The sequence below is a fragment of the Coturnix japonica genome, chromosome 3, assembly GCF_001577835.2.
Source record: "Coturnix japonica isolate 7356 chromosome 3, Coturnix japonica 2.1, whole genome shotgun sequence".
Lineage (NCBI taxonomy): Eukaryota > Metazoa > Chordata > Aves > Galliformes > Phasianidae > Coturnix > Coturnix japonica.
In genome coordinates, this window is record NC_029518.1 from 20605599 (window position 1) to 20677687 (window position 72089).

Consider the following 72089-nt stretch of genomic DNA (forward strand, 5'->3'; position numbering starts at 1 on the left):
ATCTCCCGGAAGAGATCATTCCCCAGTGGCTGTTAGCCCTTAAATGGGTTCTAAGAGAGGTACAGCCAGTCTCCACCCCTTCTAGGGTGCTTTTACCTGTGCTCTCAGGGCTGACCGGGCCCTTTCCCTGGGTGATCAATGTTCAGGCCATGACTCAACAGTTCCCATACCCTACTTGGTGCTCAAACTTCCAAGAAATCTGCAAAAAGAGAATTTTCTGGCAAGCTGAGAAACAACTGTTTACATGATGGAAATACATTTATTGATGTTTCATTTCTTGCTGCTCAAACATACTTTGGGGCTTCATTTAGCCTGTTGGTTGTTTATATTGGCTACTGACTGTTTACATTAGGTCAATGCACAGGATGAGCTGTTTATACGAGACCAGCAACAAATTCCGCAGCATGGAGCTGGAAAGAAAGAAAAATTCAGCTCTGGAAGTAAACAAGTAACAAACCCTGCTATGTGTGGAGTATTCCCTCTTGCCTAAGAAATGACCAGCACCATAACTTTTTAATGATATGTTCAAAAATACACAGCATGAGGAATTAGTCAAGCACAACATGAATGGTAAGTATTGGGAACAGTGGATTAGGAAGTGTGAGGTCCAAGCTAATGTTTGTCTCCATCTACAGGAGACACAGCGAACCTGTTGTTAAGTGCTTACCCATCTACTTCATCTGCAAATACAGGTTTGCAGTCCACTTAACTGCAGGTGTGGATGGTTCCATCTGCTCAGCTAAATGAGAAGACCCCTATGTTTGAGTTCTTTTCTTCTAAATTGTACTAGGAAATCAGAAATTTCTTTTTGTTTCTGAAAAAAAAAATGCATTTTGTTTGTGTTTGACTTCTAAACTTCTAACCTGAAATGAATTTTGTCTTCCTTTCAATTCTGGGCTGCAACTGTCTGTGCTTCCCCAGCTGCGGCCCTAAGGAGGAGTGCAATGAGGGAGTGCATAAGGTTGAGCAATATCCATCTGAAATAGGATTATTCCACCTACTGCTGATCAGCCATGACCCCTTATGAGCTGGTGAAGAGGCATCTCCTGAGGGTGATTTTTTTTTAATTTTTTTTTTTTTTTTTCCCAGATAGACACAGAAATGGATAAAATGCATCTGAGGAAGGAAGGTGCCAACTCCGGTAGTGAAAGCTCCTCATCTATAGACTATTAATTACAGAGGAAGCCTGAATGAGCAACTTGCATTAGATACCTGACTCCTGAATGACTGAAGCAGGGGTAGAGGAATCCCATTGCATGTCTCAGTGTTCAGTTAGTGCCTGGGTGCAGCAACCTGGCTGGAGCTGCAGAGTGAGCTATTGGCAAATGAGTTTGATGAGGCTGCACAACGAATTTGCAAGTCTTTACTACTAATGAAACCCTGCTTTTGGTGCCCAAAGCTGTCATCACAGATGGTTTGTTTGGAAACTATGGCAATGCTCCCATGCCTGACTGATTTAATTCCCCTGTCCCCCCTGTGTCTTGTTTGCCACTGCCAGATGTGCATTTCTGTGCTTGTGTCATGCAGGATCAACCCAGTTATATTGTTAATGACAGATTTTATTAATGGAGCAACTGATTCAGCAAAGTTTGCTATATTCATCAGGAACTTGAAGACTACTGGGGCTCTTCTTGCCCTTAAGCTGAGAAGTGGTTCAACAAACTTCTTCCTCTAGAGGTTGGCTTACAATTAATTCTGAACAAGAAATTACTGCCACACTAGTTACTCTGCTTTCCCCTGGAGTAATATCATTGGGGTGAATTTAATATGCTATCAACGTTTTGGCTGGGTTTCAGGTTTCACATGAACCATTCTTGAACACCCCATAGTTACATCATTGGGTCACCAGGCACTTCATTTGCCAGGTCTACCCAAGGTTAGCATTTCTGTCTTGCTCTTCTAGCGGACACTGCTAATGACCTGAAAACTCACCATCTTTTGCATTTGAAATCTTCTAGTGAAATGATAAAAGAAAATTATTCATGAAATAGGCAGTGTTGGACAGATTCCTGACAGTTACACAAGAAGGAACTGAAGCTCTCAGAGAAACAGAAGCTCTTAAATTTTGGCAGAATTCAGTAAACTGTCTCACATTAATAAATAACTGACATAATATTCAACTTTTTTCTCCTTTACAGATGCCTCTCATTTGGCAGCTGGCCTCTTTGCAGCCAAGACAGGAGTAAAAGCTGGATGATTTCAGCTGGCCTTAGGGGTCAGGAGGCTGCAGCAGGATGGCAGGATGCTGCGGTGCAGCAGTGGGGCGGATGAAGAGAGCAACAGTCATTTGGAGAAGCCCCCCCATGAGTGAAAAGGTTCAGTCTGGTCTTCCTTAAAAGCTTTTCTCAGCTTTTTAATCTCAGGCATGGATGCACTCTGTGGGGATCTACTTCCAGAACTGCTTTGCTGACTCTCTTTGCTCATATTTCATTCTAAGAAAAACAAGCTGTGTGGTAAGTGGCAGCTGTGTGGGTCAGATTTGGGGAGGTGAGGTGTGCATCCAGGCAAATCAATACTTGCCAGAGGGGATAAGTGGCTGTACCTTTCTTTTCCCTTTCCCCTATTTCAACTCCCTTCATCCCATGTGATGCAGGCTTACACATTGTGAGATGTTGTACAGCTGTTAGTGCTGCATCTATTTCTTGGCTCCCACTGAATTCAGGGGAAGGAAGTATGTCCCTTGTGGCTTATAGGCCTATAGCCAGTGTGTAGGGGCACAGATGCACCTCAAATAGGAAGAATAAAAATTCCATTCCTGCATTTAAACCTCAAGTTGCAGCCTGTAGTACTGTCATGTTGAATTTTGGTGAAGTGCACAACGCAGGTTCCATAATGGTTTTGTATGAAAATTCAGAGCACATCCCAGCAATGTGGCATCTACTGGTGACACCCTAGGGAATTTCATCTGATTCCTGTAGGTTTTAGCCTGCAGCTCATGTCCTCGCTTTTTCATTCAATGTATGTAGATTACTCTGAAAGTAATGCCTTGTATTTATTTCCCTGCAAACTACAACAGATAAAGAGTACAGTATCACTGCTTGATAAATCTTCAGCTACAAAACACTGTTTTTCAACATAGTCATTGCTGTTAATGGATTTGTGCAGATGAGCTGATTGAGATGCTCTTCATTTTGTGGTGTGACAGCTATGCATGGTCATCCAGAACATGGCTTGTCTTTCACGTCACTGTTGTCACTGCTGAAACATGCCACCTACCACGTTGCTGTGCTCACATCTGCTGTTTGGTCTCCATAAATGTCTGAAAAATGTCCATGAATGCCAATAAGTTCCATTCAACCTCTAATGCCAGACACCAACATCTGCCTCTAATGTTGTGGGTCAGTGTAATCAAATAGGAGGCATCACTTTTGGGGAAGCTCTCCTAAATTTGGAGTAGCTCAGTACTTGAACCATAGTGACTGAAACAGAAATTTGCACCTAGCAAAAGTGCTACTGTTTCATTGGGCTCTTTTCTTGTTTAATGTAACAAATGCACCAGTTTTCTAACAACAACTTTAAACACCATTCATCAATAAATCCATTGCTCTGCTCAGCTTGTATTACGTGCCACTGATTAACTACCATTAAATTAGCAGTTAGTGTAATCAGATATAAACATTCCTTTGTGGCTAAGCTGTTAAACTTTTTTCCTTTTTACAATTGCATGTAGCACATGTCGGCACGAGACGGGCTCTGTAATTTCGCATTACTGCAGCTAAATTATGTTTGTGGGCTCCAGAAACGCTTCTGGTGCTACCAGGCTCATAAACACCTACCTGGCAGGGAAAAGCTACAACTTCTGCCCCAGAGCATTGGGGATTTAACAGAATTCAGCATAGTACAGTGACTGAATTTATTGCACAAGTGTACTTGTGGGCTATGGACAAGCGATTGATATGAGGAGCTCAGAACTGGTCTGCTGCCCTTTGCTAATTTTCACGCTGGGTCATGTTATTAATAGATGTAAGTAAGCCTTGCTGTGAGGGGACATGACAGAAAAGCAGACCTCTGGAGTTTAAAAGGACAGCAATGTAACTCTGTGATTTTCAGCTCTAGGGACCAAGAACTATTTCAAGCTGTAGTACTCAGAAATGAATTCTGATTTTACAAATGGAAAAATTTATAGGTGCTTATTTGTACTGTAGAATAACTATATTTTATGTGTAAGTCTCAAATTCCAGGCATTTTGGAAAATCTTTTATAGACAAACAAAACACACAGCTGCAGTCATACTCAGAAGCCATTTTCCTTTGAGCCTGCACAGTACAGAATGTGCAGAAACAACGATACAAATTGTGAGCTGAGGTTTGAGGTACTAAGGTGAGTGTTTTAAAATTCAATCTTGCCTATTCAAGAAAATATAACAAACAATGCATGTAATTCAAGGCTTGGCTTTTGTTTGCATTCTTTTTTTCTTCTTTCCTTTTATTTTAGTTATACTGCTTGGAAATAGGGCATGGATTGCTACATGTTTGATAATGTGCTGTCACTTGCTTTCGTAGAAACCTGTAGTTTCTCTACTTTTGTTCAAACAGCTTTCCTGGGCTGTCAGCCTTGAAGTAGGAAAGAGAGAATTCAGCTTAGCTGCATATGTTGTCTGATATTATGCTCGGTTTGATGATTCGAGAAACACATGATACAAATGACTTGGGTTTCCCAAACCTAATAGTGGGCCACTCTGCAAACTTATTCTCTCTCTCTCTGTGAAAAAAAGTAATTTATTTGGCTGCTCTTAATGCTTTCTTCAGTGGGTGTAAACCCGTGGAAACTGGATTAGTATGTTGACTCCCTCAATTAACTTTAATCTAATATCCTGCCTATTTAAATTAGTGTAAACATTGGTGTATAGAACTAAGGGAAAGAGTTGAACTGAAAAAGATTTATTTAAGGATTAGTGTAGTAGCTAAATTAGAATTAAATCCAGGAAGTAAACATCCCAGCAATGCAAGTTGTGGGAAACAAGAGACCACAGCAAAGATCAGCAGTTTGGAACAATGCTGTGCCACCATGGTAAGAGAAAGGCAGAAGGGGAGTAACAAGTAAATCAAGCATTGCTGTACAAATAAGACTAAGCTTATTACTTGCCACACAGGTTGTGGGGTAAACTCCTGATTAAGCGCTATGGAAATAAACTTGTATCCTCCATGTCTTTCTTGTTGATTTGCTTGGCTGAGTTACGCTATGAACCAAAGCACACAGAGCAATTAAAATACAAAAAAAGGATACACTTGTAGAAGTGTCTCTGAAAGTACAGCAATCCTTGCTTGCTGGCATCAGATTTGTTACAACATCCAGCAGTAATTTGCAAGAGCCTTTGGATGGTAAGAAAAACCATGCAATTTCACCCTATGTATCATTAGGAAGCGTATTTTTTTTTGGTAGTCATATTAGTGTGAGAGTCTTCTCTGACTTAGCAGAGATTTTTGTCTTTGTTCTGTCCAGAAATGACACAATGCTTTGCACAGAACATTGCTGGACCCCTGATTTCAGTTTACCCTGCAAGGCGGCTTGCAGCAGACCAAGACTTGTTCAGCTGTGCTGCTGGTACAGAGAGTTCTTTCAGAGGCTCAGCTCAGTGTGAGGCTCCCCTATCTTAACATTTACCAAAGGCTTTAGGGCAGCTGTGGTCTCTATCCACTGCTCTGAGAGCTGGCCAGGTGTTCCATCACCTACATCTTTGTCTTTTGTGAAATGGAATGGTTAAGGTTTGAATACAGTCCTAAATGATGCATCTCAGGCCCCAGGGGTGCTCTGTGGGCCTAATGCCGAAAGGATGACTGTATCCTCTGAGTCTGGAAAGCTGCCTCCAGAATTCAAATAAAAATAGTAAGCCTGGCTCTAGGCATTTGCTTAGTGATAACTCAGACAGAAACATGCCATCTGCTGAATTATTACTCTGAGACCTAAATTTTTGCTGGCAACTTGTCTTCCAGATTTACAAATTTAATCAAAATCTACTGAATAAGTGATAAAAATCTCACAAAAATCCAGCCTAGGGTTGTATGGCCAAAGGCTGCTTTGCTTGACTAATTTATAGCTTCGTGAGGGACCTGCTCAGTCAATAAATGCAGCTTTAACTGTTTTTCTTATAACCTAAGATAGTTAGCAAATATTGGATGTCTTATTTGCTATCAGTGCTTATTGACTGACAGAGAAGTGGTCCCTGGCTGCAGTGCTCCCTGAGGCGAGTCACAGGTTGCTGCCAGGAGCCAAGTAGCCATGAGGGCTTGGTGTGAGGGGAGGTCGAGGCCTGGCATCTGTCCGGGCACTGTTGGGAGCACATGTGGGTTGATCCACTCCAGCAGAACACACAGATTGCTTCTCAGCCACATATATAACCCAAGTTTTAATTGTGTTGGCAGTTTCTTTGCACTTCAGACCCCCAGAAGACTGAAAAGATCCAGCCAGTTTATTCTGAAGGAAAATGTCTGTGTTTCAGTAATGCAAGCCTCTCACGTGAGCTATCATCTTGCAAAGGCAGGCAGCTTAGCATTTCATCTTTCTGGCTAAAGCAGCTTTTAACAAGCTCTTTCTTGGCAAAAGGTTTTGGAATTAACGATGGCTGAAACACACCATGTGTCTCAGCAGCATACTTTGCATGAACTGGCACCCTTTTTGGCAGGAGATGCGAAGAAATGTTGGCCCAGGGGTGATGTGGATGAACACTCACAGTGCCTCTGCGAAGGGGCTGGTGAAGGGGGGGAGGACTGTGTCATCCCTGCTTATGCTGCCTTTGCTCCATGGGCAGGCCGTGATTTGTTCAAAGAAATAAAGCTCAGTATCTACCCTCAGGGCTGAGACCCTCCCACACCACAGAGCTGGCAAAAGCCATCCGGCATGTCCTCTGTTCCCTCAGCACATGACCTGAATCAGGATCAGGCTTGTGTCCACCTCCAGTCATATTGGGCCATATGTTTTAAGGTTTTGTTGCTTTTTTTCGTAGTGTCTTGTTTTTGGAGTAGTGCCCCAGGGCCAGTCACTGATGCCTTCCTCAGACCTAGGAGATTTGAATTTTTCTGGTAACAATTGAGGACTTAGATCTTTTATTACAGTCCTTTCATCAAATGCTAGAGAAAAGAGGTCTTATTATAAGCATGAACAGGGACTGATATGTGTAGGAACAGCAAAAACTGCCCAAAGATCAACTCAGTGAAGTACCACATTGTATAAATACTATCTTTGCTTAATTCTACTGAATTTGGGTCCTACAGAGTTACAAGACGCTTCTTAGTTCTAAGTGGAAAAGAAAGAAGACATACAGAGTACTGTTGCAAGGCTAAATCCCATATACTTGTCTCTGAAAATCATATCTGGACGGCCCTCAGCTGAGAAATGCTGGACCCATTTGGAGATCAAACTGCACTCTACAACTACGTGAAAGGTTATGGTGAGGTGGAGATTGGCCTCTTCTCCCAGGTAACAGCAATGGGATGAGTGGTAATGGCCTCAAGTTGTGCCAGGTTCAGGCTGGAAACATTTCTCAGAAGGAGTGGTGAGGCACTGGAACAAGCTGCCCAGGGTGGTGGTGAAGTCACTATCCCTAGAGGTTTTCAAGAAAAGGGTAGATATACCACTGGGTGACATTGTTTACAACAGTCCCAGGTATAGGTTGATGGTTGGACGAGATGATCCTAGTGGTCTTTCCAACCTTAATAATTCTATGAGTCTATGCTGCCTATATGGATGTTTGCCATATCAATTGCTTACCACTAGCTTGGCAAGAGGAAGCTTTTGCTTTACTGCAACTGAATACTTAAGCTAAACTGGCATCTCTGATATTGGTTCCTTAGTCTGTTTCCCTGTGTGGCCACAGCATCACTTGTGTTGGCTGGAGGGAAATGGTTTAGGAGTGATGAGATGAGGTGGCTAGAGGAGGAGAAAGCAGTGCTGCCACTGTGATTTAGCTCACTTATGGTGAGACTGTGGTGCAGAACCCATGCAACTCAGTGAGACCTTTTGTGCTGACATCAACAGATGTTTGAAGATTAGAGGAAGGATCAATATGGAAAAAGCTAATTTACTTGTGGTGTCTTTGCATTAATCCTGTATATATATATATACATATACACATTTAAAAAATGCATCTGAGTAGTGGTTTCCTTCCCTCACTTAAATAAATTCAACTGCCCAGCTTCTGAATTCCCCCTCAAAGGAATCCACAATAGCTGGGCCTATTTGTTGAAAAGTCAGCCGGAATGTTTCAGCTGGCGTGGGATATTAGTGTAGGAAGTTGCTGCTGGGTTGGTTCTCCTTGTTCTTGTTACTGGCTATAGAGTTTCACAGCCTGGGATATTAGTAAATATTTATGTTTAATTACTTTCACTTAAGAAAAACAACCACAGCCAAGAAAACTACAGAGCAATTAAATGGGTTTTAACTTACCACACTAAACCGCCTTCTTAAACATAATGAATTATATGAAGTCATCCTGTTTCAGGCTCTCTTAAGGAGGTAATTTAATTCAAATAAGGTTGCATATTACTAGCATCAGAGTCTGAAAACATTTATAGTGCCAGTAACTGTTCCATTGCCCTGGGTTATTCTACAGCCTGAAAGACAATAACAAGCTAAGCTTAGAAAAGTGTGCTGTGGTTTGGTGTAAGTGATAGATGAAATTGCTAGGTTCATCGCCTCAGGCAAGAAGCTCTGGATGAATGTGTTGGAGTCTCCTTTTGCATAACATAGACTGGGTTAAAACAAAAACAGGAAAGTAAATAAGGCATTAGCTGCTCAGCAGCATTGCTTTTGAACCTTTTCTGGACAAAAACAGCTTACAAAATAACTTTGCGGGTTTCCTCCCTCTGGTTTCTAGCTGCAGTACTGCCCGCCTTTTGTACACATGGTGATTAGGATCCAGAATATGTCCTTTGATCCATTTCTGCTATGTAAAATAAAGATACTTCTGCTCTTTAGCAGGACCATGGAGTTCATATAAAGGGACAAAAATATATATATATGGGGAAAATGGGCTACTCTTCTCTCTGACAGGTAATCTAATAGGAAGAACTAAAGTAAAATACCTCTACTCTTCCCTCTGGAGATCTCCAAGTGCTGTGCTATGTGTAGGATTAGAAATATCCAGTACAATACTTTTTTCTTTCCCAAGAGACAAACTTACTCATTTGAGTTTGGCAGATATTAGCCAGAAAGTTTTGCCACATAAGTTGTAAAACTTTGTGAGGCTTCCAGTGTCTTTTAATTCATCCTCTAAAGTAATTGCATACTCTAAAGCTCCTTACTGGGCTTAAGGGCTTTATTTGCCCAGGACAATTGCACACCTTGTGAAAAAAAGATGTAATCCAAATCCCAAGCTTGGTTCTGCCAGCCTGCCAGATGCTGACTGCCAAACTTGCAAAGGCTGCTGGATATTGATTGCTAAGGATGTAGTCTGTGTGTATGTCTATTGACATGTTGGGCAGAAGATGTATTCTTTGTGTTTCTAGGGAGTTTGATAAACAACTCGCTTTTTGCAACTTCACTCATCTATTACGAGCACACATATTGAATGCAAACTGAGGAAACATTGCTACTTTAAAAACTGCTGCAAATGGCATAAGCAGTCCACACATAAACACAATGCTATCACACTTTAACTGTACCCTATGACTAGTTATAGTAATAATACATTAACTTTTTAATACAACTGTAAGTATAGGCATCATTCAATTGAACTGTTTGACTTCAGAGCTTATGAGGTCTCAGTGAAACGACAGTACAAGAGCATTTGACACTGTTTTTCAGTCATTTTGTACTTTGGATGCACTTTTCTACTGATTAAAGTCTTACCTGAGAATCTATTCATGCCACTTTAGCCTTAAAAGAATTCCATGCATTTCAAGTATACTGATTAAGGAGGCACATCCATCACGTGGGCTGCATGTGGCCTGGTCCAGCTCACACTGCAACAGCTCTCTGTCCCACACCATCCTGGCAGTGGCTCGGCCTCACCAAGCAACAGTCACTCAGCCATTGGTGGTACAGCAGTAGAGACTGAACCTTCCCACCAGTATTCCATAACATGCTACTCCTATGTGACAGATGGCAGCAAAGGAGCAGTCTGACACAACGGCATCTGATACAGAAGTGTGTATGAAGCAAAGGTGTGTCACTGAACTCCTCCGTGTAGAAAAAATGGCGCCCACTGACATTCACTGATGCTTGCTGAACATTTATGGAGACCAAACAGTGGATATGAGCACGGTGAGGGAAAGGGTGGTACATTTCAGCAGTGGTGACAGTGACAGTGGGTCACCTCTGCTGGTACAGATTGTTATGAGTGTGGCATGAAGGCTGTTGTTCATTACTGGTGAAAATGCACAGCTAGTAGCAGTGGCAGTGTTGAGAAATAGCATTTTGTAGCTGAGAATTATTCGTGTTATTGTGCATTTTGCATCAGTTGAAGTTTCCATGGAAACTCAGACACCCATGGATTAAAGAGTCATTCGTGCTTCTAAGGGTAACAATATCAGCTTTTGGATCATTTAGAATACTTGGAGGTAGATTTGCAGGACAACAAGAGGTTTCTCTCAATTACAAGGAGACCCAGCATCTGGAGGACCTGAAGCATGAGCCTGCGTACTCAGCAAACTCTGAGTACATTATTGAGGTCTAATTGCAAGCTTCCATTCATATCCGAGTCGCACTTAGCACTAATTAATTACATAGTTTAAAACTTTACTTTCATAATGCAAAAATTATCTTAGCAGAAAAAACGTGCTCAGTAAAGGTGTGATTTCTTCATTAAAAGAAACTATGTACAAGGTTGCTTGGATGATATTGTGGAAAACTTCTGATAGAATTAAAGGGGAAATGTAGAGTAATAGAAAGAAATAGTCTTCATTAGAAAGGATTATATTAAACCTTTTAAGATGAGTGATGAGTTTATTTTGTTTCACATCAAATTTGTTGAATGGAGCTTAGAGATTATTTCTTGTAAGTATCTATAAAAAACAAACCCTGAGATCACTTGGGCATTTAAGCGAGTTGAGTGGGAAATTGTCATTGTTTGCTATGTAGCATTTTTTTTCCAAGTCTAAAAGCAGTACTCACTTCTATGGATGCTTAGACATCTCCTAGGAGAACTAATTTCATTTAAGCTCATGGTTAGTAATCAGTCTGGAAATGAAACCATTAATTTTAATGCAGTAAGTGCACGTGTACATTAAATTTTATTGCTTAGTCTGAATTTGAAAGGGCAAAAGTAGAGCAATTTCAGGGCAACGCCAAGTTGCAGGTGCCTGTACTTTACTGCTCACCGAGAACTCAGTGTCACTGAAGTAAATTTCAGCGCTGTCTGTCACTGAAACAAAATGGAAGGGTTTCAGGAAAACGTGGATCAAGATTTTGGACTGCACAGATATTGAGCAGGAGACTCTCATCTAAACATACAGCACCTGTGAAGTGCACAACAGGTTTCTGACTGTGTTCTACTGTTGTAATTGATAATTACACCGATTTAATCATTCCTGAAACTTGGTGCTCACGCTTGACAATGTAAAAATCCGTTGAGCCATATACAAGTGCATTAAAGAAAGTATAATGATGAATGAATCAAAGCCAAAAATATTTCCGCTCTTTAAAGGCTTCCAAACATTTTACATGCTGTATGATCATACGCAGTCAAGGCATCATATTTCAAGTTCAAATCAGACATTTAGCTATAACTTTGTATATATGGGTTGGAATCAAAGACAATATTTTCACATTACTTGAGTTTAGGCTTTCTTTGTGTTTTGATGTTTGTGTTCAAAAGAGAGGAAATCCTTGATACCAAGACAAGTCATCTGTGTTCGGAGCCAATAAATCCCCAGGGAATTTGAAGCAGGTAGATTGCAAGAGGCCCGTTTAGGAGTCTGAAAAGGAATGGGCGACACTGGGAAGATCTTAATGAGAGTTGCAGGTGCTCAGCTTTTTGGACGAGGTCATTTCCCATGTGTTGGCACAATGACAAATATGGAAGGTGGAATGGTTCTTATAAGTCACAACTCAGTAATGTATGCGCCTTAACTGGAAACAGCTGAAAAGATACCTGTGGGGTGCATGTGGTGCCCTGACGTATCCTAAACACTGCAAGAAAGCCTCAGCATCATTAGAATAATAGATGCACATAAGAACCTGCTAGCCAGTAAACAACAGCAGCTCCTTTCCAAGCCTCATCTTTCAGTTACATGTTTAATAAAGAAGTCCTGTGTCTTTGTTACCATCTGCACTGGAGAAAAACAAACAAATAAAACCACCGTGCCAAATCAAGGCATTTGTGTTTCATTTTAACAAGAAAAAAATAGATGCGCAGGTGGAAACTGTGGAGAATGGAAAGACTGAAGATGTTTCTCAGCCTTCTAGGAAACCACAACTTTGGCAACATCTCCAACTGTGGGCCAAGCCTAAGACACTATCTAAAATCACCTAAGTTGCCTTGTGTTTCACTTGATCAGTGTTGGCAGTCACAGCTAAACCATTCAATACAATTCCTTTGAACAGCAGCCGTTCAAATGAGACCAAGTATTTACATTTCAAATGGGTCATTATTAAGGTTTCAAGCTATCAATAGGACCAACACAGAAAAACGTCACAATTAGAGCTGAAAGTCTTCAAGAGAATGTGTGAGAAGAATGGCTAATATCAGGGGAGCAGTAATACATTCCTGGCTGGCTTTTAATTCTGCTTAGCAAACCTGAATGATTTTGAGTGTTGAATGAAGAAGCAAGTTACAGAACCATGCACTTAAGCTACAGCTGGCTGGAATATTATATGCCTGAAGGCAACATTTCTAAGTTCAAAGGTATCCATTTGGGTTTTTACAAAGAAAATTAGTCGTACAATGTATTTGATTTAGTATACTGCTACACAACCCAGCTTCTAATTGAAATGTATTTAAAAATAACGTTAGTTCCACCGACGGCATGCAGTTTCCTAGCGAGCTGAATGCTTACTAGTAAACATCAGTCCTCTGGGCCAGGTCTAGAAGACAGAGGTCAGAACTTCTGTAAGTTAATATTTTTCAAGGCACTCTAAAGACTTCCTATTACCTACCCAATGTAAATTGTTTACAGCCTGCTCTGAAGAGGAACTCCCCTGCAGTACTTTGGCCATGCCTGTAAACTGATAAAAAACCTTTCCCTGGAAACCTCCCCTGCGGAACCTCTCCATAATATTTTATTGTCTTCGATCCTATGTGTATGCACAGGGATCCTTTCTGGTAAAAATGCAGGCAATAAATAACGCTGTGCAAGGAGAGGTCTACGTGCTGAACCATATTAGGAGAGATTGTAGCATTTTGTAGTTCTTTCTGTTGGATTACAAGGGTAAAGGGAGCCTTCTAATGCTGCTCCAAATGGCAGCACACACTGGCCTGCAAAGCCGTCACACAAAATTTGCATGTGATTTCATACACTTTAGTATGACCTGGTTATATTTTAATTCTTCAAATCATGGGGCCTTAAATATATATATTCATATATATATATTTAAGTGAGCTTTTAAAAGCGAGGAAAACCTAGGCTGTACAATGAGGTATTGAGAACCATGTGTTCCATGGTACAGAAAGATATGTTACGATTCTTATCTTTGTGAGACTGTGAAAAAATAGTTCTTTGTCCTCAGACTCATTAAAAAGTTATTTAATAAAGAACTTGAAACCATTATCAATATTTACAAAAGAAATGCTTGAGAGCTGAGTTATGTGTTTTGAAATTCACAGAAGGCTCAGTGCATTGAAGCAACAATATACGTGATAGGAAGTATAGCTGACATTTTCCAAATATAAAAACCAGATGATGGGAGGTTTAATTTCTATGAATTGGAGCAGTAGCTGTGAGCCTGCTAATCTCTCAGGAATATTTTCAGCCTATCAGGGTGCTCAAAGAATATCAAACGTTCAGCATTTCTGGAAAAGATCGTGCTAGATTCACATGGGGCTCCAAACTTTGACCTAGATTTCAGGACTAGAACATTTTTAGAAGTTCTTTTTCCTGTATAATAGAGTGCTCTTGAAAATTATCAGGATGAATCGAGAGTATAAATGAATATTTTATGAATGATGGAGTGTTTTATTAAACAATTATCTTTTCTACTTTGTAGACAATGCTGCTGACTTTATTGGCTGGCAGCTATTAAGATTTAGAGAAAGATTGCAATAAAAAGCATCCTACAAATTATGACCACATCTGGCTGCAGATGCACCCATAAAGCATCCACAAAATGCTGGGAGAGGAACACCTCCACAGAGGACCATAGCTATTCACCACCTCTCTAGGCACCCGTGCCCTAAATTCAGCTGCTAAGCAATGTCTGGAACCTGAAAAGTCCTCAAAACCCTTTCAACCCTTAACTGAGGGATGCCTGAATCCCAATGGCATGTCAGCCTCCGCCAGCAAAGTGTCTCTACTTCTTTTATTGATATCAGCGTTCTGCTTGGGCCAGTGTCTGACTACAGATTGTCTTATACAGTGGCTGATATACAAACAAACAAACAGAAAACACTGCAGTAGAAATAATTTCCATATATTAAGGACAGAGAGCAATCTTAGTAGGTGTGATGGAGGGGATCCCACATGTGAATACAGTTGTTTTCCTGACTGTACTGCATCAAGAGGAGAAGGACAAGGGATAAACTCTGGTTTAGAGATTTAGGTATGGGAATCCCCTGCATCACAGGTTTCAATCCCAGCCATCAGGCTGCACAATGAGATAGCAGTACAGAACCTTGGCCTCTGCTGTTTCAAAGGAGATAATTGCCCAGTGGTATCTTCAAGTCTGAATCCCAAATGCAGAAATATTCCTTTGTCAACCATAAAAAATGCCTTCCTATTGCTCTTTATTCATATTGATGGTATTAAGCAGCTCTTCTCTCAGCCTCATGGCTGTCTTGAACCTCTTCTGTAGGCAGCTCCTGCTCCTGGGATGCCCAGGTTCTTCTGGTGCATAACATGAAGATGCAAACTGTAGAGTGACACAACACCAAATTTGGCTGTCGAAGTGCCAAGGTGTCTTGTACATATGTAGCCCCAAGTCTCACTCATACCAATACCACTTGAAAATAAGGAATCAGCACTGAAGAATGGAATCAGGACTAGATATACTAAGCACTGTGTTAGGGCAGTGGTAACCAGTACAGCATAGGGCAGGAGCCCTGCACAGGCACGCTGATTCTGTAGCACATATGTACTCAATATTACTGCAGGAGTATTTATGTCAGAGACATCTTATCCAGCATCCAACTGCACTCACAAAGACACAGTTATCAAAGTAGTTATGAGAAATGTGAATCCACATGATGAGAAAATCCTAACTTGTTTTTCAGGGCAGATCCTAAAGTACTTTTAAGCACTCTGTCTTTGGCAGTTGTTTTATGTACATTTTGTAGTGTTGATGCTCCTACTGCTGTGAGTATCTTTCACTGCTCTTGCTGTCATAGTCACATTTCCGACACTATAGCAACAAACAACTGAAAAATGTTAAGACTAAAGGCTATAAAAACTCACCAATTTATTTTTTTTCATGTTTAATTATATTCCAGAGACTTTACGCTTCAGGAGATGTGAAAAACATCTAGCTGGACTGAAGAGATGGCAACAAGGTCACCATATGGATGCAGCCAGATGCAAAGGGCAGAAGCCCTACAACCAAGCTCAGAAGTTTCTGTTGTGGTGAGGCACTCAGTCAATATGCTAAGGCCGATCTTTAAGTAGCAGCTGGTTGAACTGTGTAATCCATACATCTGGAAACTGCCTGCATATCACTGTGAATATGCGCAGAGCAGGCTGCTCCTAAATTTGTGTCCCATGTGTTAGCTTTGATTTGATTTTGTGTTTGGGTGGGAAAAGGAAAGAGGAAATACTCTGACATTTTCACATGCCTTTATTTTTTATTGAGTCTGAGAAACAATTCAAACATCTCATCTATTCAGATGAGAGCTTGTCAAATGTCCCCATGTCTTGCCTACCCACAGTCTTGGGTATTCTCACATAAAGTACGACATAATTCCCTCTGTATTCAACACTGATGAGGCCATACCTTGAATACTGTGTTCAGTTTTGGGCCCCTGACAAAAAAAAAGACATTGAGGCTCTGAAGCATGTTCAGAGAAGGGCAACTAAGCTGGTAAGGGAGTGAAGTGGCCTAATGAGGAGTGATTGAAAGGAGCTGGCATTGTTTAGTCTGGAGAAGAGTAGGCTCCGGGGAGACCTTATCACTTTCTACAACTACCTGAAGGGAGGTTGTGGTGAGGTGGGAGTTGGCCTCTCCTCCTGCATAACTAGCAATAGGACAAGAGATAATGACCTCAAATTGCACTAGGAGAAATTCATGTTGGATGTTAGGAAAAATTTATTCTCTGAAAGAGTGTTTAGGTGCTGGAACTGCTGCCCAGGGAGGTGGAGGAGTCACTGTCCCTGGAAGAAGAAGAAATACTTAGATGTAGTAAGAGGCATGGTTTAGTGGTGAAATATTGGTGATAGGCATATCTGATGATCTTGGAGGTCTTTTCCAACCTTGGTGATTTTATGATTCTGTGAGTCTATAATAACATTCCCATCTCTGATAAACACTACTGCAGTTATTATAGACTCACAGAATCATAGAATGGCTTGAGTTGGAAGGGACCTCAAAGATAATTTTGCTCCAATGCCCTGTTATATCCAGCATTCTTGGAAGCTGGTTGATACCAAAAGCAAAAGAAGAAATTACAGATCCAGGTCTTCTTTTTCTCATGTCTTTGAAAACTGATAGATAGCAAGAATACAGCTTCTCTGCACAAACTATTCAGCTTCTCATCCTGTCTACTGCTCCATGCTGGTGAAACAAGCAAGTGTCAGTTAGCTTCCTTCTGTACCTGTCCAGTCTGGTCCTTGCATTTCTGTACTGATTTGAATCCAAAGTAGTTTAGGCCCTCCATAAAACCTATCACTTCTGCAAAAGATTTTATGTCCTGGGTAAAGATAAATGTCAGCATCTTCTAAAACCACAAATATAAAAGCTCGCAGATCCTAAAGCTCTTAAAGTCTGTGGAAACAGAAGGATTAAAATCAAAACACTGGTGGTGATTAATTACACCCGGATTAACAAAATGACAGCTTTTGCTAATTGTCCTTGGGACCCAGAGGAAATGAATCAGCGCTGCCCTGCTGGAAGTGGTTCAGGACAGTGGCTGCTGTGGGTCTTAGAGTCTGGAGGATGAGGCTGGGGCTGAGGAGCTGCTGATTTCTCTGCAGCAGCAATGGCCAGTGGAAGAGCTGGGGAAGGAAGGGTTTTGAAGCCCGTGGCAAAGGTTGGTGCTGGAGAGTCTCTGTGATGGCAGCAGGGCCATTCAGGAGCCTGGGGAGGTGAGCAATAAACCAGAGCCCAAGGAGTTCCTCCCCCTGCACCAGGGCAGTGAGGCAGGCAGAGGGCAGCTACTTCCAGGGAAACACTGGGGCTCTGTGCAGAGGTCAGGTCCTGACGTGTTGGTCTTCATGAGTTCTGCAGCATACCCAGAGCCACGAGCTGCCCTAATCTCTGGCCCATTTAGATTATTACAAAGTTCCCAAAGTTTTTCTTTGACTTGTGCTTTTGGAGAAAATCAAAGGTGACAGTGGTAAAACCCACAAATTCTAAACCAGCATTACCAAGCTGTTCAGTGACCTTCAAGGTTGCATTATTGCACACTGCTCATACATATTATGCTGTGCCCTGAACATCTTGTTTCCTATAATTCAATGCAGTGAACCATGGACAAAGAGAAGGGATCTTTTCCTCCACAACCCTTGGCAGAATTGTTGGTCACACGTGCTGCAGGGCTAATGAAGCTTTTCCTTCACTTCTGAGCAGGTTCTCATTTGATGTCAGTTCATAAAGCTCCACAAATGAAGCCTGTTCATACCTGGAGCCCATTCCCCTGCACTGAAGTATTAGGTTACGGTTTATTAGGCAGAATGGATATTATGTGCGCTGTTTTTCATTTTAGATGGTTTTTCATTTTACATTTATCCAGAGAAGCTGTGGGTGCCCCATCCCTGGAGGTGCTCAAGGATGGGTTCATGGGGCCCTGGGCAGCCTGAGCTGTTCATTGGGGGCAGCCCTGCTAATGGCAGGGGGACAGAATTGTGTGGGCTTTGAGGTCTCCTCCAACTCAAATCATTCTGTGAGTAAGAAGAAAAAAAGAAAAAGAAAAAAAAGTAAGAATCCCAAGAGTGTTCACAGGCCATGTACCATGTAGACCTTGGATTGAACTGCAAGGGCAAGGCAAAGCACTGGGATTCACTGGCAGGAACCTGGTCTGAGAGGAAGAAGCCCTGAATTGCCCTATGCACACTGCAAGACTGGAGCCAGGGCTCTTCCCACATGGGCTTTCCCCTTCCTCTAGGTGTGAGGTCTTCCAGTTCCCCCTGAGAGCAGGGCCACAATGAGCTGCATTTACACCCACCAATTGCAGCAGGTTCCTGGCTGTGTGTGAGGGGCATTTCCAATGTCATGTAAATCATCAGATGAAAGAGGAGATTTAAAAACAATTTATTTTGTGGCTGGCACTTCAAAATACTTTACAAGTCATATCAAGAGGATTTTTACAAATCTTTCTTTATGAGTTGCTTTCTTTTCCAGAATAGTATCCTTGGAAATGACCCTCTGGTTAAAAACAAAGCAATAATAAATCCCTGCGAAAAACAGAGGTCTGAGTTTCTCTGAACGTCATTACCTTCAAAAGCCATCAGACCCTGTGCTGTGTCAGGGTGGCACTGTGGAGAAGACGGAGTGGTTGGAAAGGAGGGCTGGTAACAATGTAGTTACACAGAGATACCATCAGATACTGTCCAGGCTGCAGGTAAGAACGTTTGTCTGTGTACCAGGCTGGAACAAATAGATACAATGTGGTTTCAGAGCTTCCCCACTTTGCAAAGTTCGCACCACTGAGGAGTAGCGAGGCACAGCCACACCTTAAAAGCAAAGTCAGTGGGAAGAAAAACCTCATAGCAAAGAATCTAAAGAATCACTGAATCACAGAATAGCTTGGGTTGGAAGGGACATCAGAGATCATCCAGTCCCACCCCCAGCCGTGGGCAGGGCTGTGCCCTCTCCCCACACCCCCACCCCATTCCCGGGCTCCAGCTCAGGATGCCCACGGTCCCATCCAACCTGGCTTTATCTACCTCTAGGGATGGCGCAGCACAGCTTCTCTGGGTAGTAGTCACAGTGCCTCAGCTCGGTGGTTATAGCTCAGAAACATTTACCCCGTGTAGCATTGGGGGAGGGGACTGTTTGCACACAGCTACTCGCATCCTGGCTGTGCCGGGAGGTGCCAGACAGCTCCTGGGAGCTTATGTAGACCAAGTGCACTGGGGACTTGCTACCATATTGCTCTCATCAGAACAAACAATGCTTAAAGTATCTGTGAGAGGTGACCGAGTGCTTTTGGCATGTCCTCGGGGGAGAATAAGCCATGGGGAACTCACACTGGCTTTTCTAAACGTTTGCTGGAGAAGCTCTCAGATACATTATTCACAGGCTGGCAGAGGGAGCTCAGTCTCTTGGCACTGCAGACTGTGGGAGCTGGGCAGCCGCTGGGAGGAGCGAGGAAGCAGCTGAACCGTGCAAACCTCTGCCTGTGCCCTGCTTACTGACCTTCACCCTTGTACAGTTGTGGGATGGTGCCAGCGTGCCAGGGGGAGCAGGAGGGCTGCTGCAGGTTCTGAGGGCACCTTCCACGCTGGGCTCTTCTGCACAGTGTCCTGCTGTGTTATTAAATTCTTCTGGAGCTGTTCTGACCTAAGCTAACTGCTTTTCTATTGACATCAACTTTTGCCACTTCAGCCTTCACCCCGACATTATTAATACAGGATTAAACAATTTTGGTCTGCATCCTGATCTCTAGAGCACCTCATTATTAATCTCTTTCCCGACCAGAACTGGTCATTTATTCCATCCCTATTTATAACTGGATTTTAATTCTGTGGTTACCAAGTTTCCTTAACAGTTTCTTGAATGGGTATTTATCAAAAGGTTTTTGAATGTTCAAATAATTTATATCCTCTGTTTCTCCTTTCCCCATTATTTTACTAATGCTTAAAAGTGTAAAGGTCCAACCGGCAGGATTTAGTCTTAAAGTAGTTATGTTACTTCTTGCCTTTGCTTGAGACTTGGTATTTCCTTGCAATTTGTACAATGTGTAGAGCAACAGCTCTCTAAATCTTGTGGCTTGAAGCAGCACCAAATGTGTTGTCAATGCTTAATTAAAAATAAGAGTAAACGTAATACATCAGTGATATTCTCAACTACTTCTTTGCAATGAAGTTAAGCCAGTAATGTACCATTTCCATGAGCTCGCTCTCTCTGTGTAAATATTTACAGGGTCTTTATCGCTGCGGTACCAGATTTCCCTGTGCAGGAGCAGAGTTATCCTCACAACACCTCCGTGATATGGGCAGCCTTTCATCCCAACTGACTGATGGAGAATCAGGGCACGCTGACATCTGGCACATAAAAATCAAGTGTTTTGAGAACGCAGGACAGGAGATAAAGCACCTTCCCCCCACTTACAGATGCTGCATTCACAAATGAAAAACAAAAATGCAAGAATCATCACAATTCATAAATGCAATCACACACAGCCACAGTGCCCCCAGCACCTCTTCCCAAGCTCTTTAAAGCCAGAACTTATGTTTCCCTTTGGAGAAAATGCAAAGCTGTGATGGTAGGGCCTGAGCTTTTCCTTTTTGCAGGCTGTCTGCACTTGCAGGTTTTTGCTGGCTCTGCCACTGACCATTTATTTTGGACTCACACCACACACTTCAGGTTTCAATCTGCAGTTTTGCTGCAGCCAGAACTAATACAATTGGCTGCATCTCAGCTTGCTTCAAATGGACAAGGGAGTGAGTTTCCTGAGAGAAAAGGAAGAAACAACATTCAAGAAAGATCTTGTTTAAAAAGTACCATAAAGATTTTGCCATGTAAGAACACTCTCTAAAGAAGACAAAACCTATATGTTCAAGGGACTGGAGTCTGGCAGAGCGGAGAATGATGGAGAGCTTGGCTGTGAAGAAGCCCACACCTAGAGGCACAGCCCTGAGTGTTCAAGGGATCTTGGGCCTCCTGGATCAGTCTTTCAAACAAAAAAGCTCCCCTTCCACACAAACAACCAGAACAGGTGGCTAGGAATTCAAAAGAATATGATGTCCTTTCAGAGAGTATGAACTTCTAAATGCCAAAGAGGAGCAGTGCAAGCACACAAATCTTCTGGAAGAACCATTGACCCTGCAGAAGCTCTGACAGATCCCAGCTCCCACAGACGTGTTTCCAGTTGTGGTTTTTAACTGAGGACCTGAAGCGGCCCATGCTTGGAATTCATGGAATCATTAGGGTTGGTAAAGACCTCTGTGATCATCTGATGACAGCAACAAACCCGAGGAAATGGCATGTAGCTGCTTCTGTTGAGGGTTGGAGGGGGGTTAGGAAAAGGGTCTGCTCCAGAGGGTGGTAGGCATGACACAGGCTGCCCAGGGCAGTGGGCACAGCCCAGAGCTGCTGGACTTCGAGGAGTGTTTGGACAGTGCCAACAGACATAGGGTTTGAGTTTTTGGTGTTCCTGTGTGCAGCCAGGGGTTGGACTCAGTGGTTCCTGTGGGTCTATATTCTGTGGTTCTGTGATTCTACAACCTAGTCCAGTCGTCATCCCACCCTCCCAGCAGCGTTGCCAACTTGAAAGCCCCGCGGGTGCCTCCAGTGCCGTGAGGTCAGGGATGCTCTCGGCGTTGCGTCCCGCGTGCGGACACGGGGGAGCGGCGGGGCAGAGGGAAGCCCCGGGCCGGCTCCGTTGGGGAGCAGCGCGGCCCCGCGGGCTGTTTGCTGTCGGCCGCAGCTCGCTGTTGACTTTGCCCGGTAGCTGTGTTTACAGAGCCGTGTTGGTTTTGCTGGCAGCGCGCTGTAGTGAGGCCGCAGCCCCTCTCGCCGTGCCGCCCGCCCGCCTCGCCGCCCTAATCAGCGGCAGGCCCCGGGCACGGGGTAATTAGAACCATGGAGGGGCTCTCTGGCGTTTGAAATCTGCCTCTCGACATCAAAGGGCTCCGCACAAGTCGTCCTCCAGAGGTCGGCTCCCATATCTAAATGAGCGATGTATTTCATGGTATCTGTCGGGAGGGATACAATGAAGAAAAGCGGCTCGGAGATGGGGCGCGATGGGAAAAGCAGGTGGGCCGCTTTCATCTGCGGCGAAGCATCTGTTTTGCGGTCGGGGCTCTCCGCTGCCGTGCACCGCGCATTCGAGGCGGGCGCGGAGCTTCCGCGGACGCGCAGCCCCCCGTCGCCGGGCAGCACAGTGCCCCTAAACCACGATTGTTCCAACGACTTCATCCCGTCCCCGTTTTTGCAGACCTGGAGGGTGCTGGCTGGTACCGAACCGGTCCTAAATCCCCATTCGAACACGGAAGGCTGCAAGCGTGCAACGCTTTAGGACAGAAACCATCGGGGAATGGGGAGAGCGAGGCTCCGGGGCTACAGGGCGATCCGCAGGGCAGAAGCCCCCTCCCCCTCCCCAGGCAGCGGCGGGGAGGCTTTATAGGAGGCGGTGATTACGCGCCCCGCTCTGTTTATGGGGTGATTACGGCCCCGCGGGGCCGGAGGCTGAGCCGCCCCGAGCTCCCGGGAGAGCCGAGGCTGATTTCTTCCATTTTTATTTATGTGCATGCCGTGTGTATTGCCCCGATGGCCGTCCCTCTCCCTCCTTGGAAGCGATTTCCCACTGCCATTGTGGTGAACTTTGCCTCTCCGGGCTCTTAGCGGCTTTCCTCCCGCTGATGGGCTCTCCTTTGTGGCAGCGGCTCGGCTGATTGTGCTCGTTAATTAGTTGCTAACAGCGTCGTAATGTGGCCTTGATGGATAACCGTGTCATTAGCGCTCCCCCCGGCGATTCGCACCTCCGGCAGCGCGAGGGCTGCGATTAACAGCTCCATCCCGAGCGTGTGACACGTTCCCTGCGGTACCGCTTCCCCACGGCCACGCGCGTCCCTCGGGGCCGTGGCACATTTCGGGGCAGCTCCCGCATTCCCCCGACGGCGGCGCCCCAGCCCCAGCCCCGCCGGAGAAGGAGCACGGGGCCGCGGTTCCCGTCGGGGGGGGGGGGGCGGGGGGGTTGGGGGACGCCGCCCGGCAGCTGCGCTGCGCTCCGCCCCGCCCCGCCCCGCGCCCTCCCCGCCGGGGGGCTCGGCCAAGCCTGGGAGATGTAGTCCCGCTCCCGGGCCAGGCGGCGGCCGGCGGGGCTGCTCCGGGGGACTACGTTTCCCAGGCCCCCCTGCTGCTCGTCCGGAGGGCCGGGTGTCAATCAGGGCGCGTCAGCGGAGGGAGCGACCCGGGGATCCCCCCCCGCCCCCCCGCCCTCCTCCGCTCCCGCTAATAATAAGTGCCGGAGAGCAGAGGAGCGGGGAGGCAAGTGTCATGCGGGTGCGCCGTAAGGGGCCGAGGTCCGGCTGAGCGCCCGGCCCCGCTCCGCCGCCGGCGCAGCCTCGGGAAAAGCGGGGAGAGCCGAAACGAGCCCTGCGGCCGGTTCCCGGGGAAGGGGCGAGCACGGGAGCGAGGGGGCGATGAGGCGCAGGAAGACGGCGGTGGCGGCCGCCTGCTGCCTCGCCCTGCTGCTGGGCACCCTGCTCAACGTGCTCTTCGTGCCCGGCTCCGAGCTCCCCCCGCCGTCTCCGCCGCCGCCCCGCGACGGGGCCCCCCCGTCCCCGCCCGGCGCCCCCCTGGAGCCGCCGGAGGAGGAGGGCGGCGGCGGCGGGCGAGCCGCGTTGGCGCGGCAGCTCCGCGAGCGCTACGAGGAGGTGCTGCGCTACCGGCAGCCGCGGGCGGCGGGGGTGCGCCGGGCGGTCCGGCCGCGGGAGCGGCGCCTGATGGACCTGGCCCCTGCGCGCACCTCGGCCGAGCAACAGCAGCAACAGCAGCAGCCGCGGGGCCGGGCGGCGGCGGAGCGGGGCCGGGCCTCGGCCGAGCTGGGGCTGGAGCCGCCGCCGCTGGGCTGCCGCGAGCTGCGCGCCGCCGGCGGAGTGCAGTACCTGGGCTCGGGCTACACCAAGGCCGTCTACAAAGCGGTGCTCAACCGCTCGCTGGCCGTGGCGCTGAAAGCGGTGGATTTCGGAGGGCACGACGTTTCCCGTTGCGTGAGGCAGTTCGCGTCTCTGGCCGACTGCTACCGCCTGGCCGCCTACAAGATCGTCAAGGAGATGGTGCTGCTGCAGCGGCTGCGCCACGCCAACGTCCTGCAGGTAGGCGCCGGCGACGGGGCTGTCCCCGACGTGAGCCGGGAGTGGGGTAGGAATGGGACGCTTCGGACGGGAGGGCGCTGCCCGCGGGGCTGGCGGAGGGCTCGGGGCCGGGGAGACGCTCCGCAGCGCGTCGTGCGGGCGTAGACAGCCCCGAAGGCTGCGCCGTAGGACGTCGACGCGGCTCCATGTGGGTTTGTTCGGATGGAAGTGCCGCTATTTCGGATAACGCGAACGCTCTTGTAGAGTAAAAACGGAACGCGGAGGAGACGCGGTGTCACAATAGGCGGCTTTTGAGTTGAATCGAGGAGCTTCGTATTTCTTCTCCGGCGACAGCAGGAGTGGCAGCGTCGGGCCCCCGCGGTCGCAGCTCCGGAGTTGCACGTTCTGCTTAACGAGCGGGTGGCTGCGATTCATCCGCAGGAAAATAGGAATTGAGCCTCCCTCCTTCCTTTCAATTTGCATTATCTTTCCCCGTGCGCTAACCGCAGAGAGCTGCCGTTCCGGTAGCGATGTTCCTCGCTCCTCTGGTTCCCGATGGAACGCCCCGGGTGCAGTAATTCCCGGCAGAGCCGTCAGCGCGATATCAGCTCGTCCCGCTTCCCGGTGCCGGGGGGGTGGTACGGAGTGGTTGGGTCCCCGGAGCCTCTCGGGCGCTCCGCGGGCGCTGAGGGAAGAAGCGCGGCCCCGTGGTGAGAGGAACCCTCGCGAGGGTGATCTCAGTGCCGCCCCGTTTAAAAATAGCGCGCTGCTAAATCAGAACCAGCTTTTCGGTTTCGTGTCTGTTTTGTCATCGCGTTTTCTTTTGTTTGTGCCCCGGCTCTGCCAGCCGGAGGAAGCTCACCGGGAGTCCCTTGGAATCCCTGACGTTCTCCGTGGGGACGTCTCACGCCGGGGGAAGTACAGGGACGGCCGGGGAAGTGACGGCCCGCTCGGTAGGGCAGCACCCCGGTGGGAGGCTGCAGCCTGAGCCGACTGCCGTGTCAGGGCACAGCGGGGCCGGGAATGGGGCTTCGATGGCAGCCGAGAGCTGTAAACGAGGGGAAAATGGGAGCAGGCGACCAACAGGAAACTGACGATGTCTCTAAAATCTCAAAGGGGACGGGATCCTTTGGCCTCGATGCTGGAACTCCGTGTTTTCAGTGGAAGCCGGCCCAGGGCGGTATACGGGCTTAGAAATCACTGTCCGAGCTTTGCGGCCGAGGGAGAGGAAATAGGTTCGAAAGCCAAACCGTCTCCTCCCCTCTTCTCTGGCTCTTGACAGCCGCTTCCATTTCACCCGCGGCAGCCGCCCTCCCGCTGCTCGTGGCCGTCGAACGCATCGCTCCGTTCTGGGGCTGCCGCCTCCCCGCATCCTCCCAGCAAGACGGGGACCGGGGCTGCCCCTAGCTTCCTCGCTGCCACCTGCTCGTGGCTGGGGTGGCTCGGGGTGATGAGGTGGCATTGGTAATGAAGTTACTGGAAATGAAGTTCAGTGTAGGTTTTGTCCTAGGGAAGAGGGTTTTCCTGTAAATCTCGGGCAGCTGACAGCCTGAAGTGTAGTTTGTAAGATAACAGACTTGTTCTTTACTGTCTCAGCAGTTCCCATTCGGGCCTGTCTCTTGTCTTTTTTTTTCTTTTTTTTCTTTTTTTTTTTTTTTTTTTTTTTCCTTTCTTTCAGCCTTCCTTTACAAATACTCCTTTATTGTACGATGCAGGGTAGAAAGGGGGAAAGAGCTCTCTCAGAGAGCACTCTGCCCTCAGACAGCGTGCTGACACATCCGCCGTGCCCTCCGCCGGAGCAGGAGCCAGATGGGTCGGCTCCGGCAGATGCGGCCAATCAGCGCTATCACAGCAACGTGGAAAAGCGGAGAGAGCAGAGCGGGCCCGTCCTGCTGCCGAGCTGCGCTGCTGCCACGCTCCCATCCCATGGGCCGGGCAGGTGCAGGAGGTACTGAGAGTGGGTCCGCTCGGGAGCGAGGAAGAGAGGGGTGGTGCGTTCGGGCGGCTTTTAGAACGAAGGGCAAAGGGGAACAGAAGCAAGCGGGTCGCTGATTTATTGGAACGAAGGATTTCGCGACCCGCTAATTGTTCTGCAGCCGCTCCCCGTCAGACGCGGTGCCCGAGCTTTCCCTTTCCCTTCGAGCTGCCGTTTCTTTGCTCCCAGAGCTGTGATGCCGCCGTGTGCTCGGCGAGGAAGGTGACTGAGTGTTCTTTAATCCCTCCCCGCCCTTCTTTGAGGAAGAAAAGAGAATCAGACTATTTGCATTTAATTTCGGACAATGGGCACGATTGTAAAGGTACAAAGGCAATGTTTGATTTGCTGTAATGATGCGATTATGGCCCCCTAGTATCACGAAGTAGCGTGCTGCCCTTCGTGGTGTGAGCGTGTCCTCCTATTTGGGGCAGCTCTTTCTGCTGAAGCAGGGCACGGAGGTTTGGCACTACAGACGTCGGAGAAGTGCGAGCTCCTGCCCGTGCCAGTCATTTATCAGCGCCTTCTGCTTATTTGTGTCAGAAGGAGTCGCCGCTTTCGTAAGAACAATCACAAACGCTCATCGGAAGGTGGTGTTGGCTTTGTCTGCAGCCGGAGGTAGGGGAAGAGGTGCCCGGTACCCGCAGCCCGGGCCGCTTGGCGGGGCGCACTGAGCGCTGGGCTGGTTTAGTGTGTGCCGATTGGGTACTGGGGCGGCGCCGCAGCAGGAGTCGATTCCGTTCACAAGCGTGTTTGCTACTGATTGATTTTTAGTACTACATTGATGGTAATTATCGCTCTTATATATATATATATATATATATATATATGTATATCGTTGCTTGAAATAGTACTAAACGCATCGCTGACAAGCTCCGCAATGCAGGATTTTCTAGCTGAGCATATTTAACATGCCCAGTTTAAAATCGGATTTCCTTCTCTTTGCAAGTGATAATTACCGACTTTTTTACCATAATGGTTTCTCTATAGGTATGCACAGTCAGGAGGATAGGGCACAAGCTTTACTTTTAGCATGAGAATCCAAGTGGTAAAGCTTTGAATGGAGGCTGCTTATTCCAGGTGGAAGCAGACAGTCCTAAGTGTGAAGAAGTCCAATATACAATTAATTTCAGTGTCTGTGTGTTTGCATAGGAAGGACTCTGGAAGGAGCGGTCCTTCCCGATTCTTGCATGAATTCAGCGCTGTGTTCCCAGAAGCGGGGGGAAGGGATGAGCAGACCGTGAAGAAGCCACTGGGGGACCTCTCTGCTGTCAGCAGGTGGGCAGCGAATGAATGCCCTCTGCGGTGGCCGCGGTGCAGGATGCTGAGTGACAGACATTGCTGCCATCAGGCTGGATGCCCGGCAATGAGCCTTCGTTCCCAGCTGGTCTGAGAGGCTGCTCAGTGACTGCCGATGCCAGGTGATAGGTGACTGCATGACCTTCTGAGTTTGAGATGGGACAACAGTTGTTGGGAATGTACCTTGCAAAGTGAAGTGCCTAATGGGCTGGGATTTTTATTTGTTAAAGTAGTCACTTTGAACTGCTCATGGGGCAGATTGGCTGAAGATGTGATGTGGGGGTGGACTGGCTCCATCTGCTGAACTGGCTGTGGGGGCAGAGGAGCTCCAGGCCTTGTGTAGCCTGGAGGGGTTCTCCTGCTGCTGGCCACTTCCTTCCTCTGGTGAAGGGCTGCAGCTGTGTTGTCCTTTTGGTTGCTCCACATTACCTTTCACAGGGATGAGATCTCCAATTCACTGGGATGTCTTCTGAGGTCTTTGATTTGGCGAGTGTGGGATGTTGGCAATGGACACTGGTGGGGTACAGAGGAAAGCAGGCAGTGCCACCTACTGATGGCTCAGTAGAGACAGCCAGCTGCTGCAGCATGTGTCCCTGCAGCCCTGAGGAGCTCGGGTGGAGTGGAGAAGGGCAGGGAGAGCAGACAGATGTGGTTTGGCGAGGAAAGAAGAATTACACAAAGTGCTTCTTTATTGCGAGACTGCTTCCCAAAAGGCCCAGATGTTATCCTACACTTTTAAGAGTGAAGAAAGGATCTGTTAACAAGAACGCCAGAGCTGCTGGAAGCACAGGGCTGATACAATTGCAAACCAGCTCTGTCACCGTAAGGCAAGCCCTACATCTTGATGCTCCAGTTGCCAAAACCCAGCTTTTCCCATTGACTTGCATGGGATGTTCAGCTTTCAAAGCTGTTGGCAGGGAGAGATTTCCATAAGGCAAGAGCACGTGCCTCCAAATTAGCAAGAAGTACTGCATCCTCCTTACTCTTGAAGACTGCTTTCATAAAACTAATCCCAATCAGTTGTCGAATGATTTCTATGTTTGTGTTTCTGTTTTACGTGCCATGTAAACCATTCCAGAAGACTGGTTTGAATTTCTGCCTCCTTTAATGGGAGCTGTTGACTTGTAAGCTCCTCCAGATTCCTTTGAGGAGCCCGGTGCTGCTCCTTCCTGTGGCAGCGCAGGAACATGGGTGGGCATTGCTATGTTCCCATTGCTGCTTGCCTGTTCCAGAGGAGCAGCAGGTAGTGAGCAAGGCTATACTGTCCTGTGACCAATAGGACCTGGAAACCATTTCTGAGCATGGTGATGATGTGAATTGGAAGAGAAAGCTGTGGGTTTTGGAGTGTTTTTTTTTCAGACCTTACCCCAAATACAGGGTAGCCGGGTAAGCTTAGTATCGACCTTCCTTTTCTTCTGTAGGTGGTAAATATAAGGTGTAGGAAGTATGAATAATTTGCTTAAGGTAATATATGGAATCTTTCAGTGTTAAAGACTTAGGACCTTTTTCAGGAACGCGGGGAGCCTGTGCTTGCTATGTGGGCCTGGAGAGTGTTGATGGACCCATACCTGAAAGTGCTGCAACCTGCATTTGTGATGTGATCTATACGGGCTTTTACATCAACACAGACATCTGATAGTTCAGATAGGCACCCAGTGGCATTTAACTTGCATTGCAGTGTTTGTTCTCTGTGATGGGCATACGAAATTTGACAAGAACCGATTCTCTTGTAATACTGAAGTTGTCTCTGGACTAATTTTAAAGGAGCTGTTATTTTTCACCACACTCATCTGAACCTGTGATTCCAGTAGTATACACTGAATGTGATTTCTCTGTGTCATTTTATGACAAATTTGGAACAATGTATTTTGAACAGAGTCGGGGTTTTTTATTTGATTTTTTTTTTTATTTGATTTTTTTTTTTTCCCCCTTGGCATATGTGGCTGTTCCCCCAGGCTTGTCCTAACGCTGATGAAGTACACAGTGATGTGACTCAGGTGCCTAAGAAGGGAGAATTACGCAGATGGATCCAGTAGATATCCCAGCAGGTCAAGCTTTTCCGATCATGCAGCACACAGAGTTTGTTTGATAGTTTTGTAATGCAAAATATTGTCGTAATAAGGGTTAAACTTCTGGGGCAGTGGAGCTGAATGCAGCCGCTGTGGATGGAGGTCAGGGCAGATTCTGGTCTGGCTATTTACAAGATAATGAACTGCGCCTCCAGTGATATCAGCGCCTTCCCATTGAGGTCCTGGCTGGATGAGTGATCTATTTGTCCTCACGGGAAGGCTTTACAAGAGTAGACTGCTTGTGTGACTAAATATTTGCAGGGTTAGGCCTTGAGCTTGTGCAGTGCAATGCAAATTCAGAGTGCTGTAAATGTTTTTAGAAGAAGAATTTTCCACTTCAGAGTGTAAGGAAAGCAGGGCGAGTAAATGGGAGATAACATTACTAAATCTTAAGATTATAGCCAATGTATTATATGTCAGATGAGCAGGCGTATAAAGATATGTATACACACGTACTGATAAAATACATAGAGATATCTGTGGATATGCTGGTAGATGTATATGGTCAGCTGTAATATCTGTGTATTTCTAAATAATGCATTCCAATTTTTCTATGAATACTACTTCCATGTTTAGTAACAGATCCAGGTATGAGGTCCAGCTCTTCTGAGTTCAGTGCTATTAATAATACCACATTTATAAATAAAAGCCTGAGCAGAGCTGTGAATGCTGAATTACTGTGTGAATTCCCCCTGCTTGCAGTCAGTTCCAGTGCTCGGCAGCAGCAGCAGGAAATTCTCTCACAGCTTTCAGCATGCAGCTTTAGGCTCAGTCCTGGTCCTGGGTGGTGCTGAGCCCTCGTAGTCTGAATGTATTTTCCAGAGAATCTCAGAGCTCAACAGGGCTTGATTTCTCCATTTTGATGAGGAAAATTAATTCACTTCTCACACACCATCTCCTTATGTTCTGTGGCAGCAAAGCTGACATCATATTGATCTGTATATTGAAGTTGAACCTTTCAGGGAACTTATCCTTCTTCCGGGGGGAGACTACAGGTTATCAAATGTTTTTGAGCTGAGCGGTGTGGCAAATGCATATTTAAATAAACATGTAAGTATAAATAATAATGAAAATAGTGTGTATATATAATAGAGAAACACAGATATTCATGTATGTTGTCACCTCATGGGTGGAATTGCACATATGCACAAAAATATGTATATACTTACATATATATACAATCAGCAATAGAAAAATGTTTAGAACTTGGGAGATCAGTAGGTCTTAGTGATGTCACTCTCAGCTAGTGTCTGTAAATCCCATGTCATGCTCTTCAGGTGCCATCTTAATGCTCCAGGAATGACAGGTGGATCCAAGCATTGGTTGCGTCAAAAGGATTGTGAATATGAAAAACACAAGCATGAAGGGCTGAAAACCAGGAAGGCATAGGGAAAGCTTCATGGCGTGCTATGGTTTTCAGTGAAACTGCATAAACAGCACAGTGCTTTGAGTTATAGGGAGGATAGCTGCTGACTAGGGGGAGTTGGACCCTGTGGGCCAGTGGCTGCTGGCTTCTGTCCTAGTGTGCACCTTGGGTTCCTGAGGTGTAGTTCTGCCCAAGCAGTTATTTTTCTGGGGAAAAGAAAAAAATCAACATCCAAAGAATAAACAAAAACCCAGGAAGGATGTCTTGCTAATGTGGGAGGGCCTGTTGTTTGCATATCCTTGCCCTGCTGATGACAGTTTAATAAGCTCCTTTATTTTGTATTTTTATTCGGTAAGCTTGTCATCTTTTGTGCAGGCTCTGACCTCTGCTTTCACTATCCCATTGGCTTGTCCAGTAGGGTACCTCTGTCCTATAGCTTGTAGGGCTGTGAAAGAAGCAGGCTGTGGTTCCTTGGTGCTGTTCTGCTGCTGGGGGGTGCCCTGCTGTGGGGTCGGTGAGCACAGAGCAGCACAGGACTGAGCCTTTATGAGTAAGGAAACCCAAATAGTCCAGGGAGAATTCAGTAAACAGGGCTGCCCTAAATGAGTTACGGCACACGATGTGAGAACAGCTAAACATTTCATAGCTGGCTTCCATTTTTTCTAAACAGAAAGCGAGGAATCCCAGTACTGCAACTGTTTGCTATTAGATCCTACACAAAAATATATTGGGGTGGCATTTAACTGTAGTGGCTGGGTATATCAAAAAGATGTGGGTTGTATTTCTTTCCACTCATTTAATTGGAACCATGCTGCAAAAGCGTATGAAAACCATCATTCCTTAATATATCCAAAGTGCAGCTTTGTGACGCTGAGGCTGATGTCCAGCCTGACTGGATCTCGGATAGAGGAGGCGTTTTGGATCATCTTCTGCTTCCAGCCAAATTCGATTTCCCTGGGTTATTATTTTTCTTTTCATGATGTGCATCCAACTGTCTGTTTCTTACCTCGCTGTCTGGGAATACAAGCCTGTTTGTCTCATTTCAGGCCTTGAAATGCATAGGCCAAATAAAAAAGGGGAAGAAATGAAATGTTTTGTGTAATACCTCTGTGCATATTAACAAGCCAGTTATGAAATGAAGGGGCTGAGAATTACTGTCTCTGAGTATTTTGCTTCTATTATATATTCTGTACTTGGTAGCGACTGCGTTCTGGGTGTTGGTTATCAGGAGGGGATGAATGTAACCGTTTTAGATGCTTAATTGGCTGTTGGGACATACCCAGTTTGTAATCATCATAATTGCACATACAAATATGACCATATAATTACATGTACATTTTTGCTTTTCATTTCATGACTTCATTTAGAAAAGCATAAACACAGCCCAATAAATCCCTTATATCTCAAACTTCTGTGCTTTTATAACTCTATATAATTATGTAATAGCACTGCATCTGGAGAGGTTTTACTTAAGCAATAAGGAGCTCAGGTTCGATTATATATTTTTTGAGCTAGACCTACACAAACTTGCTCGGTGCTGTGTTTCACTGGCATGGTTGATGAATTCAGCAGTACTCGTGCAAGAAAATACTCTGAGAATAAGGAACCCAGTGTGGATCAGGCACTTTTCAGGTTCTGAAGTAAGTAGATGGGCAATAAAATAGTGAAATGTACCCCAAATGCTCAGGTGCTTGGGCAGCAAAGACTTTTGCCAAGGTACCGATTGATTGCCCAATTAAAACTGCTGCTTAAAAGTTCTGGTTCCCTGAGAACAAATTGAAACTCTGTTAACTATGGCAACTTGTGTATCAAGATAAAATAGATATGAGTAGGCACTGGAATTCGTTTCTTTTTTGGCATTCATCTGCCCATAAGTAGTAAGACTGATTTATCCGTATTTTATGTGTATGGATATATGCATATCTCATTTTATAATCAAATTCATGTTTAATTGTTATCTTCCTAATTTCAGTTCTTGGAATAGTTTTTACAAACATGAGTCTGTCTAACAAAGACTGATGTCTTGTTTGTGTTCTTTGTTGCTGTGACTCAACACTTAACTGTGATAGTGTTGTTTCCCAGTCTCTATCCCTTTTCATTCCCCTGAGGGCATTTTTCTTAGTGGGTAACACTGAGTGCTGTAGACAAGTGCTGAATTCACAGTGGAGGAGCAGAAGTTTGATTCTGATTCTCACAGATGTGTTTCTGTCTGATGTCACAAATGAGGGAAGTGAAATACCCTGTAAAAATTGCGGACTTTCAGCTCACGATCCCTCTGAGCTGAAAACTGTGGCTTTCTCTGAACACTGGTAGCCAGTGCACTAGATGTTTTCATACAGTTTCCTTCTTTTTGTTCAGAAGGTTTAAGCAGATGTGTGTTGATGTGGCCATCCACAATAGCTCGCTGAACGCAAATTCCTAATTTCTGTAAAAAAAACTGTACAAAAATGGTGTCAGAGAAACCCAAATCCCAACCAAATGGCTCTGGCGTAAGAAGTCACTGCTGCCGTGGCTGCAAGGAGGAAGGTCTGCTTTCCCATTTCAAATGTTCCAATCAACATCCATCCCAAACTCTCAGCTGTGCATCAGTGCCAAGATCTTTTTGGCGCGTCTTAGAATAAAATCTTCTCGCTCTTTTCTGTTTAGGTTAAACTCTTGTGTTTAAGCTGTTGTTTTGAAATGCAGTGCCATCTTTACACCAAGAAGAAAAACTGTTTACTTCACTTGCGTTTTTGGTATGCTCTTTTTCATTGAAATGCTGACAGCTCCAGTCAGAGCCAGCAGCCTGGTTCGGAACAAGCCACGTATTTGCTGACTTAGCCTCACTCTTTGCTTTTCTGGCTGTGAGTGTCACGAGCTGTAGGAGCGTGCTCTGTACCCAGAGCTGCTTGTGGCAGCAGCTGTCAGTGGCCACTCTCACTCCTCCAGCTCTTGGCTTTGCTGGTGGCCTTGCAGTGTATGAGCCTGACTTCTGTAGCTGTGGCTGTACCGGGCTGTACCGTGTCCCTCAGCACAGGGCAGGCCCTCCTCAGCTTCACCAAGCTCTGTAGAGCTAAAAGTGGTTTGGAAAAAAACACATGGAGTACTCTGGGAAAGCAGAGTTGAATAGAACCAGGGTAATTTCTGAAGCTGCCTTTTTTTTTTTTTTTTTTTTTTTTTTTTTTTTTTTGCCTTCCATTCTGGCCCTCTTATTGTTAAATTTATTTGACTGGGGGCAGAGATTACATTTAATTTTATTTCGTGCGCATGCTCTTCTGGCTGGGAAGTTGCAGTCAGTTCCTTATCAGGCTCTTTTAACTGCCTCTGCCAGGGCTTGGCATGTGGCGTATAAAGCCTGTCCCTGTAGCTGTGGCAGACATTGCCCCGCTCCATATAAAGCATGCCAGCTCTTCCCCACAGCCCTTAAATATTCTTCTTGGGCAGTTATTTGTGCAAGTGGAAATTAATCACTCAGATGTCCTTGGAAAGTGAATGCAAGAAGGAGCTGGAGCATGGCCGAAATTGCCATTTAAATTCTTTTAAATTGCAGAATCTACTGGCAGATAACAGTTTGAAATATTTGTCCTCGTTTAATGGCACTGCGTATGAAAGTCCATCAAGTAGAGCAAGAGGCAATTTCTGGCTGGCAAAAGATAAGTTCTGGTATTTCAATTGCATTTCAAGTTGTATTTCACTGAAATGCACAGTCATTGCACAAGCAGTAGCTCTATGGAAATGTCATTAAAAGATTTTTGTGATGTCTTTTAAGCAGTCTTATTTAGGGAAGTTTTAAGAAGATTGAGTCTTCTTTAGCCAGATGTTACATAGACTAAGTTAATTTACCTCTGATAGAGTCCTGTTTCTACATTCATGGATAATTTAGTTTTTTCCTTAAATGTTTGTTGATATGAAATCATGTATGGTCACTTTACTTCCCTGGAGCGGTGTGACACCCACAGGGGCTGTGCTGGCTGCTTTAGGAACTTCCTTTGGGGTTTTGAGAGAGCGTTCCTTGAATGAGGGGATCCAAAAGCTGCTGGGGAGGGCTTCAAGGCAATTCAATGCTTTGTAAGAAACGTTTACTTTGCATCTCTTCCTCTGAGAAACATGAAAGCATGCCAAGATATGTTACGCTGATACTGCACTGTGATTTCTTTCAGCTCTATGGCTATTGTTACCAAGATAGCAATGACATCCCAGACACGCTGACGGCCATCACCGAACTAGGCTCACCTTTAGAGATGATTCAGCTTTTGCAGACTTCCTGGGAAGACAGATTTCGAGTAAGTAACAACTGTTTAAAAGGGATGTGCAAGAGAGCGATGAACATGAAAAAAACATCACGCGTGAAACACAGGTTATATATGAATTGGTATAGTTCACATTTCTTAAGCATTTGCTTTGCTTGTGATTACATTTTAATTTAGATGCACAATTTAACACCCCCTTTCTGCAGTGTTTAATATGCTTTTCTGTTTTGTCTGTCAGTGTTATCTAATCATAGCTGGCTTGTCTGCTTTTACATCATATCTGCAAAAGTTTCTTATTTTTAAAGCTCATGGCTCAGAGTTCTTGGCATTGAGTGTTATGCTCTGCAACTGGAACTTAAACAATAGAAGGATGTTACTTTTCTATCTTGATTATTATCCTAGGTTGGTTTTATAATTGTTTTCTTCCACTTCCTGTTCTGCTTGTCTTTTACGGGGGGAGAGTGAAAGCAATGTACACAGATCTGAAGGGCGGCTTGTCCACTGCGCTGGCAATTTACCAGGAGCACGAAGGTCACACTTAATTTGTCCAAAATGAAGCCAGACTGCAGCAATGCTTTGATCAAGACAGTGCTGTCTCAGTCAGTGTACACTGGGCTGTCTAGTCGACTGAGGTTAACTCCCCAAGACGTTTCAAGGCAGCAATAGTTTTCATCTAAAACACTTTGGGCTGTATGGCTCCATCTGTAGCAGAGAATTAAAGTGCCCCTGACTAAGCTCCGAGACTGTGGTATGCTACAACTTACATCTGTACTGTTACACTTGGTGTTCTCAAGGCTGGGTGTGCAAGATGTTTATCAGGTAGGGACCTATGGCCATGCTGCCTTCTGAGTTGTGTTTGGGAACAATGAGGAAACACAGTTTCAGCTCCCTTGTCCTGGAAGAAATATGTCTGTAACAAACAGTGGAGGTGCTTGTCACAGCTCCATGAAAGTAGAAGCTGTCTTTGTCTCATCTCATCCACAGAGTGCCACCAACGGGCTGTGATGGCATCTGTGTACCCAGTCAATTACCAAGATATATTTTAGATGATGAGTAAAATGAATTGGGAAACTTCCCTTAGTATGAGTTTTTCTGAGCAAGCACTTACAAAGGGAGGTTAAGAAGAGTTGTCTTAGATAATTTCATGCTTGGTAGCTTGTCTAGGACTCAACTAGCACAGAGAAGAAAAAGGAAATAAAATATATTGGTATGTAAGACATGCCCCAGACTCATAGTAGGTATGCGGAGCATCAGTCCATAGGGGCTCAGAGAGGTTGCCAGTGCAGGAGCAGTGTCTTTTGGGTTTGAGAAAAGATGGTCATATCAGATGACAACCTGTACTTTTATCCACACTAAATTCTGGGTTTGTTGGCAATTGAAGATAAGTGCATTATAGGTTGGTTTTGGCTAATACTGCGTATTTCAGGATAGTGCGTGCAGGAATTCAGTGTACTTTCAGAGGGAGGAAAGGAAGGTCAGCTCTGGCATCCCATCACTGTGCCTGTATTCATTCACAGGACAGCTATCACCGTGTAAACTTTGGTATCACTTAAGTAGGATAAATGTTCTAGCCCGGTCAAGCAAGGAGGTGATTATAGAAGTGGGGGATAGTCCTAATGTCGCACAGACATGTGGTCTGTGAAGTATAGCTCCAGACATGCTCAGCCTCTGCTTTCTCATGAAGTACGTGTTTAGGTGCTCCCCTGGGCATATTGTTTATGTCCCGAGATTGAATTTTGATTTGAGTACTTCCATATATGTGACATTAACAGTGTATGTTAACAAAAAACAAAATTATATATAAACAGTAAAAACCGTGCTAGGCTGGATAAGACCTGTTATTAGTTTAATATATAGGGTAAAAATCCCAATATTTAATTGTGTTTATATTAATGCTATTTTTGCATTAATTCAAAACAGTGCTTTGGTAAGGGGACTGAGCTCAGCTTTCATTGAGTTTGCTGTCTAATAAGTTTCTGGAGTTTCCAGCAACTGAAAAGTACAGCATCTGTGCAGGGCTCCCACCCCAGCTTTAAAGTGGCACTTGGAGGTACACACACTCCTCAACTGGAAAAGAGAAACACAAGGGGAACCTTCATATGTATAATTGTAACATCAGTCAAAGGGCATGATCAATACAGAGGGAGCACAGATGCTGTCTGCAAACTGAGCTTTGATTGTAGGAGCGCAGTATATGGGCCAGAATTCCTGACCTAGGGTTTATACAGAGCAGAAACGTAGACTGCATGGTCGAGGCTTGTATGTAATGTGTTATTAAAAGTTAAGGCTTTTTATTTCTATCAAAGTAAGAATAGCAACAATGAGCCATGCTTCAAGAATAGTGTGGGAAAGCACTGGTAAAGAAGCTTATTTTTGTTTCAAGTCTCCAAGGGCTTTACAATCAACTATGTTAATCCCATGAAAAATACCTTAGTCGCAATATTTGGTGTTGAGGATAAGTTATAATGCCCATATTAAGTCATGTGTTTATGAATCTATCTTCAGCTAAAGTGGTTTCATTTTTACACTCTGTGCTGAGAAAATAATGCTAGGTACCCGTGTTTTTGCATTTCAGATATGTCTCAGCTTAGTTCGGCTTTTGCATTATTTGGCTCACTCTCCTCTTGGCTCTGTGACACTGCTGGATTTTCGCCCTCGACAGTTTGTGATTGTGGATGGGGAGCTGAAGGTGACGGATCTGGATGATGCCAGTATTGAGGAAAGCTCCTGCACCAGTAACAGTGACTGCTTTATGGAGTTTCCAGCACGAAACTTCACTCTGCCTTGTTCTGTTGAGGGACGTTGCCAAAACATGAATGAAAAGAGGAATCTCTACAATGCTTACAGGTACGTGATCAGTTCTCTGTAAGGTAAAAGAGAATTAAAAACACACAAGAAGCCTGCAGCATCATTTAGAGTTATTCATGTCTATGAGTACATCTTACCTCGGTTCTGTTATCCAAAAGCTATGAATAATTGTTTCATTTGGGAAAATACCATAACATAGCATTTGTAACTGGGAATATTTTGCATGCTTTGAGCGTGATTCACCACTTAGTCTAATTTCACACTGGTTTAATTCCAGTGTGAATTCTTCACACAAATAACCATTTTTATAATAGTACAGCAGCAGCACTTGCAGAGATGAGGTCCCATGAACTCTGTAGTGAGACAGTTCTCCCAGCACTTCTTTGGTGTGAGTAATGGTCACCATATGTTTTTTTACCACCAGCTGAGGTGGTGGTGCCTGTGACGTGGGGATGTGGAGGTGGCAGTTCATGGCAGACCAGTCAGCTGTGTGGAGAGAAGCCACTGGCTGAAGCATCCATCTTCCTGTCCAGATATGAGGGTGGAGGATCTCAAAGCAATACCATAATGGTGTGCTCATTTCTTAAGACTTCCCTTTCAAATATCATGCCATTCGCTCCTTGCCAGACCACACTGAGGAGAGGCTTTTCCAGAGAGTGTTGTCTGCTTTGGTCCTGGGGTGCTCACCAGCATGTGTGTTGCATTAGCTGACCACACTGAAATGGGCTGTGCCATATGACCGCCATCTGCAGTTGTGTAGCATGGATTTTAGTGTGTCCTGCAAAATTTTCTGTTTCTGCTTGCTTGGCTAAAGGATCTGGCTTTGCTAGCTAGCTTTCACTTAAGACCATTTTACTGGTCTAGCCAAGAAACATTTAATAGGCATCCATTCACCTCAGGTTTAAAGGAAGATGTGTCTGTGGTATACTGAGCTTGGGGCAGGTTGCTGGTCTCACTGAAGAAAGCAGTCATTTTTTATTACAGTACTTCCTGGTGTGTAACATGCACTATATCCCCATGGTTTCAGCCTCCAGTTTTGCTTCATGTGACTGTTCTTCATTTAACAGTAGATTGATGCTGCAGGAGGCTGCAACCATGTATGATGGACCTGGCAACAAACTCTGCACCTGTCCTAGAAGGTGAAATGTTCAGTTCGTTAGGTGTACGTTACTTAATTTCCTATTTTCACACTCTTGTCATATAGTTAGAGATTAAGAGCAGTGTCTGTCATTGCTCAGCAAAGGGGTTGTTTGTGCTGTTGTTAGGTATTAGCTGAAAGCAATGGAATGGCAAACAATGCATAAAACTCTTGAAATTTCATAGTGGGCCCTAACCTTGAAAACACAATTGGGCTATCTACTTGGTTTCTTTATGAGGTAAATAATTAAAGGAGTTTTCCTCCTTTAATGGAGGAGAAAAAAAAAAATCTACTATGCAAGATTTTAAGCTCAAGGAGGGAAGATTTAGGTTGGATGTTGGGAGAAGTTCTTTATAGAGAGAGTGGTGAGGTGCTGGAATAGGCTGCCCAGAGAGATTGTGGATGCCCTGTCCCTGGAGGTGTTCAAGGCCAGGTTGGATGGGTCCCTTGGCAGCCTGGGCTAGTATTAGATACGGAGGTTGGCCCTACACTCTGAATAACAAATGTTCATGTAATTAAGCTATTCAGACAGCATGACAAGTTAGATATCTATATAGCCACAGAAGAACAATAAGCTCTGTGACTTGCATCTATCCAGCACTTAGGAAAGTAAATGGCAGCTACTGAGATTTTGCAAAGAGCTATTCTCAATCAGTTTGAGGTTGCTTGTGATTATTTTCTAAGCAGAAAAAATGAGGTAAAATTCACCAGATAGATTACTCAATACAAATGTTATCCTACACTCTTTAGATTTTTGTGTCTGTTTTCATTGGTTGTTTTGTGGCCATGGTTAGGAAAACCTACCTGGAGATAATCCCGCTTGGGAAAATCATAAATATTATTTTTGTAAGGGATTAGAAGGGAGTTAAAATCTCAAGGAAATATTCGTTGTGTAAGTGGAATATGTCAACTCAATAATACCTGTGCCTGTGATCAATTTTTGCTATCAGTAACTCAGTTTTTTAATCTGTGCTTATATAAGACATCTGCTAGTCTTGCTCCCGTGTATGACTCACTGTGGGTTTTTGTTTGACAGTGTGGTCTCTGTATATGAAAACGTTTACTTTCCTTTGCAGGTTAGATGTAAAGCAGGGCAATTTCCCAATTGTGTTGATGTTCTGCTCATTACCTAATATTTATGCCCGATAGCTCTGTTTATACTGTCAGATCCTGAACTGTCTGTCTCTATCTTAGGTTGCTATGACACTGAGTTTACAATGTTTAGTAATATTGGAAGAGAAATAGAAACTTAAAGGAACAATGTGAAATTAAGTATACTTCAAGCAATGTTAAATAAGGGCATATTCTTTTCTCTTTTCTGATTAAAAGCGATGATGTGGAGAGAATACATCCAAACATGGCAATCCACATGAATGCGTCTTGATTTTAGATAAGCTATGAGAATGGAAAAGATGTTCTGAATTGCAGGGGCATGAAAACAATAAAAGAAAGTTTTCTTCTCCCTGTTAATTTTAAAGTCTAGAAAAACTGTAGAAAATAAAGTAACAGTCAGTTATTTGAAATGAGCAGAAATCTGATTTATGCACTTCACGCCTTGAAAAGCCCTTGAGACTTCTGAGGTTGATGGCATCCTTGCGGTTTGTCAGGGTACAGACAGCTCTGCTAGGAGTTACAATCTGTGGGGCTTCACAGCACATTTCTGCATTAACGGAACGTTTACAGATAGTTACAAGGCAGCCTTGTGTATAGCAGCTTGGTCTAGTTATGCCAAGACAGCTGTGTGAATATGCTCAGCTATATTTGACTATAGAATACGATTTTATTTCCTGAATAGGTCAGTGGCTTACAAGCAATACGAATTTCATTCCTTACATTATTCAGTAGTTATCCCATGTTTGTAATCTCTTTAATTTTTCAACATGGGTTACTTTTCCTTTCCAGGTTTTTTTTCACGTATCTTCTGCCACACAGCGCACCGCCCTCACTGAGACCATTATTGGATAAGATAGTCAACGCCACAGGTAATCACACTGGATGTGGTAATACCAAGTTATTCTTTTTTTGGTGTGACTATTGCATGTGGGGTGTGAGGGGATGCTGCTTTTATATTTGCTGTAAGGAGACCAGATTGTTTTTCTACCCAGGATAAATTTCACCCCATACAGAAAGGGCATAAAGGGCCCTGCATAGCACATGAATCCCACTGTGAGATATTAACTATGCTTGACAGAGGTCTGTGCTTCTTTCTGCACATCTGTGCAGGGGTGAATTGCATGAATGCAGTTTCTACATTTATCCCAAGGAGCAATCTAGAGAAAATTCACCATGGTGAGAAGCTGTGCTGCCTTCTGTTCCACAGGGAGAGCTTGGTCCTTGGTGCAGAGCTCCTTGTGGCCTTGTGGTGTCTGGAGAGTCCCTGCCTCTAACAAGGGGATTCATAACTGCCAACAGGATGCTTACTTGCCTGTCACCAGTGGTAATGCTGGTGCTTTTATACCTCAGAAGCCAGAGGCAAGTGAAATTATTATAGGCCTTTACTGATGGCCAGGGCAGTGCCTTTGGGACAAGTGCAGCTGTGTGCACCCACAGTTCTCTTTTGAGGGCTTTTGGCACATTGGTCTGCTTGTGCTGTACTGTGTTCCATTGGGAATTGAATGATGCCAGTCTACTAACAAGGAAATCCTTTGGAGTTCCCTGCATTGGCTGATGTTCATCCCATCTGGGGAGCTCAACACTGTTTTCTGCCCATGGGCCTGGGCTTCCCAGCTGAATGAGTCAGCATTTGACGTGCCTAGCTCACATCTGATATGAAGTCTGATCCACGGTCACTTTGTAGTAGCTGATGGACTCCATGTCCACATCACAGCGCTGTCATGGAGCAGCCTCACTTTGAAAGCAGCCTCTCCTTAGTTCTGTGAAGGTTGCTCCTCATCTGAATCATGCTTTTTCTGTGCTTTTAAAGGAGAGCTTCAGTGGGGGATAGATGAAACAGCTGCTCAACTAGAAAGAGTTTTGAATCTGTATAAGAGTGGAGAGTACCTGCAGAACGCTACCCGGATATCGAAATCTGGTAAAGTATCCTTTCTCGAACCCAAGGATTAAAGACACTGCTTTGGCTGGTACTTGAAGTTTGAAAGAGAAAATATGTAGAAAACAGAGAGCATACTGGCTGTTGAAGTCATGCACACAATTATCAATTGTCTGCTTTTTGCTTCCTGGGCACCTTCTGCATCTGCATGTGGTGGTTGGGTTTGCATTGAGATGAGCAGGCTGCACTGGTAGAAGGAAGCCCAGCAGAGCCTGGCTCTCCTAGAGGGTCTGTGGAAAATGTGTTTAATCGCATACACACACTTTGCTGTTGGAGCATTAGAACTTGCCCAGACACCAAGATTGCAATAGAAATCCCATAAAGATACCCTAACCCTCTGAGGATTTTCTGAGGCTTGTAGGAGTTTCATAGAATCACAGAACCGCTGGAGTTGGAAGTGACCTTTAAAGGTTATATAGTCCAGCTCCTTTGCAATGAACAGGGACACTCACAGCTTGATCAGGCTGCTCAGAACCTCCCTAAGCCTCACCTTGAGTGTCTCCAGGGACAGGACATCTGCCACCTCTGTGGGCAACTTGTGCCAATGTTTCCCCTACTGTATTTGTTTTTTTCTATTTATTTTCTATTTATTTATTTATTTCATGTAAAATGCTATTGAAGCAGCTGTGATGTGGAAGGATGCATATTCTTCCTGGAAGGATAGGTTGTGGAATTGTGCATGTCAGAGAATATTATGTATGATGGAAATTCATTCCTGTTAAGCCTAACAATTGAAAAAGCTGTTTTGCAAATTATTTTTGCGTATGTACAATGTTCATGTCAAACTGTCAGCATAATTGACTGCAAGTTGATAGGAAAATTACAGTTTTGCTGCAAAAAAGCACAGTAAAGAAGAAAAGATGGGTTCTAAATGAAGATGAATGTTGGCATGAAGGTTTTTAAAAGTTCAGTGAAGCATTCCCTCTGTGAAAGAGACACGGGAGCCAAATTCAATCCTATCGTAGCGCTGTTAACCTCAAAGGGCCATGACACCAGGGATGAATTTGACCCACTTATCAGAATAATTCAATATTTATTTTGTTGTAAAATTGGCAGGAAAATTGTTGCAGGTGTTCATTTAACTTTCTAATTTTCAGCTTTTCATCACGGTCTGTGCTGAGTGATGCCTGTCAACACAGCAGAATTATTTTCAGCAGTACAATCGATAGTACAAACACGTCCTTTGTTGAAGAAGTGCCAGGAGGGCTGGAGTTTTTCTGTGATGCTGGCTGATTCCAGGTTTAACTGCCGTATCAGGACAATATGAAGCTTTGAATTTTAGAGGTCTGTCATGTCTGTAAAGCATCTCAGGGAAGATAGCTTGGGACAGTAATAGTAAATGTGACAGTGCAAGTTTCTACTAATATGGAGCAGTGCTCCATCTGTATTTGGCTCCTACAATAATTACACATTTTTGTGTCAGTTTAATTCCATAGAGTCCTGGATAATACAACACAGAATCTGTCCTTTTTCACAGCTAGTAATACCCTCCAATGGAAGAAACCCCTTTTACTTTTAGGATGTGGCTCATGGGCTCGGGAGAAGCTGTTCTGCAGCTTGAGCAAAGATGCTGAAAATTGCTAGACAAATGTGTGTTGTATTTGACCAATCTAAAAGGGTACTAAGTTAAAGGTTAGGAGTCTAATGCTGAATTCCCTGATATAAAAAAGATCTCAACCAATGGCAGGCCTGAGACATCAGATATCTTGATGGAAATTACATTTAGATGAGATATGTTTTCAGACTTAGCTGCCATGTCTTTAAGATGTGCAGGCCTGTTTCTTGTTTGTTCTAAGGCTACTTTAACCAAACAGAAAAGAGGTTGTAGTTTATTTCTATTTTAAGGCTCATTTGCTTGCCAGAAAAGCATGAAGTCATATTACGAGGGTAAAACATCCCTCCCTACCTGTTTATTTCTATCACTTTTATCCGAAGTGCACTCTATCCTCAACTAATATTGAACTTATAATACCATGCTAGAATTCATATCAGTTCATTCAGTTAATAACCTCAGTCCATAGATTATTCAATAAGTGAGAAATTCTTCTGTCGTATAGTAATACTGGAAAAGAGCTAGTGTCTGAGTGGTCATCCTATTGCTGCTGGAAGACGTTTCCAACTGAGTTAACTTCTTGACCAGCAAAACCAGGATTGAGCATCTGAACAGGTCAAATATTTTCTGTAACTCTTGGCAGTGGAAGGGGAGTATGAAAGGGACAGCCACAATTGTTTCCCCTGCTGTCAGCTCAGGTCATGCTTCAACTTTGTTTAGGATCTAGGAGGACCCTGCATTACTCTCTGAAATCAAAGTAAACTATTTTAGGTGAGATAATGGGATTTTTTAAAACCTTTTTTATTTTGTTCTGTAGCACAATGAAAGTTCAAGGAGTGTGTCTTCCAATCCAGTGTCAGGTTAAAGTAAAACTAGATTGTGGTTTGGTTCTGAGGCCAGACTGAAGCTAATCAAAGCTTTACCTTGGTACACCAGTGTGCCAAGACCTTGCAGACACAAGTTCACATCAGTTTTGCTTTGGACAACGACATCTTACAGAGTATCCGACTCTGAAGTTTTTCACTCTTCCAAGTAAATAGAATGACAAAGAATACTGTCTCGGTATCTCTGGCAATGAAGAGATTTGACAAAGGAAGGCCTTTCCCAGGTAGATGATCTTTACTGAAATCCTAGAGAAGAGTTCACATCCAATAATTGCAAGATTTTGTTTTGTGGGCTTTTTTTTTTAAATTAAAAAAACAACATAAAAGGTTTAAGTAATGGTGCTTCAGAATTTGTCTTGGGTCTAAATGTTTTGAATTATCCATTGTCTTGGATAGAGCGTTGTAAATTCTTTGTAAGAAAGAGGAGATCATGATCTTGGGCAAACGATCTAAGGCTGTAACTAAAACAAACTTTTAGAAATCAGTCTGTTATCTCTCTGAACCTATGTTTTTGAAAGGAAGCCCTCCTCCTATGAACAACGTGAAGTGAGAAAGGTGATATTGATAATCGGCAGGGAAGTGACATGAGGAAAGCTCCTGTCAGCTCTAGTGTTCCCATAAAGAAAGTTTAACAAGATGACATGGTCATATTACAGAAGGTTGTGGATATTAAGCTTTCACTGTGCTTCAGTTGTAAAACATTTTATAGTGCTGTAAATTATATTATACTCTGGACTTTGCTTTAGTATCTAAGAAACAGAGTGGAGGTGCAGGAGACATTCGATAGCTTCATATGTGTTCTGTAATCATAAATCACACTACTGTTAATGTTGTTACAGGAACATTGCAGTGTTTAAAACAACACTGAGCAAATATTTTATATTCTTTATACTCTTGGTCTCTTTTGCTGGAATCCAGAAGAATGAATTAAACCAGAAACCATACATTTCCTCTGGTGTATGTCATCTAAAGTGATTATCAAGATTAAGAAATAAGAAACCTACTGACGCTCATCAGTGACACCCTGCCGCAGTATCAAAATTTGTATTATTTCAATCGAGTGATGCTGATTTGTAGCAACTGGGTGTCTGGCTGTCAAGCTAAGCCTCAGCCTTTCGGTTAGTTCAGAATTTACTCAGAAATGCGTGAAATCAGTTAACACTAGTAAATCCGATAGCTTTGTTATTCATTACAGCTAATAGATGACCCATTATTAGGCCTAAGGGTGTGCAAGCCCACAGAAAAGCGTAATAAACTTCTGTTGTTAGTTGAAAGTATGGTCACATTGCTAAAAAAAGAGGCTGGAAGGCTGGACATTAAGCAAAGACACTTTGTGTTTTCCTTTGTCTTAAGACAATTTGGCAGGGTTATGCTGTACGTAAACATTTACAGTACAACAGTGTTTTGAGAAAATATTCTGCAGGCTCACTATAGCAACCTGCTTAGGAAATTGTAAATCTACCCAAGAATTATTGGAGTTGAGCAGGGTGTGTGTGTTTGGACACATGTGCATGTGTGAGGGGAACTTTTGCAAGGTCGTTGCCGTACTGTTGGAAGCCATTTGTCTGTCCTGCGGCAGCCCAAAGCACCCAGACTGGAATGGTTCTGGTGAAGACCCAGCTGGGAACAGGCCGCAGTCCTCCCAGCCTGGCTTCTTGCTTTATCTTGCACTTGTGCATTTTGCCTTTTGTTCCCAGGGATGTAAAGCTGCTTTGTGTTTGCTGAGAGGTGAAGGTGCGCTGGCAGTCTACTCAGTGCTGCTTTGCTGTTTCGTGGGCAGCCCAGTTCTTATCTTTGAGCCCCAGTATCCCAGTCTGTGCGGCTCCTGCTGTGCGATGTTAATGAGAATAAAATGTCACTGAATCTATCATTCTCCATGTTTATTTGTTCTGCAGGGACAGCAGGCTTGCCAGTTTAAATACAGCTCTGTTATGAGCACAATAGCATGTGGAAAGAGGTAGGATTTGCTTTCAGCCTGTGTGCGTGAATCAGCCAAAGGACAAAAGTGCACACCAGAGAAGCAGTGCTGTCTCCTGGTCTTGCAGCAAATCCACATTCTGGCAGCCATTACTGTCCTTCCAAACTGTGGGGTTTGTTAGAAACAATTAAAAGCAGAGATATAGATGATATACCTAGCAAGTTGTTTACTTTGATGTACCAAAAATGGCTTTTCTTAGCACAACTGAACATAAGGCTTCTTGTTGGAAGAACCTTTAAATGTAAGATATTGAGACATAAGGAAATTATAAGCAGAAAACGAAATGTGCGAATAAGCATAAGTACATTATTTAGGATCTGATTCTGTGCTCCTTAATCTCCCTGGGAGTCAGCAGGACCATATAGCAAAATATTATTCAGTACTGCTTTTACCAGGATGACTGGCAAGACCCTTTCTGCTTACTTGTAAGCAAAGCAATTAAAAAAAAATCCAGATTTGTCTGCTAGAGATTTGTATTGGTTGTTTTTTGTTTTGTTTCTTGTTTTTTTGGTTTCTTTTTGCATAGAGGAGGAACAGAGGAAGGAGGAGAAGGAGTAATGTGATTTCTTTTCAAGGATGAACATTACTGCATTGATGTCATTGACCCATGCTGTACTGGCAGGTGATAACTACAAAACTGGGCACATTTCCAACGGGTAGCTGTAGTTGGTAGTAAAAGTGCAATCTGGCTGCTGTGGCTGAAATAAACGGTCATTAGGACTGATTAAAGTCAGATTTTGGGTGACTCAAACAACCTAAAGGGGGGAAACCACAGGCAGTTTCACAGAGTTTACAGTATACTTGTGGAGTTTTTTATATGACTCAGTATAGTATAGTGAAAATTAGTATGTTTATAGATACATAGGTGATTTTTGATGGAAAGATTTTAGAATGAGATTTTAAAGTGCTGGCTTTCTTTTATAGCTCTTGCACTGGTCAGCGAGGTTGCAGTTTGTTTTGAGATGCATTCAAGAAGGCATGCGCTTTGAAAATCACCGTGGCTGTTGTGAGGACATGCTATTGCTGTAAGGAAATCTTAAGAAGATTTTGGACACATTAAGACAGCATGTTTTGATCATCCGGAACAAACTTCTAAAAACATTGAAAAAGTATTAAAAAACATGGCAAAACAAAACTTTTGAGAACTGCCCAGATTCAGCATAGCAAGATATTCTGAACTTTCAAAATATTTACGTGGCAGGAAAAATGTTTCCTGGTAGGATTTATTTGTGTAGCTGTGAGCAGCAAATCAGCTCCTGTATGTTAAGCTGGAGTAAATCTGCTGTAAGCGACATCACGATCAAGCTTACTGCATTATTTTTATTTGCTACAGCCCTCACAGCATCAGTAGGTGGGAAGAAGGCTTCTTTTTCTGCTGTGATAGGGGAGCATCTTGCATATCTCTGATCTGTTCTTTGCCACTACCTCAACAGACTTTATATACTCTATGTCAAACTACATATATGTATGCAAAAGTGTAAATTTATGGCTGCATTTATAGTATTAGGCAAGTATTTATTGGTTTTAAACACCACCAGTCTGGAAATCGACCAGAACTTTGACCTTTTTATGATGTGATTTACTGCCGTGAGCCTTCAAATTCCATGGACTCCATTTAAGTAAGTTTCAGGTCTTGGCAGGACAAACATCTGAGATAGAGCTGCTTCTAACCCGGTGGAGAAATGCTAAATTGAGCATGTAACTGTGCTTGGGTGACCAGGATGATCATTTAAAGGTGTGGAGAAACTGTTGTTGGGTCTGATAAACTTGCCTTGTATCCATAACACATGACAAATGCTATGGCGTTTTTGTGTTCATATCTACTGTAAGGCACATCACAAAGGCTCTACTGCATTTTAAAAATGAGAAATGAAGGGCTGAAAAGGTTTGGATGTGGGAAGGTACTGTGCTGTGATAGCTCAGGAAAGCTTTGTTCTGTTTGCAGTTTATTAAGCAGGTTTTCTCTAAGAGAGGAAAAGCCCTTTAAACTGAAGCAAGGAGTACTGATGTTTGGGTTCCTTAGGTCTCTTCTGCACATGAGCATTTCCCTCTGACTGACATCTGGACATGAGTGAGGAGCTGGTTGCAGTGAGGTTTCTTTCCTGCTGGCTGAGGCTGATAGGGGCAAGGAGCAGCAGGAGGCTTCGATCACGGCCAGTATGCATTTCCAACAAGGGGCATCCATCAGGAGGACCCTTCCAATGACTCCTCTCAAAAAGAGTGTAATTCTTCTCAACTCATGCAAATTTGGGCTCAGGGGTCAGCTCCCTAATTTGTGACTGTGTAAACAAGGGATTCCAAGAATGTTTGCCTTTGCAGTGCAGAGTGTGAAGGCAGCTAACTTGCTCTACTCAAGATAAGGTGATTTTTGGATAAAATTACAGTTTCTTTAGACCAGTGCATGGTTGTCATTGCAATGAGTTTCAGATTATTTCTGTCCTCTGTATCTTGAGGAAATCCTGTTTTGGTTTCCCAAGGTGGCAGGAGAACCTGGCTGGTTTGGAATGACCCCACGCCCTTGCCTGTCCCAGTTCCCTAGGGGCCATGCTGCCTCCTCCTTGGCCGCTTGGGTATAGCACCCTAAGTACCAGCTTGGAGGCTGCATCCCCTCCTGCTCCATGAGCCAGGGCCCCACTTTCACCATCACAGCTGTTGCTGGCCCACCTCTGTCAGTTCACATTTCCAGTCTGCCCAAAATGATTCACCAGGCTCTGTGTTTTTGCATCTCACTTGCATGCATCATTTTCCTTGCCTGGGCTGCCAGGCACTGATCAGTATTCAACAGCTACCATACAGAGATAAGGGGATATTATTCACTTAGATGCAATTATGTTTTCACAGAGGAGAAAAAAAAAAAAAAAAAAAAAAGGTTTTTCCTATCCACTCAGTGGCAGTTTGATTTATGCTCTGACCTCTTCAGAAAGAGTGTATATGTATTTTTGGAGGTGAAATGAATGTTTCCAATGTGAAACTATTTTTTTTGTTGTTCTTAGGCTTTTATAGTTTTCTTCATGTGTGCAAGTCTGCATTTCCTAAATTAACATAAGGGATTTTTGCCTTTGATGTAAGTGGGACATGATCAGCTCTGATGTTTCTTCCTGTTTGTGAGTGTCTTGCAGTAATTTTAATGAGACAGGCTTAAAAAAAGAGTGTGTATTTACTGCATTTGTTTCCCACTGTTTCAGACTATGCGGTGTGAATGAGCGCTTGTGGGTGTGCAATTCTTTTCCTGATTGAAATACTGGCAGTTTAGACTGGAGGCAAGTGTGTCTGCTGGCTTGGTGATGTTCGTAAAATGTGCTGGCAGGCTGAATCTGCAATGTCAGGAAGAAAATGCCTGAATCAAAGTGTCTTAAGAATAGGCTGTGTGTCAGGATGGGCAGCTCCGGTTTCCATAACAGATACAATTAGAAGACATATAGAATGTATTTATTTTTTGAATAGGATGTGGGAGGAGAAGCGACAGGAGAAGAACTGTCTGTTTGTGTGTCTGGAAGCTAAATAGAGATGTTTATAAATGATTAGTTTAATTTGCTGGCGCATTCATTAACGAAACTCCCATACGCGGCTGGGAAAGCAAGAGGAGCTGTGAACAGAGAACAAGGGGAGCTCATAAAGGCAAGAGAGACTGAACGGCAGCCAAGGGGACAAGCAGCGCACCGGGCAGTGTGGAGCTCAAGGCAGCCGTTGCGCTTCCTTATGCTTTTTTTTTCCTTCCTCCTCCTGGAGGCCCATCAAGCAACTCCCCTTTTGTGCTCATCTGAGCGAGCAAAACAAAGAAGTTTGCTTAATTAAAAGGCTGTCTTTTCTTCTTCCTATAAAGGGGATGGAGGAAAATGGCGTGCCACTGGGAACACGAGGGAGGGCTGGAGTGCCTGGTGGGCTCCCCCAGCAGCCATGCTCCCTGGGAAGTGGGACAGTCAGCTGAGTCATTTGAGTGGGGATGTTGGTTCAGTGGGACATTCTTCCCCTAAAATCCCAGTAAAACCAAGGTCTTTTCTGCACACTGGTGAAGGGGAAATTGTTTTGTGCACAGACTGTTTATATGCAGATGCTTTCTGGAAGAAAAAAGGTGAGGAGAAAGGAAGGAAGGAACAGGAAAGTAAGGTGCAGAGCTATAAACACGTTTGGAAGTGAAACAGGGCTGTTACAGTCACTTTTTTTTTTTTTTTTTGTGTCATATATTCCTCTCCTAATCTGTTGAAATAAACCTTGCCTGCTAAGAACAAGCAGTTTGCCAGACCTTTCAGAACTGTTGTTTTGCTGTGGTTATTTGCAGAGTACAGACGGGTGCCTGAAGCCTTTATTCCTGATGAGAACTACAGATGCTGGCCATCTTACCATCACAAGGGCTGCCTCCTCTCTGTGTTTGACGTTAATGAAGCCATGGAGATTTGCGACAGCTACTCCCAGTGCAAAGCTTTTGTCCTAACCAACCAGACGACTTGGACAGGTAGGTCATGGATGTTGCTAAAGGGGACACCAGTGTTTTGTTTTAGACAAAACAGTTGCAGAGGTGACAAGAGAAGTCTGCCATCTGTTTCCAGAGTTAGATGTGCAAGCCATGGCCCAACATGTGGATTTTCACACAACTTTCCAAGCCATGTGATTGTTGCAGTTTTTCACAAAAGCAAGCGGGTTCTTCCATGCATCTAACTGGGACTCCCTGTCTGATGTGGGGAATGTTTTGCTGCTGCTGCGCTTATGCCAGCAGGGCTTGGCTAAAGGACAGAGTGGAGGGAGGGTTTCAACCAGTTAGAAGTGGATGGCCTGACACATTTCATCTGGGAAAATCTTTCTTCTAAAGGAAAAAACCATTTGCTACCACAGCTCATTTTCTTGTCTACCGGAATATGCTTCTTGAAAAGATAAATACACTTCCCCAAAGGTTTGTGGGCCTGGCAGTCTCAGTGTGGTTCCCCTGTAGGCAAGTGATCTGTGCTGATTAACATCAGTGGAGCATCACTTCTGGCTCGTGGCTGCTGAACCAGGCAGTGATTCTGAGGAACTCCACAGCATATGCCGAGAAACAAAAATGTTGCAAGTGTCTGCTAAAACAAGACATGATCATACATATAGTGTGGAGTGGACTGTACTGGTCTTCTTTTGTCTCCATTCTGTGAGATAAGGCCCCACTGAAGTTCGTTTTGAGGTTTTTCTCCTGTAGTGACTGGTTCCATGTGTATGTCCAGTGGACTTTCCCAACCTGAGACTTGCTGTGTGTTCTTCCCTCCCACACACAGCTATTTTCCTGCTTGGGTTTGCCAATTTCAGCAAAGGACAGCTTGTCTCCTCTGCTCCTGTCTTTGAGAGGAAGGGTGGCTGATGCAAGCCAACCCTTGGGAAGGCTGATTTAAGGCCTTGCTCTACCACAGACTTCAGCGAGGCAATTATTTAGGCTCTGAGGCTCAACTTTCTGTCTGTACAACCATGATCACAGCATGCCTTAACGTCAAAATCACCCTGTGTGCAATTGGGTGCTTTGGTTTTGCTTAGTGGAACAAAGTAAATACACACCAAACCAGGCTTACATATGTGTCTATTTCTTGGTGCAGCCCTCCAGCTCTGAAAGTATCACAAATGAGGAGAATCTTCAGACATGCCAGGGTGTTTTAGGTAATATAGTGCTACAGGTCTCTATGTTTCTTTTGCATCTAAGAGATATGAACAGAGACTTCCACGGAACCAGGAAAAACTAATTTATATTAAATTTGCCTGTGATTAATCAGCGACTACTTACTCATCATATGAGAACATCAGATTATTGAAGTTAACTAACGTTCTAAGAAATAGTTCTAATGGGACATGGGAGTTCCTAGGAAGTTCACAGTAGCTCCTGTCTCAGATGGTAGTATTGAAAGTGAACAAAATGTAGCAGCCATATTTTAAGTGTTACTTGAAATAACACTTCTCTGTGCAGTCCCTGATGTGTGAGCACTCATATCCCTGCAGTCTGCAGCATGAAAATTTGGTCAGGAGTTGAAGCATCCCGTTTGTCATGTGATACTTTTAAAGAAAATAGCGTTATGGGAGCCCCCTGGAGAGGCAGGCTGGGAGTAAAGAGCACTCAGTGTTCTGAATTTTAGAGAGTGAAGGCAGGGGTTCTGTATTGATGGAGGATTTCTGCAGCCTCTGTTTCTAGGAGAGACAATTACAGGGTCCATGGGAAGGCGGCAAGCTTATCTGGAAGTAGGGATGTGAAAGTACAAGCCCTGTCCTGCAGCACCCACAGACAGTGGTGAATGAAACCTGACTGAATTCAGCTGAATTTGGTGCCTTACACTGCCCAGGAGATTGTCACTTGCTGGATTATTTATTTATTTATTTTTGGTATAAAGCATATGTTGCCTGAGCATGTATAAAAACCCAGAGCTATGAAGTGATCAGCAAGAGCTGTTTTAGTGAAGGTTATGTTTAATGTGTATGGTGCTGATTGGTATTACAAAGATTCAAGCATGAGAAGGTGACATCTCTCCTGTGCAGTCAGATGACTTCCCTTCATTGAAGCGCTGAACCCAGGTCCATTTATATCAGCAGGAGAGTCTTTGAAGCCTTCCCTTTTAAAAATTTATGTTACATTTATATTAAAACCTTCAGACCTCTCCCTTATTTACCTTGTTAACTTTATGTAGCTGCATCTTGACCATAATTGTGTAAATGTATGGAAAGCAAGGAATGTTTAGTACAACTTCAAGTGAAAGCATTACAGCTTGGAGTTAAAGTTAATAAAGACTTCAGTGTTGGATTGCCTAAAGAATGCATTGGTTGATTGTGAATACAAAATGTCATTACTGTAAAGCAGGCAACCTTTTGCTCATCACTGCTAATTACCTTTCTCCTCCGTTTCCTACTCTGTGCAGGTCGTCAGCTTGTCTTCTTCAAGGCGGCTTCAAATCATATCATGCCTGATCCTGACAAGATAACATATGTGAAAGTGACAGACTGACAGCTAAAGTGGCTCAGTCTGATGTGTGAGTGACCAGAGCTGTTTGTGTATAAATATAGGCAGCTGTTGCGTATAGGACGGCTGTGTCCAGAGAGATAATTGCACTATTACTCATTCTAATCTATAGAGTGCTAAACAAAACTTTTAAGAAGTAACCTGCATGACCAGGATGAATGTGCAATAAGACAACATTTTGAAAATGTGATTTTTAAAACGAAGCAAAATACAAAATACGATACACTGTTGGGATATAGTTTTGGATATAACTCAACTGGCAGCTCCAGCTTTTCTAAGCAATGTTAGTGTGACCTTTCTGACCTGCGCGTGTGTGTACAGGGGCAGAAGTTGATTATTTCTATGAGAAGTCTGTATCCTCTGTATTGATATTTATTTGAGCTCGTACAATCACAACAGAGTAACTAAAACATATCAATTTGTAAGCTAAATATCCAACATTGCCGAAGACAATCAGCATTCATGTTAAAGCTATCAAATATGCAATAGCAACATGTTTGTCAAAATGAAGGAATTGATTATGTTTAGAATTGCAAGACTGTAGCTAATTTTCATTTTCGCTTCCAATGTTATCACAAAGGTTCATTTTTTTAATTTAAAAGAGCCATTTCATAGGTCTAGCAAATCACATAAGCATATGAATGGTCCCACTGAAAGGCCGGGGCTTACCCAAGTGCTGAATGCTTTGCTGAATAGGGATAGGCCTAAGCATATGCTTACAATTAAGCCTGTGCTTAAGACTTTTGTTGAATCAAGTTTGAGTTGTTCACTAAGCCACATCTTTGACAAACTGGCAAAGCAGTCCATCTGGTGGAACAGGGCTATTTTATGGAATATCTTGCAGTTATTCATATTTATCATCAAATCCATGGTTTCCTAAGGCACTGCTTGCTAATTCTTAGAGTGAATGAAGTAAATGACCTTAATAATGGTAATTGAATGCTAGCCTTAATTCTATATAAAATGCTTTTTATAGGCATGGTGTGTCTAGAGAATTTGCTTTCAGTGAAAGCAATGAAGTAAATGCTAAAGTGACCAATGTCATATTGTTTTGTAGTTTGTACAGCCAGGAAAAAAAAAAAAGTGCATTTGTTTCTTAAATGTTTTATTTTTGTAATAAATGAAAGATAAATACAACCTCTTTCATGCTTACTTTTCTTGTGTTGAAAATAAACGCCATAATCCAGGGAGGGTTTAGTTACAGTGCACTGTAAGTCGAATTAAACCCAGGGTGTTATTTCCAGGAAGGAACTGATGTTGCTCCCATGGCTTCCATGGTGCTGGATGGTTTCTTTTCTTGCTGGACATAGACAGAAGGGTAGCAGGAGAGCAAGGAAGATGGGCAGAAATTTTCATAGTCCAAGTGATTGCACAGTAGGGGTGGTCAGATGGTGACACATTTAGCGGCAGGTCTTGTCTCACCACAGTTCCTCTGAGGTCACTGATACTCTAACGATGTCTGGCAGTCCACTGAAATGACATTGCTATAATGGGGGTAACTCGCAGATTATCAAACTACCCACCACAATAGCTCAGCTGATTGTGTCGCAGTGCACTTAGGAACCCATCAATCACGCTTCAGTAATAAACAAACACTACAGATTCTTTAAAAATTGCTACATAAATCATGCCAATACGTACTGCACAGTTCATTGAAGTGATATGGGTTGTTGGCACTGAGGTGCTGGTATGTATTTGGAAAGTGTTTAGGCTCCCATGATTGCCTCCCCATTAAGGTCTACACACCATTCCAAAAATACACAGCATTTAAAAACAAAGTGAATGATTATAAATCTTTTATCTGCATTCCTAGATAAAAAAAATTGTCAACAGTTAAAAGAAAAAGAAAGGTATCTGGGGTAATTCTTTAATACTATGGGCAGATACCTAAGGGTGATTTCACTTCATCATTTTCTGCATGCCTGAAAAAAAAAACAACCAAACACCTCTGAAGTCAGAAATTGTTTATCTCTGGAATTAAACAAACTTGCCAAACCAATTTACATCAGCTTTTGCAAACACAGATCAAATAAGTAAGAAACAGCCATGAGCCAAGAAGCTGCATTCTAGATTACAGCAGTAATCAACTTTATATAGGCAGTTTTATAACTCTCTGAGAGGAAGGTTTCCAATGGAAATCATGATTTAAATCTTAATAAGAAAGGCGTGATACTACAACGAGTGAGTTTAATAGCTGTAATAAGCACTGGTAAAAGCTCGAATTCATAGGGAGAAAGTGTCTTTGGCAGCTGTGGGTCTGATTCAGCAGTGCCTGACTGGCGCTCGTGGCGTGGAAACCCCTGAGAAGCCACAGCGAAGGAGGAGGAGGCAGAGCTCAAAGGGAGCTGGCAGGTCTGTTCTGCTCAGCCAGGAACCATACCATGTCTTCTGTGGAAAAAAGCGTTTCTATTTCCTCCCCCCCCATAACTTTTTGACTGCTTTTTACATTTCCTAACGTACTCAGGCCACAAGGTAGAAATATGAAAGAAGACACCCACATGGCTTTAAATGATTGATGTCTGCGTGCGTGCACGTGTGTGTACGTGTACACTTATTTATGTCTATGTCACACTGAACAGAGATTATTTACCTAGTGAAAAAGCAATTGGCTACGTACAAAATGAAGTGCTAAACAGGATGTTGGATTCATCTGGAGAAGTGAGAGCTCCATGAAGTCGCAGCTCTCTGCAGGGCTGTGCTGTGTGCTTGCTCTAATCTGGGGCAGCAGTGTCCTGCTCAGGCTGTGGCATTAAGTACCTTCAGGGGCTGCCCATGGTCTTCCTGCCTGACTAATGGAGTGATGAATTTGTATCATTTGTACCACAGCTTACAGTGAGTGAATGCAACCTTGTGTTTATTCTAGATGAGCAAAGGAGTAGATGTGGCGGCTAACATGTCAGTTCTAGACAGCTGTCTGGGAAGAGGTGGTTACCACATGGGCTTTCTCTGCTGTGGTCAGGGATTCCTACAGAGTTGTCTTGCTTTGCTGCTCTCTCACACCCCTCTGCAGGTAGATGAGGAAAGTGTTTCAGAGAACTGCTTCTGAGAGCCCCCAGGACATGTAAAGATCATATAAATCCTTCAGTACAGATGTAGACATCGGCATTTTAACCTTAACAGGTAACTTGCTTGCAAGTAACTCCAAGTGTATTTTTTTGAAGCTGACATGGAAGGTTTTGAAAGCTGCATTTAAAAAATGTAAAGGAAGCAAAAGTATCGTGTCTCTTCCCTTTGTAGATGCACACAGTCAATGTTCGTCTTTGTTTAATAAGTGCCCCACTTCCCCATGCAAGCTAAAGGGAAATATAATTCAATAGGAGCCATCCTGATTATTCAAGTGTCTCTGATGTCAAGCCAGAGGTCAAACAATGCCTATATTAGAAATTGTGGTTATAAACAAAAAATCCCCGCTCATCACAGTGTTTCAGCAAAAGACTGTAAGGCTAAGAAGGAAGACTAAACTATCCAGTGACTACTTGAAATGATAAAGCCAAAATCTGATCTTACTTTGCTTGATTTTACCAGTGTAATCCAGTTAATCCTTGATTTATGTTCACACAAAACAGAATCAGACTGTTAGATGAGTATCTGTGAAGAAGGAACAAAATAGAACCCACTTCTTGAATCTAAATGGTTTGACCATAAAAGTGAGGAAAAATACACTGATTTTCCCCTATCTTTACACATAATATGTGTGTGTAAGCATGTGTATAACAGTGACAGCATGGAGCATTACCTTACCCTTAAGGTGGAAGCTTTAGCAAGACTAAGCAAATTAAAGACACACCATTCAATAAATAATCTCAGGAAAAGAGTATTATTTTGACAAACTTACTGTTCAACAGGTTTCATGTCATCCTCATTTATCATTCTGTTGAGTTCAAGGATGTCCTAACAAGCCTGAGTTGTCAGCATTCAGGAGAACCCAGCATGTATTCAGACAATGGTACAAACTGGTATCTACAAATAAAAGCTTTCTATAAATACACTAGAGGTTATGTGGAACAGCCGGTCAGATGGATGATGAGGGGCACAATGGCAGTTTTAGAAGTGGACATATTTCACATTTTGTACAAGACCTTGGCTCTGTGCAAGTTCATGACCTATTAAAAACACTACACGACTTATTACCAGACCTCACCTCATTCTTGGACATCAGCTATTGATCATGTGAATGCTATTATTTCCACATATTTTACCATCCTGGACTGCAGTCCCCTGAGTGGCAAAACTAATGCCCATTTCAAGAACAAAATACCTCAGTTAAAAGTCAAATCTTCATCTGCATCTTCATCTGGTTCTGATTTCTGATTTGGGATGGAAGTTAGGTAATACACGGGTTTTAAGAGAGAGAATACTACAGAGGCAAAAAATAATACCCGCTTTATTGTATAGGCAGTGAGTCTGCAAATAGACTGTACGTTCTACCTAGAGAATTAATGTTTAATAACTTGGGTTGCAGGTCAAGGTGGCAGATGTGAAAAGAAATTACCATATTTCAGCCTTATATTGCAGCACATGTTTCATGACCTATAATTACTCTGATATATGGTTCATTTCTTAAAGACCAAGCTCCTTGAATTATGTGGTTACGCAGGAACATACTTTTCTTTGTTTTTTTTTTTTTTTAGCAACTACTAGAGTGTGAATAAAAGAGAACTGTATGAGTGTAATAATACTCCCACAATTCAGAAAACACTGCAGTTGTGGTGCTACTGAGTCTACTGACTGAAATTAACAATAATTCCCAAATGGATGCTGATGCTAGGCAAAAACATCACAGGATGGCAAATATACACCATTTTAAAAGTAATAGGAAAGGGACATGGGAACTAGGTAATAGAAAGGTATGTGAAAAATAGAGGTGCCATTTATATAAGAAATATTTGTTGGGTGGTCAAGATTTACTGTGATGGAGAAATGAGTGTGCAGTACCAAAATTCCCCACTAAATCTCAAGAATGGACTAACTTTCACCTTTCTGCAGTCACCAGCCCACGTGCTATCAGTTCTCAGCCTCTTCAATAACCTGCAAGTTATTTCTTTCTGAGCTTCAGTCTTCCAGATCTTGCTCACCAGTGCTGCACTGCTTCTGTGCAACAGAATGAAATTCCAGCATCTCAGCAACTGACCAGCCAACATTGGCTCTTGCTTTGTGTTGCAGTTCATGTCTCCAAAGGCACTGGACATGCCTTCAGCTTTCTTGGAATCAATTCCTTAACATCTAGTGTAGCTGCCTTTCTCCTATGATGAGGTAAACCACCCTCCAATGCCATCTAGTGATGCCAAGAGATTTCAAAAATCTAGGTCTTACACTTTCCAAGTAACCATTGTGCACGTGCATATTATAATTCTTACACTTTCATAGTAAATTAAGAATAATTTTTCTTCAATGGGTTTCAGCAGGTTAGTTTACTCAGTTAATTTACTGTAATATTATATTGAATTTTCCCTTTGAAATTGTTTGGTGCTTTAAGAGGCCACAGTATCTGCTCCAGCTGTCAACTGGAAAGGAAAGTCATTTGGTGCCAAGTGCCTGCGTCTTCCATCTTGTGTGCCTCTGATGCAAACTCCACCAAAAGACCATGTGAAGCTGCCTGTTCAATACCTTCTGAGGGCTGTGTGTCTCACTTTTAAAGCAGAGCTTCAAATGTGAAATCCTATAGAAAAACTGTAGTAATTTTAAAACTGCACATTATCAATTATAGCATACTCAAGTATGAATGGCATCAAATTTCTGTTGCTGTGCCCTCTCGGAGATGTTGAGGCTCAAATCTGAGGAACTGAACACAGAGGGGATGAAGGAAGGAATGGCAAATTTGCTGTGTATAATGTCTTGGACACCATCTGTGTTTTATTCAAATGGGGTTATATATTTTGTGAAAATAAAAACCAGCCTCATGAGTCAGTGTGTGCAAGGCAGTCACTTGAATATCTATAATGGGAAACATGCTCTAGGTTGGAAGTTGCAAAGGGAAATCAAATGTTTGAAGTGTCAAAGTTGGAAAAATATAAAATACGCCTGACACCGTAGCTATTGAAGCCAAAATGAATAAATCATCATCTCAGGAAAGAAAACCCCACCAAGCTCTTGGCTATAACCTTCATTTTCCTACACTCAAATAAAATTACATACAACCTGATAATTTAACCAGACTTGTCAATAAGAACTGATGGCTTCAACAGACACTATCACTTCATGCTTCAGTGTGCGCTTCAGAAGCATCCAGTATATTATCCAAGAAATAAATTTGATGTCAAACTTTTTTCTTTGAGTTGATAGAAGAACCTTACGCAGTGGAGCTGATGTAAAATATGTTGTATTGCAGAGCATTTGAGTGAAATGAAATTAATGCCAGCTCAGTAATTTATTCCCTATGTATGGCCTTTCCTGAGCAGTTATGCAAGAAGTATTTTAGTATCTTTCTAAGTAGGGCAAGCATGACTTCCAAGAAGGAATTTGAGAGAAATTTTGAGGTTAAAACAGTAGGAGCCTGAGCTTACACTCCCATCTCTGTTACAGTCTCACTGTTGATTCTGGTCAAATTTTAGACCATTTTTTCTTTATGTAAATCTCATTGTCAGAAATGTGTTTTGCAGACATGGCTGTACCCACTGGTGCCAGTCTGGGGAAAGTTACTGGGATACAGTGTTTTCTGGCTTTGTCTGCAACAGGGTTTTATTTATAACAAATCAAATAGCCTGATGGAAAGATGAGAATAGTGACTATAGCTGCAACTTGACATGCCACAATTTTTGGGCAAATTGAGGACTTTTGTTTAGTGTTTAAGATGGATACATATCTATTTGTTTATTTGTCAGAAGGAAATAGTCCCTGGAAATTGCAAATCAAAATCTCATTTTTACTTACTCAGAATAACTTAACTGGCCTTTTACCTGCTAAAAATAGATTCACCAGTCTAAAGGCAATGCTATGTAGAGCCCGAGCTGAATGCACCATTGAAGGAAAGAGTGGTGAGGACTGGATTCAACATCCCCATTCACCATGACCCTAGATGGACGCTTCAAAAGGCTTTCTTTAACTGTTTATGCTCTGACACCAACTCCAATACCTTTCCACACTCTGAGCAGCACTTGGTTTTCCAAACATCCTGCTGGCTTTCAGAGAATTTCTTGAAATTAAGTATCCTTTACTGCAATCAAGAATAGTGTAAGTGTGGTCACAGTTAAAATATGTCAGTCAGGCTACTGGCATTTACTCCAGAATGACCCTGGTAGGGCTGACCACACAGCCAGTCACCCTGTTGGGAGCTAACTGGCTCTCAGGGAAAGGCCGCGAGTAAGCACAGACCTGGCCTTCTCTATACGTGTGCCATATCACTTATCTTGGTAGCTGTGGTGGGGGCCAGTATCTTCTACCTTGGAAATAAGCTCCCCAGCACTGGCTCGGTGCATATACAGCAGCAGGGAATTGTTATTCTGTGAGAGAGTGCTTTTCTATTGACATGGTATCTTAATTAAATCTACAAATGGAACACGTCTTTGGTGTTTTCAGTAATTTTTTTCTCCTGTGAATTGCTTTCAATATTTGTTTGTTCTTCAGCCAGAAATGCAGTCCAGGGGAAGCTGGAAACAATGCTCAGCTTAGAGTCTTGATATTAGCACATACAGTCTACATAAAGGCATTAAAAACACACGTTAAGCAAAGCCTCAGACTCCACAGAGAAGGTAAGGCAGGCTTTTCACTGTCCTTGAAGATTAATGTAAACCTCTTGCAGTGGATGGTATTGGTACTTGAGCGTAGGAATTTTTTATTACTCAACTACTGAACTGTTAGTTAGGAATGTTTATTACAGTACCTGTTGATGGAATCAGAAAAGTATAAAACTGTGTTCTGCATGACATGCATTACTATTATATAGATCTGGACCAGGCACTAAATTATTTTCTGAATATAGTTTGTAAAAATAACTGGGGAAGAAGCAGTGCTACATGATCTGGTAGTGCATGTCCTCTAGTCTTAGTTGATGAGCTCTGGTCACCAGTTAATCAAACATACTTACCATGTATGTATATTTACTTACATGCATGAAACAGTTACGGTTTTCCAGCCTCCAACTGCATTTAATGTGACAAACTTGAAAAGGCCAGTGATCAAAGGTATTAATTACCCTGTATTCATACACTGCGTATCGTTGCTCTAAACAAATGCAAGAGATCTGATACCTATTTTTTTTTTTTCAAACAGTATGAAATGAATGTATGAAATTCATGAAAGATTATTTATCTCCAAGATAAGCACAGTTACCCAACTATCCAGTCATTGCAGATGGCCAGTAAGAAAATACGCAAATGGCTGAGGAACTGGACAAGCTGAGATTCCCTTAACTCTTGAAAAAAACTGATGTTCTATCTCCAAATCACAAAAACATCTGAAGAAAAACTGCAGAAGTGCAGAATAGAGAGTGACAAGCCTAGATGCTTTCCCCAGACTGCTATGTTCACTCGCGGGACTCAACTCAAGAAGCTTAACTGCTGTCATACGAGGTACATAAGAGGCAAAGGGGGCTTAAAACATTCATACTACAGCTACTTTAACTCCCATTACACCTTTCAGTTTCTTGCTCTATATTATATTACACTGTCATTTACATACAAAGTTTGCTCATGAACTGATGACTTAAGTCTATTTTATTGTAAAAGATCAAATTCCTGCTACCTACCCATCCCTTTCCCTTCCGAAATGGAAAATGAGTCTTTACTCACTGTCTAACCCTAGCCTAATTCAAACAAGCAAGCTGGCTTGTATGAATAAGTCTTGTTAAGATACAGCCTATATGTTCCAAACTGTCTCATTTTTTTTGCCACTCCAGGGCTCGTATCCTTTGAAGGTTTTTGTGAAACTTTGCCCTCTTGTCCTTCCAAAGTCCAGCAGTAGCTGTAACTTTGAAGATGTAGCTACTTTTCTTTCATCTATACTGCCCCTTTGTCCAACAGTCCTTTACCATGAACATTTTCTTCTAGTATGCAATGTAAAATCCCCAATTGCCTTTCTTGGAATACTGTTGGAAAGGCTTAAAGCCAGTGCTCTGCATTTCCCACTGCCAGTCAATACTTCTCTGCCCTCTGTCAAAACTACAGAACTGGAGAAAGGCGGTGGCTGTGAAATATATGTTGTCCATGAGCTCACCTAAGAAATGACGCAGTGAATAGTCATTTGTTCCCTATTGCATAATGGTCATTTTTCCACGAATGCAGCTTGAAGCAGTACAGAGAATACATTTGCATAAACCATTTGTTAGAAACAGAAGACTCTTTGTGAAGAACTATTAAAAAAACCACATAATCTACTTTTCTGTTCTTATGCAGGTTCCAGTGAGAACACAGAGCTCCTTTGTAAACAGAATCTAAATACAAGGGCTGGGTATGTTTTTCCTGCAATCAAGATTCCATAAATAATAAAATTGGAGTTCAAAACCAGAAGTGTCTGAAATTGTTAAATGTAATGTTAATGATTTCCTGGCAGTAGCTGAAATTCAGAAAGTTTAGCACTACTAGCATCCGTGCTATTTTGACCAAGGTGAACCCCTGTTCCCCAAGTTCTGCTAAATAAAGCTGTAATTAATCTGCAGTACAAATTTTGGTATCTTTAGTTCCTGGGGAAAAGCATTTTTATAATACATCAGGGGAAGCTTATTCTGTAAATTCAGTTGTGGGTTTTAATAGCCTTCATAACTCATTGCTGTCTCAATGATTTTCTGCTTTTATTGCCCATCTGAGCCCTTTCGTCGAGATAGGTGGCCTGGAAGGTTCCTTTTTTATGATACCACCTTTCCTCCTTAACGTTTCATTGCCCTTCCCCAGTAGCTGATCTTGTGCACGCTTCAAGAGGCCCTCCACCAGCTCCAAGATCACACGGATTGGGATAAGTAAGCCAGATAAGTCAAGGCAAACAAAGCCCAAGTGTGGCACACTGAGCAGCCAAAGAGATTACTGCTCATGCGATTAACATCTTTTCATGCTCCTTCTCCCACTGCAAGATGGTCTTGTTTCCTTTTCACTGGACAACAAAGTTCAAGTACTTACTTGTTGCCCATCCCTGCAGTGAATTACTGGTGTGTTTCTCCCATTTCCTGGGAGCCCTTCTGGGGCTGGGAAGACATGGGGCAGCACTGCATGCAGGGAAGCCCTGGAAAAAAGCTCTGCGCGTGTTTTTCCAGGCCACCTATGTAGGGAGCACATTCATGCAATCACTTTCTATTTTATTAATGGATAACTCCCGTTTTAAAAAGAAATATGAAACTTCTGCAGATAACATATGCCCTCAGCATACAGTAACAACCATTGGGGTTAATACAGTGCAGCTGGTTACTGCAATTATTATCAACAGTCAGGTGGACTAACTATGTATCAGCTTTAATCTGGGTATATCAGTGCCTTGCCAGCATTCATTTACATTGGCCAGTCATGCTGAGTGCCGAATGCCTCCCAGCATCCCCAAAAGCCAAGGTGCCCTCATTTATTGTGGGGCAGGGCTGGACCTGGCTGCAAGCCTCACAGCACTGTGCCCTTTCTGCTGGATGTTCCAGCTGACTGCCTTCAACACTGTGAATGGAAAATAAATACAGCAACATTTTTTAAGTAAAAAAAAAAAAAAATAAATTAAAAAAAAAAAAAAAAAGAAGAAAGAAAGGGAAAAGCATAGGCAGCTAAAAATTCAGGAGGCCTCTTTTAAATTCTATATTCATTTTAATTATCCTCATTTAAGTTAGTATCATGATGTTGTACACTTAACATTGCTCTAGCCTCAGCAGAGCACCCACACAAAAGCCCTCTGAGACTACCATTGCACTGCAGGCCAAACCCAACCTTAAACAGACAGAAATATTCCTCACTGCCCACTCCTTATGGTTCACCCCAGGTTTGGGAAAAGTCAGGATCAATCCCTTATCTATTAACTTCTTAGTTACATAAAACAGCACACATTCAGCAAGAGGAACTGAGACCTGTCCTTCTCAGCAGCAGCTAAAGGCCAACTGAATTTTGTAGATGTCCTTCCTGGATTTTAAATGAATTTTCTTTGGCTCACACTTGTTTGGCATTTACTTTCCATAATGTTTGTGTGATTAGATTTTACTGGCTCAAATATTTGCAGAAAGTGAATTACTGGAAAACTTGAGGAAACACATTTCAAAGTAAACATGAAATTATTCCTTCCGGATGCGTTTGTTCACACATTCAGTACAGACACAGAGCCAAACCCATCTGAGGTTGTTTTCCCCATTTACCCCAAGCAGCACAGCCCAACACAGCTTACCAGTGACTCCAGCTGAAAACTAAAAGCATATTTGATTAACTGGACTCATTTGCAATCTACTTGCATGCATTCAGAAAATCACACAAAGTCTTAAGGGCAGCAAAGTCTTAACTGCAGCCCCAGCTGAAGCTGAAGGATGCCTTTTCCTGTGACTCACACTCTGGGATGCAGAACACATCCCATGACTGCCTTCATCTCTGCTTCCCTCTCCTCCTGTCCCAGCTCGTGGTGAGGACGTGTTTAAAGCTATCCATTGCCTCCCTGGCCACTCTGACCATGGAGCGATCCTACGGAACAGAATAGCACTCAGTGGGAATAGGAAGGATTTAATTTCAGCTGACGTTTGATCAGGCCCTGGGGGGTTTGTTAAATGCCAAGTGGAAGTCACGTAAGATAATCAGAAGCAGTAAATGCCAAATGGAAAGCATGTAAGATAATCAGAAGCAGATTTAAATATTTTAAAATGCATTGATGGCAATATCAATATTGCTTTCACAATTGTTTGTTCACAATCTATTTGGTTTTTTTTTCCTTCCAAATTGCTTTCAAGACAAAATGAAAGAAGTGTTTATTTTATTCCCAGATTTTTTTTTCCACAGCAGATAAGCTTTAGACACTGACACTCCCCCCCCCTTCCCCCCTTTTCTTAGAAGGGTGTGAATGTTTTCAACTCTAGAACATAAGAGCTCACTCAGTACTGGTCAATAGAGTTAATTTGGTAGAGGATGGTACAGGCATAGAACTGAACAATGAACTCTGAGGTTGGTAGTAGAAGCATAGCACACATATTTATTCTTCCTTAAATCTGTAGATCTGAGAGCTTGAAGACAGTATCCCTGAATTCAGCAGTGAGCATCCATGCTGGAATGCAGAATTGGCCACGTAATAACATTTTCTATTTACAGCGTTAATACAGGATAGATTGAGTGGCTTCAAACAGGCAGCTGCTCTGTGGTGGTATGGGGTCTTTATATTGTAAAAAATGCATGCTGCTCAAAGATCTCTTTTTTTGTGTGTGGGTTTTTTTGTTTTTTTTTTTTTGATGCGTTTATGAAATACACAGGCTGGGCTTCAGAAACCTCACTTTCCAAGAGTGTAAAGCTCTGTTTGGTTTTACGTTTGTTAACTGTGGTTTTCTGTCTGTCTCTGTAAAGCCCTGGCAAGTATAGAGCTTGTTTTCTGCTGGGTCCTTGTGCTGATGGCTGTGACATGGGCTTTTTAGGCTGAGATTTCTGGAGTGATTGTTGTAGCCAGACACCTAACGGCATTCAGCAGGAGTCAATTCCTGAACTCTTCCAAAAATCTCAGCCTTTCCAACTCAGTCAAGATTAGGGTTCCTTCATAGGCCAGATGAAATTACTCTACAGAATAACTGTGCATAACAATGGATAAAGGGCAAGTCTACACATATTTTGTGCACTGCTGCTGTTCTGGCTGCAGTGACTTGGGATCAGTGGAAAGAATTTGGGCAGCCGGTTGGAAAACTCAATCTTGCATATTTTTCTAAAAATAAATAATTGCTCTTTTCTTAAAAATAAGAAAAATAAGCTATATGTTCCATACAGCCCATATTCCACATTTACACTGATTTAAGATTGTATCTGCGTAATCCCCCTCTCATAAATACGTTAATTGAACATATATTTGTACTGAGAAAATGAATTACTAAAAAAACAATGCTTCAAATGAAAGATATATTTTGTGGTATGCCGCAGGAAGGGTGATTAATGTGAGCCCAAACACAAGAGCAAAGAGGATTACAGGCTTTACCTTTCACACCAAGCTGCACCCTTGAAGTGTTTTTCAGAATGGGTGCCTGGCCACAGCACAGGGTTTCATGAGCTCTTGCATCTGTTCTCTCTGTCTGGTCTGACTTGTGTCCAAACTAAGGTGGTGGCAATCAGCAAGTTGCTGTGTATCTTGCAGGAGCACTAACTTGTTAGATGAGTGATGATTCCAGACTCAGCACTTCCTCAGCTCTCACTTGTGACAGTGATTGCCAAGGCTAGCAGTAAACTAGATAACGTGGGAGGAACAAGCACACACTACTACTTTGGATTCCTTTTGAATTTTTGAACAGTGACACATCATATGGTCTTATTCTTTAGATAGCCTATGGCCATACATTGGCTAAGAAAGAATGCAGAGTCATTATTTCTTACAAAATTAAAGCGTGGCATGTTGTGCCAGACTGAAGAGTTCATTACTTGAGCAGCAGTCATGATCACCTTTTATCAGAACCTGGCTAAAAATGAGGTTAGCAGAGCAGTAACAATTTTTAGGAGAGACTGGATATCTCTGGGTATTAATAAAAAGGGGCAGGATGCAGGGGGCAGACAGCAGTTGTGCTATTTTTTCTGGAAAGGTTAAGACAGTATTCAGGCACAAGGTGGGAGAACAAGTTCTGCTGGAGGCATCTCTGCTTGAGCACTTAGGGGGACTTGGTGTGGGTGTTGCCTGACCTTCATTGTTGCTGAAGACATTGGCTCTGGTCATTTTAGACCTGTGCCCTTCAGAGAATAATGGAAAGCTGAGGATGCAAAACCTGCCTCTTAAGCTGGTGTTTCAGGTTAAGCAAATTCATCCATGACAGATCCAGAATGGGTAGAACCATCACAGGAAAGGGGTAGTCTCATTTATCTGACATTAAATCATTCTAATAATCCCAAGACACCCACAGTATTTAACACTGCCACCTCAGTGTTACAGCATCACCTCTTTTTTGAGCAGCCCTTCTACCTATTAAATTTACTCCTTTTTCAACCACTGATGTACCTGGGAATCCTTTTAAAATTCGAGTTTTATTAAACGCTGGGTAATATGTGACCTCATCAAGAGAATGCAGTGTCCACTTGGGAGACTTTTGTTATATTAAAGCCTTTGTTGGCAATGCAGCAAACTCTGCTGTGGGCTGCCGGGGGGCAGTCAGCCCAGGCTGAGCCTCACAGTGATTGATTTGCACAATAGGAACAAAAATATTCCTGAAACTCTGAGATCACTCATCTCTTGCTGCCAGACTTTCATGAAATATAACATGCAATCAATTTAGCTTACAGCCAAATTCTCCCCTTTCAGCCCCTTCTTTCCTTTGGTGTGTCAGTGAAGATAAATGAAAGAAGCAACAAGGAATACAAACAGCAGTAGCAATGAGAGCAGCAATTGCTTGTGTAGGGAGGACTCATGGTGCCAGGACACAGCAGAACCCACAACAACTTGACCAAACACAGGAATGAATGAAAGGTCCTTTTCAAAGGGCAAAAGAAAGACCGCGTTGACCTCTTGGCAGAAAGAGGAAACTTCAAAGGCTTTACAACAGTTAAAAACCCAGTTACACACACAAAAATGACCTGTGTTGGATACTAACATAGTGAAACTGAACTACCTCATAGTAAGAGATATAGCAGAAGGTGGAAGGGGTATACTTTCCTCTGGCCACTGGGCAAATGTACAAAAGGCTAATCCTGTCAGTTTGGTGTTAGGCACAGGGTTTCAAAGCTGTGCATGTGAGGAAAGCACAGAAGTTTAGACAGAACTCCTAACAGACTTGGAAACATTAGGCACATTTTTCTCACCAAGAAATGTTCTCATCATATGCTTCTTTTGGAAACATTTGGCAGTTCCTTAGGTATGACAGAAACTATGTTTGAGGAAGTTAGAACTAATGAAATAGGGTATTTAAAGAGAAACCTTCTGAATGATCTGAGTGTTATATATGATTCATTAAAACTACATTAAAAAGAGGGAAAAAGTGCTAATTGCTTGAGATAGTTCTTTCTGCTGTTTTTCTTCACCTGGGGCTCAGGTTTTTGACTTGCTCAGTGCAGCTTGGAAAGTATTTAATCACATGTAATTTTCAGCACAAGAGAGAGGGCTTCTGCCTGCAGGAAGGCTGTGCTCAGAGTCAGCAAGTGCGTGAAACCTCTTGCTGGACTTGCAGCACTCAGTCTCTGAATTCCAAGGATTTGAGAGCAAGTCAGTCAAAGCACTTCAGTGAACAAAGACCTTCCTCTTTAATCTACTCTAGCTGGGAAAGATAAGACCTCAAATGGAATCTAATTCATGACTAGATTACGCATTAAGATAAGCATAATACGATAAAGACCTACTGACACAGCTTCCATAAGGGCAAATTGTGCCACTCCATCTTTCAAGAATTCCTGGAAAAAGGGCATAAAGTAAGGAATGAAACAAACCTTTGGAACATAATTTATGTGGAGTTTCAAATAGCTTCTGACAGGACCCCATATGAGAGGGTTTGAAATGAAATAAAAAGCACATTCCATCACAAATGAAAACCCACAGGATGCTGGGAATTCATAGTAAATATCCAATTTTTATGAAGAGAGCAATGACAAAACATATTGGCCTTCTGTTTATTATTTGAACTATTTTGGAAAAAGTGATTTAATGCTATTTGTCAACAAATGATTCTGAGTCATGATCAGCTAAAGAAGACCATCAGACGCTCCTCAAAATAGTTGTATTCAGTGAAAGTATTCGTTCTTCCATACATCCATCAGCACACTGACAGCTCTAATGGAAAGTAATATGTGTTAGAAAATACAATAAACTTCTCATTATTGTAATGGACTTTGATCTAACACAATTCCCTGAGGAAACAGATATGAATCATTGTGAGTACTACAATTTAATGAATATGCCTTTCCAAAATAAACTAAGAGATGGATTAGAGAAATACTTTACAGAAGTAATATCTCACTGTAGTAATGATTTAGCAGAAAGCTACAAATGATTTCCAGTAGCAACCCAGTTTGGTTTCGAATGCTTCAATATAAACTGACAGGATATGAATAGAAAGTGCCTGAAGAAGAATAACAAAACCAATTAAAATTGTGTGAAGATTCGTGTGAGTGATGACTTCAACTGTGGGCATTTGAAATCCTAAAGACATGGTTAACTACATAACAGGCAAAGTATGCTTTCTTAAGTTTAACTTTTCATATACCCACATTTAAAATAGAGGACTTTTTATGTGCTCAAGATAAGCATATGCTTTCCAGACACGTGGTCATTCCTTTTCAGCCTGAGACAGGAACCCACTTTCAAGTGAGCCATTTATAACACTGTTTTTTGTCTCTACCTTCAACAGACTTTTCACACAATAGGCTGTAGGTACCTGGTATTCACAGACCACGAGCTGAAGAAGACTGATTTATGTGGGACTTGAAGGTGATTTCAAACACAAAATGGTATCAGTTTGAAGAGCAGTCATCCATTTCTTCTTTGCCCCACTGTATATTCATCAGAAGGCATCTGACGCAATGCATGTAATACATTCAGAACATATAATTCTTTAAATTAAAGGAAATGTATATTTGAATAGTATCAATAGTAGTCAGCTAGAGATGGTACATGTGTCAGTCTGTTGATTCACAGACACTGATTATTGTTTATGTGTATAGCTGCAGTAGCATGAAGATTGATTGCGATAGCACATAGGCGGCAGCTGCCATTTACAAATGCCAGCTAGTGCTTCTCATGGGAATTTGTGATAGAATACAGAAATAATACAGAATTACAGCTATTAACTGAATGTCTTTTTTTTTTCTTGCATTTTTTTTTTCCCCGTGCAGTCACACTATGTGATCCCACAATAATCTTTTTACAACTCTAGCTGATTTTCAAATAAATTCGGCAGAGGTGCCTGAAATTTCAAAGGAAATTAAAGTCTTACAAGAAGTGTAAAAATAGATGATCAGGAAGGAGAAAGGGGTTTTGAAGTGTCTTGTTTAAATGAATGGCTGCCACATGTGTAGATTCGGGAATCTGTATATCCAAGAACTCTGAATGCTCCAAACAACAAGGTTTTCTAATTATATTATTAGATGCAAGCAATGCTTTGCCTAGACAAGTGATGCACACATGTTGTATGGGAACTGTTGAGTCATGGCCGGAACCACTGATTGAGCACCTTGGGAAAGGACCAGGTCAGCCCTGGGAGCACAAGTGAAGGCAATTCAGTTGTGTGACTGGAAGGGGTGGAGCCTGGCTGTGCCTCTCTTAGACCTCATTTAAGGGCTGACTGTCTCTGGGGAAAGATCTCTTTCTAGAGATCCTTCTTTGGCAGAGCTTTCCCCTTCTTCTGACATGGGTGAGCAACCTTCTTCCCTTCTTTTATAGCATCTACCTTTTGTACCAATCCTTCTGTCTTTACACATCTGGTGAAATGACTTTTCCTGTCATATTGACCTGTCTAATTGCTATGTGTGTCAATTCACATTGTGCATTGTTTAGTGATCATACAGCAGTGTTCTTTCTGTGGCTTCTTGGCATTTAAGAGGCATAAACAGATCCCTTCTTTTTTGTAAAGATGCAGTTCCCTTGATTTAAGATTAACAGATATATATCCACTTGATGGTTTATATAATAGGGTATGGTCAGACTGGAACTGCATTTAGTTCAGGACCTGGTGCAGTGTTTATAACAGTTTAGGTTTATGTGTGTGTACAGATATGTGTATGTATGTGCATATATTTTATACAGTGTGTATCTGAATAAGAATAACCAAGACTATCAGGTTGGAAACTTATTCTAGTGTATTCAGTTTTAAACAGGACATATTTCTGCCAGCTTTCCTCACAGTGAATAATATCTACTGGTGACTTACTCTATTTATATCTGATTATTTATGGAGTAGAGAGCTAATCAGCAGGAGGAAAAACACTAACAAGTTTTTCAACTTTATCACTAAGTCCTGTGGTATTTGTTTTTTTTTGTTCTGTGCCCTAGCTGCTGGAATAAGAAAAGTTCATGAGAAGCTTCTGTTAAATAGAGTGTGTTTCTAGCCTTCCAGGATGTGGATGGAAGTTGAACATATGAAGCAAATAACCTCATGGGGTCAAGAAGTAAGAAGCCATATATATAAGTTTTTCTTTCTTCAAACATTCTCATGATATCTCATAATTTTGCAGTGCAAGTGATGAATGAATAACGATGTCAGAATTTCTTCCTCAAACTTTAAAATGCTATATAGGGGTTGCTTCAGCCAAGAAGAAATATAGACACTTGCTGAAGATATAGATCCACATAAACAATACGTGGGGTCAGAAGAACAACAGAATGTACTATTATAGTTGAGCAGAAATGTGGTCCTTCATCAATGACAGTTGTTAGAACTATTAATCTCCTTTCTGGAATCAGATTGCTGAAACTATAGCAAGTTCTTTTTTAGGAAGAAAAAGTACCTCTGCTCATTTAAAAACAAAACAAAAACACACAATAAATCACAAAATCTTCGGAGTTTCCTGATGCTAGTTTTACAAAATGTTATTTCTGTGAGACAGACAAAA

General features: G+C 43.0%; 1 protein-coding gene and 1 long non-coding RNA gene across 3 annotated transcripts; both read left to right on the forward strand.

Moving 5' to 3' along the window:
• Positions 1-3190: 3190 nt before the first annotated feature.
• On the forward strand, positions 3191-23079 carry LOC107311116. The gene is made up of 3 exons (XR_004306555.1): positions 3191-4320; positions 15518-15647; positions 18577-23079. It is a non-coding gene; the product is annotated as an uncharacterized LOC107311116 (long non-coding RNA).
• A 105-nt stretch (positions 23080-23184) lies between these two features.
• PKDCC (protein kinase domain containing, cytoplasmic) lies at positions 23185-54644 on the forward strand. Of its 2 annotated transcripts, XM_015857386.2 has the most exons (7): positions 23199-24218; positions 35043-35165; positions 37708-37979; positions 40981-41060; positions 42002-42109; positions 50821-50994; positions 53402-54644. In XM_015857386.2, the coding sequence occupies exons 1-7, from the start codon at positions 23544-23546 to the stop codon at positions 53485-53487; spliced, it is 1518 nt and encodes a 505-aa protein (XP_015712872.1). In that variant the 5' UTR covers positions 23199-23543; the 3' UTR covers positions 53488-54644. The 2 variants fall into 2 exon arrangements, with proteins under 2 accessions (XP_015712873.1, XP_015712872.1); XM_015857387.2 differs by lacking the exons at positions 50821-50994; positions 53402-54644 and adding an exon at positions 43225-50814 and having other exon boundaries at positions 23185-24218.
• Positions 54645-72089: the final 17445 nt, after the last annotated feature.

Coding starts and splice junctions, on each gene's coding strand:
- PKDCC (XM_015857386.2), top strand. CDS start 23,544: ATGAGGCGCAGGAAGACGGCGGTGGCGGCCGCCTGCTGCCTCGCCCTG. Junction 37,980..40,980: donor AATCTCTACAATGCTTACAG/GTACGTGATCAG, acceptor TTTCCTTTCCAG/GTTTTTTTTCACGTATCTTC. Junction 50,995..53,401: donor CAACCAGACGACTTGGACAG/GTAGGTCATGGA, acceptor TACTCTGTGCAG/GTCGTCAGCTTGTCTTCTTC.